Consider the following 72089-nt stretch of genomic DNA (forward strand, 5'->3'; position numbering starts at 1 on the left):
TTTGAGTGGATGCATGCCATGAAATACTAAATTAAGCAAGTTGTATAAGTAATTTTTTATTCAATAATAAAAAAAATAATGAATGGAAACTTATTCATTATATAATTAGTTTAAGTAAAGTATGTTTTTTTCATTCAAAAAAAAAAAAAGTAAAGTATGTTTCCCATGATTCTTTTTTATTTATTAGAGAGAGGAACAAAGGTTTACCTATCCCACTATCCAGCAGCTGGATTCCAGCTATTTTGAAGATATTTATATAATATACATTATAAAATCATCATGAACAACTGTTTTTTATTTTTAGGGAAAAGAAATACTTATGCTCATAATCTTGACATATTCTTTCTTATTTAGCTTGACACTTACAAAATTATAGATGCTAAATATAGGTTCCATTAAATTCTTTCATTAGCCAATAAATTTAATAGAAGAAAATTAATAAAATGAATGCAAATGAAAAATGAAAATGTTAAGAAAACTTAACAAACAAGAAAAAATTACCTTTTTCTTTCTTTTTTGTGAGAGAAAAAAAAAAGGTTTGACTATTAAAATTGAATAAAATTTGTTGGAGAAAGGAAGAGCATCAAACGTGTGCCATACAGTTTTCTTTCCATTCTATAAATTTACCATAATCTTATATTTTTTTAAAAGTACTTTATTGGATCATATCTAATGTTTTTAAGTTTATTTAAATTTGAATCAGGTGTTAGATTTTACCATCCGATCTAATCCAATTAATTTCAGTTATCTAATCGATCCAACATTCATTAGATGTTGGATTAGATTGATTTATCCGTTAGATGTATTTTATATATATTTATTAATTTATTTTGGGTTTATTCAATATTATAGAACTAATATTATTTAGATCGGATCAAATCCCTCCAATATTATAGGTTCAATATGTATTGGATACATACAATTAAAAATAAAATAAAATTTTAATGTTAATTTTTATATATATATTTTACGTATAACAATATAAAATCTAATTAGTCATTCAAACTAAAAAATACTAATTAGTTCGATTGAATGTTACATATATTAGATGTTTAGACACTCTATCCAACATTCTGTGTGATCCGATTGGATATTAAAAAATAACCTCTAATCCAATCAGATCACAATTAAATATCAATACGTTTGTATTTAGATTGATTATCATTAAATTGAATGATTTATTCACACTCCTAAACACATCTCAATTTTATCCACTTCAATAAAAAAAATTCAACAAAACAAATAAATGAATTTTAACACATTAATTATTAATTAAAAGTAAAGGAAGGAAAGGTTAATTATTGAGGTATGTGCGTAGAAGTTGCGCTGTCTTTCTCGTAATTTTATTAATTTATTTTTGGTAATAGTTGTTATTTTGGTCCGAAATTATAGAAAGAAAAAACAAACAGAAAATTCAAAATCTCTCTTTGATTTCTTTGTGTGTCGGTTCGTATTTGATTTTCTCTCTCCTTTCCTTCGGACCAACATCCACATTCTAAGCTAAAGCCTTTGGTTTCAGCAGCTTCTTCTTCCTCATCTCGCCTCCTCCTCTGCCATCTTCGCGTTTATCTCCTTCCCCACGCTGCCGTCAGATCAGGTCAGATCAGACCAGATCCATCCTTCGCTGCCGTTGGATCAGGTTTCTTCTCCTACCAGATCTACTTTTTTTTTTTTCTTGTATTAATTTCAGCTCTCTTTCTCTTTTATTTTAAATTTTCATTTTTTTTATTTGAAAAATAGTAGTATTAAATTTTTTCTTCATTTCTGATGATTATGCTATTGTTTGAAATTATTATTCTCATCGAGAAATTAGTCTTGATAGTATTCTCCAATTGAGGTTCGATCTCAACTAACATTTGATAAAATCTAGCTCATATGTGTATGTTGAATTGGATTGGATTGGATACTGAGGATTTTGTATGTGCTGTTGAATCTCAATGCTGTAACTCTAAAGTTGATGGTTTTCGATTCTTTATAACAGGGACGAGTAGGCTTTGAAGCGGCTACATACAATATTTTCGATGAAGAAGGTCATTGGTCAAACTGTTAGGGACCTGTAAGTATTCAATTAAATGCGAATGTTTGTTTCTTTTTCCTCTTTCTAATTACCAGAAGGAAAAAAATGATCAGAAAAAGATCCTTTTTGGAATACTTTTTCAATGTTTGTTACTATATTGATCTCTATTTACTTTGTTTCGTATTGATAGTAGAAAAATGCCCAATTTTTTTATGCTCTTAATATGTCTTTTCGCTTTTTGCAGTAAGAGAGAGGTTAATAAGAAAGTTCTCAAAGTTCCTGGAATTGAACAGAAGGTTATTATTTGGTTACAGAACTTGCATTAATTTATGAGTTCGAATTCTAAATTACATGATCATGGTGGCTATATTTATTTATTTTTTATCCAGGTTCTTGATGCAACTAGCAATGAGCCTTGGGGTCCCCATGGATCACTTCTTGCTGATATTGCATTGGCAACAAGAAACTAGTAAGCTTTGTGTGTTAGCATATTGGATTGGATTAGATTATCTGTATTATGCCTGTCTTAATCAATTTGAATGTTTCTGCAGTCATGAATATCAGATGATCATGACGGTCGTTTGGAAGCGAATTAATGATACTGGCAAGAATTGGCGTCATGTGTACAAGGTCATATTCTTTATCTATCTTTCTTGTGTGCACCCACACTCAAATTTAATGTTTAACTTGTAGTCACTATCACTATTATGTGATATTTTTCTTAAAGTTAATGTTATTCTTTAATTTAATAATTGGACATTCATTCTTGTAAACTTTCTTTTATTAATTTAATCATAGATGAATAATTGTGTTTCACCTTAAAACTGATTTATTTTTGTTGTTCATCAGGCATTAACCGTTTTGGAATACCTAGTAGCCCATGGGTCAGAGCGGGTCATAGATGAGATTAAGGAACATTCTTATCAAATATCAGTAATCACCAGCTTTCTTTGTGATCTATCACTATTTCATTTTCACTAGTTTTACAGCAGTTTAATCACTTTGAAAATGCTTTGCCTTAATTAATCCACTAATTACATAATCGTCCATGTGTCAGACACTGTCCGATTTTCAATACATTGATTCCAGTGGAAGAGATCAGGGAAGCAATGTCAGAAAGAAATCTCAAAGTCTTGTAGTCCTAGTGAACGATAAAGAAAGAATAATTGAAGTTAGACAGAAAGCAGCTGCGAATAGGGACAAGTGAGTTTACTTCCAATATATAGTTTCTGTCTTCTCCTTTCTTTTCATGTATTTGATAGTTCTCTATGGCCATGGTGTTGTGGCCTTTGATGGCACCTCCCTCCCATTTTTCCACGACTTTATTAATATTAAGAGTTAGCTCATGTTATCAGTTTTGAAGGCCCTTATGAATGCACATTTAATTCTATTTAGTTAAAGCTTTTTTCTGTTGTAGTTAATGTAACAAATTTCTCTCACAGATTAAGAGAAATTAGGTAAGGAGCACTGTGATGAGTCAATTTCTATTCAAATAGTTAACCTCCTCCTTTCAAATGAAATTGAAATATTCAGTAAAATTAACCATGATAAAGTAAAAGATAAAAATTATAATTTTTTCCTGTTAAGCTGCTAAATCTGTTTTTAAATCTTGCAATGCAAGTATCATGACAAAGGTGGAATTGTATCCTTTTCTGCATGCATATGTCTTATTTCTATTATCATTATCAGTACATATTATTCCTTCTTCTGTAACTGTATTTGTTTTTATGTATTTTCTCATCCTTTATTATGATGCATTAATTTTTCATGTCTTCAACTTTAAATAATTGAATTTAAATTTAAGAGCTAACTCTAGTGTAGTGCAATGTATATAACCTGATCATTTTCAAATTAATGAGGATTATTAATATTCTACGAGAACAGGTTTCGCAGCCCATCATCATCAGGTGGGATGTATAGGCCTGGTTCAAGTCCAGGTGGATATGGCGACAGATATGAAGATGAACGTTATGGAAGCAGGGATGACGATCGATATGGAAGAAATGGGGAAAGGGAATGGGGCTACAAAGATGATGATCGCTATAGCAGAAACGGGGACTCCTATACTCGTGATGGAGATCGCAATGGCAGAGACTATGAGGAGCGCTATGGTAAAGATGGTTACAGAGATGATGATTACAGGGGAAGAAGTCAGAGTGTTGATGATAACTATGGTACAAGAAGTAGAAGCTCTGATAGAGACAGAGAGCGTTCTTCTTTTGATGATGGTCAATATTCCTCTCGGTGTGTGCTTTACTTTAATAGATTTTTTTAACATCTGATTTGAGGGCATTTAATTATTTAATTATTTTATAATTTTTCTTTTTAGATGTTGTCTTATTGTCTATTTGGTTGCTTTTCTTGTTTTGCTTGTGTTTTTTATTTTTTAAGCATGTGGTACTTGCAAAGTTTATCATGGAATTTCATCTTTCGCACTAAGATCATGTCAAGTGTGAAATTATTTAACACTCAAAATTATTACCTAGCTTATGCCTTTTATCTTACTTGGCAGTGGGCCTAGAGGTGATGATTCTCAGGATGGAAGGTAACTTCGTGTTTATTATATGCATGCTCATTTGGTACTCTTAATTAGGTGAGGTTGACATAGAGCAAAGTGATTGACACAGTTTTTCCTTTTGAAATTTTTATTCTTTTTTAGCAGGCGCCTTGATAGGAAATACTCGGAACAAAATATTGGTGCGCCTCCTAGTTATGAAGAGGCGATAAGTGACTCTCGAAGTCCTGTTCACAGCGAGAGGTTCTATTATTTTTCTTCCCATTTAAGCTAACAAAGTCTTTTGCTCCACGTTTTCATGTAGTTCTCATTCCCCAAGAATGTCTTGATAACAGGGATGTCGAAACTCCAACAACTGCTGCTCCTAGAGGTTCTTCTCCACCAAGCAACGTTCCAACTTCTCCACCAGTAAGCAGTCAACCAAACCAACCAAACCAACCAAACAACAGTGATACTACTCTTCCTCCTCCTAACCAGGAAGTACAGACTTTCGATGAATTTGATCCAAGAGGGTCAGTTTCAGGTGCGAACTTACCCCATGACATGTTTAAATTGGAAACCATCTTCAACTGCTACACTTAATCAAAATTGACACTGTTTTATACTTATTTGTCCTTATTGTGAAACCATCTTGCACAATACTTTAGTGTGAGGATGAGTTATAGATTTATTTATTTTTTTGTTAAAAATATTGCTTTGTGCGTTCTTTGTGGTTAAAAAGGTCACACATTCATTCAATCTTTATATATAATTTTTACTGTATCAATCTTTTTTGTATTGACTTTTCTGGTATACATATTTGCATATCTAATGAACAGTTGAAAACTATAATTATATAGGATGATGCATAATTGCTCAAGATCATACTAGTTTTCCTAAAATGGAATGCATGTTTGTTACTCAATTGAGATGCAACATGTCAGATCAGCATCTTACAAGGCCCAAAATAATATTAGTAGACATATTTTGTTGTTTCAATTGCATGGGCCAGTGAGGTTCAAAATGCACGAGATTTGATATGCATGCTATTTTTATTGCTAAAGATTCTTTTTAAGAATTCAGGTGAGTCCTTGTAGAGTTTATAGATTGTCAATCTTTGCTACTTGTGATTAGTTCAAGAACCTAACTTTAGCTAAACTGGTGTTGGCTATCCTGTGCTTGTAGATTTTTGTTAGTGAGCTCTCAGTGTTGTCAATTTGTAGAATTCTGATAATGTTGCTGATTAGTTATTAATACGCACATGGGTTAATACATACGAACATAACTTTTCATTTTTTTTTCCAACCAAACATTTTAGCTTGTCTTTTAGAAGCAAAAGCTTAGGCTTTATTTAGCTTCATCTTTGGATAACATGTATCATGAGAAACTCATTCTCTTATCCCTTGCTTATCAGCTACTCCAGCTAATGCAAATAATGCTGAAATGGACTTGCTTGGTTCCCTGTCATTGGCCATTGTGCCAACTACTTCCACCTCAGAAGCTGATTATAATGCAAATGCTGGTTCAGCATCAACTTTCGTAGCAGCACCAGTGGCATCTAATGTTGTGAATCAGGTAACCATGTTACAACATTTTTTTGGGGTATGAAAATATTTAAACCTGACGGCTGATGCTGTTGTTGAAGACATGTTTGTGATGAGTATTGTAATTTAACATAGTCATGATCATAGTAATATGTTTCGTAAAACTTGTTGCTATGTGTTCATAGAAGGAAACGGCTTCGAACTTTTGAACTTGTATAGGGAAATATTTCTCAAGGCAGAATGCATTAACTCATCTGTTTCTTTTTCTTTTGCTTATAATTATTAATTGCGATATTGATTATGTTCCTGAATTGAGTGTAATGTCTTGGTGCAGTCATTTGAAGATCCATTTGGTGACACACCTTTCAGAGCCATCCCTTCTGACTCTACCCAAGTTCCACCACAGACTTCTGACACAGCTTTCACAGCAGAGCTACCACTTTCCATAGTTCCAAAAGCAGAAACTGGATCCAATTTTGACTTTGGAGACTCATTATCTGGCATAACTTATTCTACACCTAGTTTCTCTACTGTTCAAACTCCTTCAATGAACCCAGAATTTTTGCCCCAGGAGCTGCCCACTTCACATCAGAACACTGATATTCTAGCAGACATCCTTCCCCATTCGGGACCATCACCTGCTATAACTTCGCAACAAGCTTTTTCAGTGTCATCAACCCAAACAGCACAGTCAGGTGCTAATGCTTTTGGGAGTTTTCAACCACAGCCAGGATCTCAAGTTTCTGTTCCGCCAAATATGGTTCCTCAGACTCAAAGCGGTTCTGCTGGGCATTATGGAAATTATCTTCCCACTGGACCTACTCCTATGACCTCACATGCAATTCCTCAAATGCCCACTGGACAAAATCAATTTATCAATGGACAATTTGCTCCACAACAGCCTTTTGCACCTCCAAATAATGGGAACTTTTATTCACAGCAGGGGACCCCTGCTGTCTCCATGAATCCACAAACTACAATGGGACACGCTGGACAGCTGAACAGTGGCAACTCGTTTCAACAACAGACTTCTGCTTCCCAAATAGCACCACAAGCTGCTTATCATACCCCGAGTGGACCTGTGCAGCAAAGCAATGTTCTTGGTAACCTTGGACAAACAGGATCAAACCCTTCAATGGCTTCTCATCCAACTAAGGACAAGTTTGAGACCAAATCAACAGTTTGGACTGATACACTAAGCCGTGGACTAGTCAATTTGAATATATCTGGACGTGAGTGCTTAATTTATTTTCTTAAGATCACATTTCTACCAAGTTTTGACTTCTCTTTAGGCTTATTTATGCATATCTCCAATGCCTGATCAGTTAAAAGCTCTATTTTTTTCTTTCTATTGCAGCTAAAACAAATCCATTAGCGGATATAGGAATTGATTTTGATGCCATCAATCGTAAGGAAAAGAGGTTGGAGAAGCCTGCTGCAACTCCTGTGACATCTACTGTAAATATGGGTAAAGCTATGGGGTCTGGTTCTGGGATGGGTCGTGTCGGTGCAGGTGCACTTAGGCCCCCGGCAAATCCTATGGTTGGTTCTGGGATGGGTATGGGAATGGGCGGTGGTCCTGGTCCTGGTCAGGGTATGAATTTAGGGCCATACGGAGGCATGAACCAACAACCCATGGGGATGGGCATGGGAATGAATATGGGTATGGGGCAACCGCAAGCAGGAATGCGTCCTGGGTCAAACATCCCTGGTGGTTATAATCCCATGATGGGTGGCTACGGTGGTCCTCAACAACAATATGGTGGCTACCGATGAGAGCTGAATAAAAACCCTTAAAAGAGTTCTGAAGTTGGAAATCAGGGGTTTGTTTTTTATTGTTTGCGATCCCATCTTGACCGAGTCAGTACCCACATTTTGTATTTTTTGACCGGTATTGTAATTTTCTTCCAGGGCTGATGTGGTTGTACTTTTAGTCTTGTCTTGATTGTTAATCTGGGTCGTCATTTCTTTTTGGTTCACAAGAGCTCTATTGGCTATTGCTGCATTGATGCTTCTAGCTGTTGTGGCGTTGTGTAGCAGAGCGATAACCATTCTCTGGTTGTCTTCCATTATTTTTCTTTTTCTGTTTCATATATACATATATATATTTTTGGTCACTCGTCAAAGATTACGACACTTCTCCTTACACACTTCGAAATGATATTATCATTCATTATTCTATCGGTATGCTTTGTGATTAATTGTGTACTTACCCTAATAAAAGATTAATATTGTTGATATATTTCATACTTTTGGGTCTTGCTTCTTGAAGATGAATGAGTTTATTATCCCCTTTATTTGAGGGGAACTTGCATATCTATATTTTTTTTTCAATTTTTTTTACTTCCTTACTGCACAGTATAAATAACATTTATATCATGGCTTTCTTTTTTACTTTAATACTGCAATCACACCTAATCCCAGTCCAGCGAATTTATTGTCGACCACAGAAATAGAGACCACTTCCATAAACATGAAGAATTGTCAATTTCTATGAATGTTGGTGAGAATAACCTACGTGGACTTTAATTAGGAGGAATAAAAATATAAAAATAAAAATAAGAATAGGAATGAAATGAATAAAATTTAAAATATTTTAAAAAATTGATAAAAAATTCATTACGTTTTTTCTTATGTTATATCGGAATGATTTTTTTTTTTTTTTTTTCTTTTCGGTTTCAAAATAGAATTGTTATTTTACCAAAATGGTAGAAAGGGTATTCTATTGAAATGACATTCTAATATTTTAAAATGCAACCAAACAAAGGAATAAAAAAATTATTTATTTTCTATTCTATTCTATTTCATTACCTCCAACCAAATATCATCTAAATTTGTGATGTAAATTATGTGATTAAATTAAGAAATTTTTACACTAAAAATACAAAATACATACTTTATTACTAAAATACCACCACACGGTTAAACCTATATTTTTACTCTTCAACTTTATTTTATTACAATTTTACTACTTGCACACACATTTCATGCATGCATCACTACACGTCAGTAGACTATGACCTCTATCAATCAACCATCCATCATTTCCCTCTCTTTTTCTCTTCTTTTTCCTTTTATTTTCTATTTATTTTTAGTTTTTTTTTTTTTTTAAAAAATATCAACCTCCATAGCTGAACTCTTTCTTCTCCACAATCCCAACTCCATTTTCTCTCTTCTTTTTGTTCTTCAATTTTTTTTTCAACTCCCATTAACCGAATCCCATAACCGTTTTCCATCCTTTTATTTTTCTCTTAATCCATATATAAATATAGCTGTAACTCGTTCTTCATCAACTCCTTCCCCTGTTCAAAGAAAAGCTCTAAAATGGGATTGAAATCTTTAGCTAATAGAAACAATGGTAAACGACCTGTTGTTGAGGAAGATGACTCTGATATTGCTCCTCCATTGTCTAAACGTGAGCGAGCTCCTCCAAAGAAGAAATAGAAGGTGGCTGCCCAGGAAAAAAAATTCCTGAAGATGTTTCTCAAAAAAATGATCAAGTTGGTGGTGGTCTTCGATCTCAGGTTTGTTTTCGGTTTCTTTTTGGTTTCTCCCTTTTTTGAAATTTTTTCGTATTTGACATTAGTGTGTTTTGTGTTTATCGATTTTACTATTTTAGGTTTTTCATTTTAACATTTCTTTTTGTTTTGTTTGGTTTTTTAGGGCTTCTATTTTTTTAGTTTAATTTATTTGTTCTTTTATGGGTTTTTCATTTTCGTTTGTTTAGTCTTAATTTTTGTTTCATTTTGTCGTTGTTTTTTATTTTTTTTTTCTGTTTTTGTTTTTCCAGATGTTTTATTGTTTTTCATTTCAATTTTTCATTTGATTATTTTTCATTTTGTAATAGTTTTTTCATAGTTTTTTAATAGTGTAAACACCTTCTGTATGTATTTTTTGTCTAGTTGTTTCCTGTCCATTTTTATATCATCAATGGGTAAAAATTAGATTTAACATGGATATTGATGTTCAAAGAGTTTTTCCTGTATTTTAGTTTGTATACAGTTGTTTTGTAGTTTTATTATAGTTTTGCTACTTGCATATGTTATTTCATTATAAAACTAATATGCAACTATTTGCACAAAACTTACCATGTATAACTGCTATTTTTTGGTCCCCGTCAAATTAAATTCCTGTATAATATATAAACTATCATAAAACGATAATGCAACTATAAGACAACCAAAACAAATAATAAACAGACTTATACGTAACTGGTTGTACCTTAATTCGAATTTGCTCTTCTTATTGTGTTTTTTAAAAAATATATTCCACATTGGAAACCAGTAATCAACCAAAATGCAACTGTATATAACGTAGATCTATTATTCATGAGTTTTTTTTTTTAAAAAATTTTTCACATCATACATTGTTTTAGATTCGGGGGGAGCTCCAGATCTACATTTCACGAATCTGGATTTTGATATTAGGGGAAGTTGTTTTGATCGAATAAAATAGAAAACAAATGTGTAATTTCAGTTTCTTCACAGTTTTTTTTGATTTTTTTTCGTCATTTTCTGTTTAGATCATTGTAGATTTTCTTTTTCAATTGATTTCCCCGGAATTAATGGTGGTATTTCCCTCGTTTTGGTTTCATTTTGGTTGTGTTGCTGATTTGAACGATCAAGGTCTGTTCTTCTTGATCGTTCCTTCCTTGCAGCTGAAGGTTTAGAGCATGTGGTATTTTTGTAAATATTTGTATGTGGGCTGTATAAATATTTAAAGGGCCGGTCCATAGTATATTTGTAATTTTTTTTTCCTTTTTTTGTATTTTTCTGTTTTTTTCCCTTAAATTAATGAGATTATGTTCAAAATGTGTTGTTTTGCACCTTATCCGAATACTTGAGTTTAAATTATGGTTGATTTCTGGTTAATTCTGCAAGTATAAAATAATGCGTATTGCATAGGCATTTAATGAGATATTAGGGAGATAGGGGGAGAATTTTACATTTGTAAAATAGATTAATGTTTTTTTTATAATTGTTGTGACATTATTTTAATTTGTTTGTCGTAAACCTATGAATGTAGAGTGAAAGTTGGAAGATCAAATAAAGAGGAATGTGAGTTGCATGAGAAAATAATAATAAAAAAAGTGCAATAAATGTGGCAAAAAGGACATAAGAACACTAGCTAAAATTGAACCCAAGGCGTTGAAAATAGCAATGCAACAACAAAAACCTATTGAGAAAACAATATTTTTTCTTTCAATTCTTTAGTGCTAAACAATTTGACAAATAGTGACGGTGATAAGTTAGTTGATAATTAGTTAATTGGATATTAATATTACTAAAACACATTCAATAAATATTAATGATTAATGATGAATATAACAACTTATATGCAACAATAAAACAACCAAAAATAAATAAGTAAATAATTCTAATATATTATAAGTAAAATACCATCACAACAACTTGCACAAACCTAACAATAACAAAAATATCTTTACAAACTTTCAGTTTCTATGGAACTTATGTTGCAATCAAAACAATATTATTATGAACCTCAAGTTAGCTTAAATTCTGGAAGGAACTATATTGATGAATGTGAGTTTTACATATAAAAATAATACAAGTAATAAAATAAAGAAATAGGTGTGTTGAGTGCGAGAAAAAAAGAGAGCGCAAGATAAAAAGCATTGTATAATTATTAACAACTTAATTCATCCCATCTAAAAATAATTACATTGTTTCTTTGGTGGTGTGATCAATCTTCACACAATCTTCAACATTAAAAAAAGTAAAAGAAAAATTAAAAAGTTGAAAGCAACTAAACAAAAATTGTTTTTCTCGTGTTGTTTTAAAGCTTTTTTTTGCATTGTTTTTGCAACATTTTATGCAACTTGAACATAATGTATAAAACTAAGATGTTTTTAAGGTGTTGTAGAGTTTGTTATGAATTGTTTACACTACACTATTTATTTAACATGTGAAAATAGTCTTCAATTTTAAAACAAAACTCATGTCGTATCTCATTTTTAAAGTTATGAAAAAATAAAATAAATTTTGGTACATAGTTACGGGAAATAGGAAGACAACAAATATTATATTGATTTTTATTAAAATGGGAGTTGTTAGGAAAAGATTGCATATATTAAGAAATTTTAGGTATACTAATGTAACAAATACATTTTAATGGTACAACAACACACATAGAACCACGCTATCAATTAAAAAACACTTACCACCATTTAAAATTGAAGGTAAAAGAAGCTTCATGTTTTACATGCAGTTGAAACTAATATTTAATAGTTTACTCCATTTTTTTTTGAAGTTGTAGTAGAGTTGTGAAGATATTATTTGGTTCTCTTATTATTGCTTTTATTTTATTTTTACATTGAATATCAGTTATTACAATTCAAAAATTCATTCTAAAAGCATAAATAACATAATTATTATAATAAAACCAATAATGAATTTTAGAAATAGAAAAGACAATATTAATTGATTTTCAATTTACTAAAAATATAAACAAATTAAAAAAAAAGTAATTGGCGGCAAAACTCTCTTATATTTTATTTTTATACACTTAACCCTTTTATCTTTTTTCTTGGTGGCAAAACCCCCTTAATTTTACTTTTCTTTACAAATTTAAGGCATCAGTTAAATATTATCGTTAAATATCAACTGGATGACCACTGTGTGCACTTGTATATACATGAAAGTAAAATTTCGAAGCCAATACAATAATAATTTAGTTGGTATTTAATGGTAATATCCAGCTAACATCGCAAATTTGCAAAAAAAAAGTTAACATAAGAAAGTTTTGCCCCCCCCCCCAAAAAAAAAAGAAAGATAGAAGTGTAAAAATCAAAACACAAAAGGATTTCGCCGCGAAAAATCCTAAAAAAAAAATCATAATGTTCATTATTTTATACAAGATTCATAAGTTAATGTAGTTAACTAAATAAAAGTTTAAAACACATAAAAAAAAGTAAAATTTCTCTTAAATTTTGCTCTTTAGTACATACAACCAAAGCCAAACACAACTATTTAGTCATTAATCCATTCAAAGTGGCTTCAACCATTTAGAATTTTGGAGTATCATTTAGTTCACTTTTAATATGTTCAATTTTGCTTCAACTAGGGAGGCTATACGTGCTCCGCACGTGGATAGTAGGATATAGAACATTCACGTTATAATAATTCAAAGTGACAAAAAAATTTTATATTCCAGCATGACTGTAGTTTTCAAAGTTGTGGCTTATTTACATACTTGTTCCATCTTTAGTAGTGATGTAACCTTGAAAAGTATGCCTATTTACAAGTGTTCCAAAGTTGTGGCCTACTTACATATCCATTCCTACTACACTTTAGTAGTGATACAATTTCACATAACTTTCAAAAGTATAAGTTGTTTACATGTTCTGAAATTGGGGCCTATTTATTTACATATTTATTCTATTTAGTAGTGATGGAACTTTCAAAAGTGGAAGCCAATTACAAGTGTTTCAACAAGATAGTAAATTCAAAAGTGGTGGCCTATTTACATATCTATTCTATCTTTAGTAGTCCTGAAACTTTTGAAAGAGTAAGGCTATTTATAAGAAGAGTTGGTTGCAACCTTTCTAATGTATCTGATCTTCATTAGAAGCCTTGTGGTTCTCTTCATCTCCATCAAAATCTTCATAAGTAGCTTTATGTTTCTTCTTTTGATCATTAGCAGTAGGTTTTTGTTGGATTAGGATGGGAACTTGAAGTATTGGAGATTGATTCTTCATTTGAGATTGAAGTTGTATTAAGGAATGAAGTGATGTTGAATTTCCATTCTTCACTTGAATCTTGTTTTACTGCCTTGATGTAAGCTGTTATTATCTCTCTTTGTTGTCATAGAGTTCAAAATGTTCTTTAGAAATATTGTTACTTGCCTATAAAATAACAATTCAATTTATTAGTAAGAGTTTGTTGATGAAAAAGACTATAAGAGGCAGATTATTTTATTTTACATCAGAAAAGGGAGAAAATAAAAACGAGGAATAATTGGATAACTTTGTTGAACCAATTCATTTACTGTAGTTGAGATGTGAAAACAGTAAAGTAGAATTCAAAAGATATTTGTGAATTGAGTCCAGAAATCTTATTTTGGCATTCATTAATGTTGTAGCATGGCATGAGAGCAATGATTCAGTAATTTCCCCAAACACAGTTGCCATAAGTCAGGCTGATGAATCAATAAGTTCATCATCTATTCTGCATCTGTAAGACCCAAGTATTAGTGAAAATATAATTTAAAATGAAAACTATGAAAAATGAGCAAGTTATTTAATTACCTAAGAACTGCTTTGAGTTCATTATTTTTGCAATATAAACAATCAAAAGTTTTACCATATTTGAATCCACTGATTCTGTTACAAAGGGGACATGCCATATCCCAAAATAGTTGAGCATAATTTGTGACTTTAATATTTGCTTTGACCCAAAAGCTTATTTAATGAAATCAAAGTTTGTAATGTGTAATACGTTATATTACAAAATAATCACATGCATCGCCATTTGAGCTACCAAGAGGGTTTTTTCTTTTTTTTTTTTGATTGTCATTGTTAACAAGGCTAACTGAGGCCAAGTAGGTACACAACTACAAAAAAAATTCAAAATAATTCTTCTACAAAAAAAATTAACTAATGAAGCTATCAAAAAATTGCATATTCTGATGGATGCTTTACTTGGAACTCATATACTTACTTTTGTTGCTCAGATTGTTGTCGTCCAATTGTACTCAAAACCTCCCAACAATTGATTCAATGCTCTCATTTAAGGCCTCTGTGAGATCTTTTTCCAAGAAAAATGCATCAACAACACTTCTGCTTCCAATATCACCTGTCAAAAGAAAATGATAAAGAGAAAAATAAATGAGGGTCTTAACAGAAGAAGTGGACAAATTACTATTAAAACAACTGACTCATTCTCAAAATATATTGTGTATGGTAATTGAATTAACTGACATTGAATTGAATATAAAGTATGTATTTTGATCAGACAACCAATGAATAGAACTGTGACCAAAGAATGTTTTGTAATAATAAACTGTTCTAAAATTATGGCCACATCTTTTGAGAAAAAAATTCTTAACAAAATTGCTCAAGCTATAGTTTATATGCAGAAATAAAAATATGGCCGCACAACACTAATAAAATGTATTTACATGTATATATATATGAGAGAAAGAGATGTTTTTCTAACAAAAATATTTATTCCCCAAAAATTTTTACACTCCACTTCACTAATTTAGCTAACAATTATCACATGACAACTACAAATAAAGTGGAAACAAAAGATTTTCATAACCAACCCATATATGATAGCACCTACAAAAATAGAGGACACCTTATAGAAAACAAAATAAACAAAAACATTGGTGAAAGAAAAATTAAAGAATCACTTTATCGTCATTCAAATTCCTCAAAGTCACATTAAGAGAGTAATAACAAAAAAGGGTAAAGTTGTAAGTATTATACTCATTTTAGGACTCTAGAGAGCTATGAAATCAAAAATGTTGGAAATTATTTTACCAGGATCTTAGATCTACTCACAAGTATGTTGATTAACACTCTAAATATGAACTTTCTAAAACGATGAAATAAACACATATAAAGTTTAGGAAACCTTACATTGGGTGCAGCGGAACATAATGACTCCTTCCGTTCAGATATCTAGCCCTTGATTCCTTTCTGTAGCAGAGCATTATCAATATATGAAGCTGGATCTCTTTCTTTGAATCTTTGATGCTGAAACCTCCTTCTTGCTGAAAGTCTTTCTTCACGATCTTCCTCACTATGATTGAGGTATCACTTGCTGTGTGTGGGCACTACTCATACACTAAGAATTTCGAAATATTGAAGAAGAAAAGAAGAGGGAAGTGGCGGCTAAAGATAGGGAGAGAGAGAGGCTCAGTTTTTTCTGAATCAGAAGTATAGAAATTTAGTGTAAATTTCCTGAAGCCTTCACTATCTATTTATAGCATTCCACTAGGGTTAGGTTTGAATTATTTGGCATTAAAATAATGAAAATATCAGTTTAAATTTCCTACAAAAGTGGCCGGCCCTATACTAGTGGATTTGGGCCTCACTTTTTGCAATTTTGCAGTTTTACCTTTTCTGCAGCTGATTTTCTCAAAAACGCCAATTTTCTAATTCAACCATTTAAATGCCAATTCTAACTATTTAATAACTATAAATAATTATTAAATAATATTGTCATTTATCATATTTATTAATTGAACCATACAAAGTATCATAATTAACAAATATGCCCCTAAAACTCTTTCTTTACAATTTCGCCCTTACTTAGTGAAAATTCACAAATAGACATAGTCTAATTTGAGAATTATAATTGATTAATCAAAACCAATTACATGAGTCTTACAAGCAATATTATCTCAACTAGTGCGGGGACCATGGGTCTATATAACTGAGCTTCCAATAAGTAGATCAAGAATTTATTACTAAAATTCACCAACTTATTAATTATTCGTTGAATCCACGCATAAAACTTAGAATTGCACTCTCAGTTATATAGAATGCTCTATATGTTCCACCATATAGACACATCATTAGTTATCCATTGTTATAATCCTAATTTGATAACTGATCCTCTATATGAATGATCTACACTGTAAACAGATTAAATTACCGTTACACCCTACAATGTATTTATTCCTTAAAATACTTGACCCCGTATAAATGATATTTCAGCTTATGTGAAATGAGTACTCCACCATTTATGTTCATTTGGTCAAGCTCGAAGGAGATCATCCTTTGCTTACTATTCGCCAGATAGAAGCTATAGATTCCATGTTTATGCTAGCGCTCCCACTCAATTGCACTATCGTGTTCCCAAAATGTACGTATCACCCTGACCTAAAAGTAGGCTTAACTAACAAATCAAAGAACACGAATAGCCTTTCAAGATTGAGCCTAATCATAACAGGATTAAGAACATTTGATCTAGGATCAAGTTGGCGATATTGACTTGAATAGATTTTACAGTAAGTTTTATTAAATCTAAGTCAAAGTTCAATATCGGTCCCTTCCGATGCATACTCCATGCATCCAACCTGAGCTTTACTTTAACCAATGCTCTGGAAAGAACATAGCACTTCTCCAAATGCAAGTAAACTCTGTTATAGATTATCATATCAGTAAAACCCTATGTCTGATAAATCTAGGAAACTTTATTCACATAGTCATGTTTACTTTCCAATGTGTTGACGGCACAATAAACAGGATCAAGTATGTGGAAAGGGTTTCAGATGAATTCATACATTATGTACATATAATCATGAAATAAATCATGTGAACCATGCAACATTAAATGTTATTTCTGATAAGTAAATCTAATTATATTGAAATGAGTTTTATTTAGGGCATAAAACCCAACAAAAAAGTACCTAAATCTCAAATGAGCTATGGAGGGAATCAAAGATATAAAAAAATAAAGAGAAAAAATAAAATCCAAGGAAAAGGAAAGGGTCTCTTACCTTGAAGACCAAACAGATGAAGCAAAAACACAGGATCTATGGCGCATAAAGGGGGGAAGAGAAGAAAGGGAAAGAGATAGAGAGAGATCGAGCTAAATATGAGCTTCTCTTTGATACCCAAAAAATAAATTGAAGACTATGTATATGCATTCTAGAAAAAAAAAGAACACAAACCTACCACCTGGTATTAGGTAGTTGACATCTGGAGTAAAAATAAACATGTGTCAAGAGTATCCTTTGTACAAAAGAAATATATTTCATTTCTAAAAAAATATATATTTATTAGCATAAATTATCAAATAAATAAAGGCTATTTTTGTAAATTAACTATGAAAGGCCGAAAGATGAAGTATTCTCTTTTTTATAGAAGTTATAGATATACCAAAAAAATTGTTGATCATTATTTTCGATAAATACTTAATCTTATATTATAAAAATTGATTATGTATAAGCTAAGTTATTTTTATATGGTTCAGGTATTAATTAACTTTAATTTACGAATCACTTGTATTTATCTGTGTAATATTGTAATTACAATAGAGTTTCTTTTTTCTTTTTATATAGTTTGGGTATAATATATTTCTATTTAAGGAAATAAATTTCTATTTAAGGAAATAAAATAAAGAATTGATTTTTTGATAAATGAATATTTTATATTCATTGAATCTGAACAAAATTAATTATGTAATATTCTATATATGGTCAGATTTCTATATTTATTACCCGATTTAATTTCCTGAAATAATTGTTAAAATATTCTGATAATTAATGTGGCCCAGATACTGATAGAGTATGTCACCTATAAGTATAGTGTCTCAGTCCCCGAGCTCCTCAATCATTTCTGATTATTTAGCAAATTCCATCTAAAAAGAGTTGAGAGAGCGAGGAAGCCCGAACTCCAATATCGAGGCTATCGCAGGATTGAAGCTCAAAGATCAATGGCTGGAGGTATTGTTTGATCTTTCATTGTATATATGTTATCGATATGTTTATAGTCGTTATATATATGCTGTATTTCATATACTATATTATAGTCTAACAGTTAATATCAGAGCGATTTAATCTCTGTCTTGATTTGTATTTGAGTTTTCTATGCGTATATATATGCATATATTGTGATTTTTGGGTTCTTGCGGTATGATTTCTTCATTTTGATTTCATTCATTTATTCATGTTATTATTAATTTTATTCTATATTTATATTTTATATATACATATACAGTATTCAGTTCATAAATATATTTATTCATACAGTATATATATACGTATAAATTCATACATATATATTTATATATATTATATATAATTTTATTATTTCTTTACATATAATTAATTATTATGATTTATTTATATATTATTTTATTCAGTATAAAAAAACAATATATGCGACTGTATATATATATGAAAATTTTTTCTGTCTGTGTCTGTTCCGATTTTATTTTTTCGTTTTCGGTATTTATTTCAATTCCTATATGCATCACTACATTCATATAGTATTGAAAAATCGTTTTAAGCATGAAAACTCATTTTGAAAAACAAAGAAATCTCAAATTTTTTGGAAAATATTTTTCGGACTCGAAATTTTTGTGTGAATTTAAAGTCTTTGTTTTACGTGTTTTGTAAGCATGAAATCTTTAAGAATGTCTTAATTTTTGCATTTGAATTCATTTGGGATTGGTTTGGACCTTTTTGGTCATCAGAATTGTCTTTTCCGATCAGGTTTGGGTCGAGTGTGTCGGACCCGCGTGATTGAAAAACGGGTCAAAACGACCCAGTTTGGCTGAGGAAGACGACCCAAACGACGTGTCATTTTCCACAGAGTGGAAAAATGACATGTCGTTTTTAAGTTATATTTGGCTGCTGTCGTTTGCCCAGACGACGTGTCGTTTTTCGTCGTTGTGGGCAGCCCTTCAAGTTGAAAAAATGACGTGTCGTTTTTCCCCTTGTGGAAAATGATGCGTCGTTTTCTACATGCATATCAGCCCTTCAGGATTGGAAAAAACGACATGTCGTTTAGGCAGTGCCATTTTTCAAAAAAAAAAAAAGAAAGGAAAATTTCGAATTTTATATAAATTTTTATTTATTTGAAATATTAATTATTTTCCTATTTTGTGTTAATTTAGTCAATAAATTACATTTAGTTAATTTTCTATTTTTGTTTAATACATATATTTAGTATAAATTGAAAGTGGAAATTTGTTTAATTTAGTAATTTATTGCATGATTCATTTAGGCATATAATAATTGTGCATTTAATTATATATTACCAAATTTATGCAATTTATTGTCTAAATAAATTTTGAAAAATCTGCCATTAATTACATATTAAGGAATTTGTATTTAATTAATTATCATACATTAATTGTATTAATTTATATTTATTTGACAAATTTATTTTTAAATACAATTAATTTAGATTTGTATGATTTAAATGCTATACATAAATTCTTTTTATAGTGCTAGATATATTTAGAAATATTCAAACATTAAGATAGGTTGAATATTTTATTTAGCACATTAAGTTTCATAAAATTATTCATAAAATATTTATAGAACTTTATAAAATGAATAAAACGTAAGTAATTTTGTGGTTTGACATAAAAAAACATGAATCTGGGATAAATGCTCCTATCTAGAACGGTTTTTAATGATCTTCGGACGACCATACTAGGAGCACTAACCTCAGTGATTGTCTATTATGTTAATAACGAAATTACTTCTAGGTAGAGCCCAATACCTAATGTCTAAGTGAAAATATAATTTTAAATAACTAGGGAGTAGCTACAATATCTTTAATTATATAAAATTATATTAATTGAAATTCACCTTAATGGACAAAACTTGTAATTAATTATTTGGATGTAATAATTTTACCCCAGAGGGATTTTATTATATTTTTATAATTAATTAGGATAATATATTAAGTTAAATTCTCTTAATTTACCCCACAGGGAGTTATGAGGATTTGATTTACTAGTGTTATCACAAATTTTAATTAAGATAGATTTCATTCCTCCATTTTCCTAAATTAAATATTTCATTAAATATATCATAAAGTTCATATAATTTTATTAGATTTAAAATTTAGCTCACAGGCAATTTTAGATTTAATAAAATTTTCATCTTCATCATGTTTCTACATTGGTAAAACATGAATTCATTAAAGCCTCAATTTTCTTTTAACATCTAAATTTGTAATCCTATTCTTGTAGCTATTTCATCCACCTCTAAATACGTTGAAATCACAAGTGAAATCCCTGAGCTTAGGAGTGACAACTTCAAAATCAGGAAAGAACGAGTTCTTCTCTACCTAGCTTGCACTGACATGGACTATGCAATAAGGAAAGACGAACCAGCTGCTATCACTGATACTAGCACTGTTGCTCAGATTGCACTGCGTGAAAAGTGGGAGCAATATAAGTCTTTGCATCATGTTCATTATGTCCAGAATTCCTTTGAGAATGCGTGGATCGGTGGAGCCACATGAGAAGGTGAAAGATTTTATCAAAGTGATGGATGAGCAATTTGACACTTTAGATAAATCTTTGCTCAACAACCTCATCCAAGAGTTCTCGTCCACTAAACTCACCGGTGTTAAAGGAGTTCGAGAACACATTTCTAAAATGAGGGACATCACTGCTCATTTAAAGAAACTCGATGTTATTATTCCTGATACCTTCCTGGTTCATTACATCCTTCACAATCTTCCTCCACAGTATGGGCCTTTCAAAATTTCCTACAACACACATAAGGAAAAATGGAGCATCAATGAATTGATGACCATGTGTGCTCAAGAAGAAGCCAGGCTCCTACAGAAGCAAGGAGAAAGTGTTCACCTGACCACTCAACCTAAGAAACGCAAACCATTTAAGAAGAACAAAGGGAAAAAGCCCATGGTTCCCAAGGTTTCCATAAAGAAAGATTCCATCAAATTTTTCTTTTGTAAACAAAAAGGACATGCGAAAAAGGAGTGCAACTAGTTCAAGAAATGGATGGAGGACAAAGGTAATCCAATTTCCTTAGTATGCTATGAATCTAGTATGACTAATGTTAATCTTAACACATGGTGGATTGATTCCGGTTCAACAATTCACATAACAAATTTGCAGGATATTCAAAATCTAAGGAAGCCAGTGGCAAGTGAGCAAAGCATCTTATCTGGAAACAAGATGGGCTCACAAGTGGAAGCCATAGGAACGTGCAATTTAGTTTTAAATAGTGGTTTTATTTTGAAGTTGGAAAAGACTTTCTATGTACCGAGTTTCTCTAGAAACTTGATTTCAGTTTCAAGACTTATACCCTTTGGTTTTTCCTTTACATTTTCAGACAAATATTTCAATTTATATAATAAATCTGAATGTGTTGGAAATAGTATTTTGTCTGATGGTCTTCACTGCCTTAATTTATAAAATAATACCACTAATAATGTTATGCATGTTCGCGCTGGCACTAAAAGATGTGTTATGAAAGAGGATTCCTGTACATTGTGGCACCGGAGATTGGGACAAATCTCCATTGATAGAATTAAAAGGTTGGTAAAAGATGGGGTACTCAATACCTTAAATTTTACTGACTTTGATTCCTGAATGGATTGCATTAAGGGAAAGCAAACCTCCAAGTCTGTCAAAAATGGTGTCCATAGGAGTTCTGATATATTAGAAATCATACATACTAATATATGTAGTCCAGAATGGACTCTCATGGTCAGAAATACTTCATCTCATTCATAGATGATTACTCACGCTACATGTATATCTACTTACTTCATAATAAAAGTGAAGCATTAGATGTCTTTAAGATATTTAAAGCTGAAGTAGAGAAACAATGCAATAAGCAAATTAAGATAGTGAGATCAGATAGAGGAGGTGAGTATTATGGTAGATACACAGAAGATGGACAAGCACCTGGTCCATTTGCGAAGTTTCTTAAAGAAAATGGGATTGTTTCCCATTACACCTTGCCCGGTACACTTGAGCAAAATGGTGTTGCAGAAAGGATAAACCGAATATTAATGGACATGGTGCGGAGTATGCTTAGTAGCAACTCTAACCTTCTTAAATTCTTGTGGACTGAAGCTTTAAAGACATCCGTGTACATATTAAACCGAGTTCCAACAAAGGCAGTCTCAAAAACTCCTTTTGAATTATGAAAAGGTTGGAAACCAAGTTTGAATCATGTACGCATTTGGGGATGTCCATCTGAAGTCAGAATATATAATCCACAAGAGAAGAAATTGGACCCAAGGACCATAAGCGGATTCTTTATAGGGTACGCTGAAAAGTCTAAAGGTTACATGTTTTATTGTCCATCTCATAGCACAAGAATTGTGGAATCAAGGAATGCAAAATTTCTTGAGAATTCCTTGATCAGTGGGAGTAATCAATCAAAGGACTTAGGTCCTGAGAAAGATCCTTCATAACCTTCCACTTCAAAAGCAAGATTGATAATGGTCAACACTCCTGTAGTTCAAACGAATGTTGAACATTCATTACCAATCACTGAAGTAATGATAATCTAGTAGATCAAGATGTTCAAGAGTTGCCTGCAACTGTTGAACAACCTACTGAACCTGCTGAACTAGCTGCTGCTCCCCAAGAGCCTGTTGGTGAAGTCTTAAGAAGATCTACTAGACCTATCAAACCAAAGATTTACAAAGGCTATGTTGTGTATTTATTAGAATCTGATATTAGAATTGGAAATGATCCAGAAACATTTTTACAAGCTATGAACAGTAGAGAATCAAAATTGTGGTACAATGCTATGGATGATGAAATGAATTCTATGAAGTGCAACAAAGTCTAGGAACTTGTAAAGTTGCCTAATGAAGCGAGAGCCATTGGTTGTAAATGGGTCTATAAAACTAAAAAAGACTCATTAGGCAACACTGAGAGATACAAAGCGAGACTTGTTGCTAAAGGATTCACTCAAGAAGAAGGAATTGACTATACGGAGACTTTTTCTCCTGTATCAAAGATAGATTCGCTCAGAGTCATCTTGGCATTGGTTGCTCATTTTGATTTAGAGCTGGAGCAGATGGATGTAAAAATTGCTTTTCTGAATGGTGATTTAGATTAGGAAGTATACATGAAACAACCAGAATGATTCTCCTCTAGTGAAGGTCAGGATTTGGTATGCAAGCTTAAGAAGTCCATCTATGGATTAGAATAAGCATCCCGCCAATGGTATTTAAAATTTCATGATGTCATCTCTTCCTTTGAATTTGAAGAGAATGTCATGGATCAATGCATATACCTGAAGGAAATTGGGAGTAAGATTTGTTTTCTTATTTTATATGTGGATGATATTCTTCTTGCATCCAATGATAAAGGGTTGCTACGTGACATGAAATAATTTCTTTCAAAGAACTTTGAGATGAAAGACATAGGTGAAGCATCCTATGTCATAAGCATTAAGATTCATAGAGATAGATACCGAGTTATCTTAGGTTTATCTCAAGAAGCCTACATCAACAGAGTTTTAGAAAGATTTCATATGAGAGATTGTTTACCAAGCGTTGCTCCAATTGTGAAGGGTGATAAATTGAATTTGGGCTAGTGTCCAAAGAATGATTTTGAAGAAGAACATTCCTTATGCTTCTGTTGTAGGAAGCCTAATGTATGCTCAGGTGTGCACAAGACCTGACATTGCTTATTCTGTCGGAGTGTTAGGAAGATTTCAGAGTAACCCAGGGATAGACCACTGGAAAGCTGCAAAGAAGGTAATGAGGTATCTTCAGGTTACTAAGGATTACAAACTGATGTTCAAACGAACTGAAAATCTAGAAGTAGTTGGCTACTCAAACTCAGATTTTGCTGGTTGTACTGATTCACGTAAATCTACATCTGGTTATGTATTTATGTTTGTTGGTGGAGCTGTGTCCTGGAGGAGTAACAGACAAACTTTGACTGCTACATCTACTATGGAGGCTGAGTTCGTTTCTTATTTTGAGGCTACATCACATGGTGTATGGCTAAAGAGTTTCATTTCAGGCCTTAGAGTGGTTGATTCCATTGCAAGGCTGCTAAAGATGTTCTATGACAATTCAGCTGCTGTTTTCATGGCTAAGAACAAGAAAAGTGGAAGTCGAAGCAAGCACATCGACATTAAGTACTTAGCTATTAGAGAACGTGTTAAGGAAAATAAAGTGGTCATTCAACACATTAGCACTGAATTGATGATTGCCGATCCTATGACAAAAGGCTTGGCACCTCATAAATTCAAGGATCATGTAGAGAACATGTGACTTGGTTCTCTTATGTAATTTTTACAAATAAAGTTATTATCAATGAAACTCTTATTTTGATTTTTCTCATATTTATGCGCATCTTAATTTTACATTTGAGAAAATTTTCAGGGGACCTGAATAAACATAAAGTTTACGGTTTATTCACTTAAGTACATTTCCACATAAAGTACATTGTTATATAGTAAATGTATTGTAATACATAGAAGATAATACTCGACTCATAATGAGGACATATCGCTATGATTCGTATGTTTATTATATAATGAGGAACGTTGGGTTTGAATGTTTTGGTTTAAATGCTGACCAAGTGGGAGAATATAAGAATATTTCTATATACGGAAATATATTTCTATTTAAGGAAATAAAATAAATAATTGATTTTCTGATAAATGAATATTTTATATTCATTGAATCTGGACAAAATCAATTATGTAATATTCTATATATGGTCAGATTTATATATTCATTACTCGATTTAATTTCCTGAATTAATTGTCAAAATATTCTGACAATTAATGTGGCGCAGATACTGACGGAGTATCTCACCTATAAATATAGGGTCTCGGTCCCCAAGCTTTTCACTCACTTTTGATTATTTAGCAAATTCCATCAAAAGAGAGTTGAGAGAGCGAGGAAGCCCAAACTCCAATACCGAGGCTATCGCAGGATTGAAGCTCAAAGATCAATGGATGGAGGTATTGTTTGATCTTTCATTGTATATATGTTATCGATATGTTTATAGTATTTTCCACATTACATATCGTTATATATATGCTGTATTTCATATACTATATTATAGTCTAACATTGGGTGCCTTCCATTAGATCAATGATTTGACTTTTGCATATTCCCCGTCTTCATCAAAAATAGGGATACAAGTACTTTTGAGGATGAAACAACACTTCCTAGGTGCCAGAAACAAGGCATAGCACCCAAGTTGACATTTTTGATCAACATGGACTGATTTTGATGATGTTTTTCAAGAACTCTTCTAAGCATCTTCTTTGTTTTCAACAAAGATTAAGATTCAACTATTTTCGGGGACCAAACGGAACTTCCAAAGGGATAAAAGGGAAACCTAATGCCTAGGTTGATATATTGTCAACTTGGGTTGTTTCCAATCAAGTTCTCAAAAATGTGTTCTGGGCATTTTTCCATCATCAGAAATAATGAAGATTTAGGCAAACTCGGGGAGAAAATGACAATCTCGAGACCCTGGAAACAAGGCTGGTGCTCAGGTTGACCTGGTGTTGGGCCCAACACCCAAGTTGACAATCAACTTGGTGTGCTAGTTTCGATCATTCAAATGCCAAATTTGATTTGATCATTGAATCTAGAATGGTCCAAAATGGGGCAAGAGACCTCATACTCAAGTTCAAGAGCATTGGAAGTATCAAACAACATCCTGGAAGCTCCGAAATGAGTACCCAATGCCTAGGTTGACAAATGGTCTGGTGCGCTAGGTTTTGCTTATCCAATCCTCATACCGTTTCGGCCGTCCGTCTAGTTTTTAATAATAACTAAGATCCATGAAGTCAGAGAAGTCAAAGTCACAACTTCACATTTCCCAATTCGAAAATGGGAAATTCACTTGGAAATGAAGAGTTTCGAGTCTCTGATTTTCGCAAAATATCAACATCTCCGAGAACTAGTGAGTGTCTTCGCTAGAACATAAAAATAGACTAAGTGATGCAAAAATATCACTTAGGCATCATAAAGTACATCCCTTGGATGTTTTTTTGACTTACCCAAAGTCCATGTTGTGTCATATGTCAACCTGGGCACTGGGATGTCAACTTGGGCACTGGATGTCAGCTTGGGTGGTGGGTCATGAACTGCCTTCAGTAAAACAGTCATAACTCACTTAATATTGGTCTTATTGACGCGGTTCAACTTGCATTTTGAAGATATTTCAATGCTCTATCAAGTCATGCCTCACACTTTAATCACAATTCTGAAGTTATCGATCTTCCCCAAAGGAGTTACGAAAATAAGCTCCCAATTACCCGCAGCGGGTCCCGCTGGGCTCTGATAAATAACTATCAATCTCACAAGTTAATTTTCACCGTTAGATCATCATCTACGGTAAAAGATAACCAACTTGTGTTTTTTTATTTTTATCCCTATGTTTAAGGGCTTCCTTCACCTAGAAAAGGAGAACTCCCATAGTTCATTTTTCACAGTCAGAAAACTATGTCAGAGCTTCTCTCTCTAGAAATTAGAACTTTGACATTTAGCCTTTTCTGTAATACCATCTCGTGAGAAATAAAAACTCAAAGTAGACGTAGCTCCATTACTGTCATGATACAAGGAGTGAACTACTATAAATTATTGTGTCTCTCTTTACTTTTACTTAATAAATACTTCATTCTCGCCAATCTAGTAAGCACGTGTGGCTTAAAAATCTTATTCTAACTTTTTGAGTCAACAATTATTATTTAAACTTATTTATAGTTGATAAATTCATATCTTCTTATTATTAATAATAATAAATTATCATATGTTTTAATATGTCGTGTCATGCTTTTTGGGCTTGTCACGTGTCGTGTTTTTCGGGCTTGTCGCGTGTCATACTTTTCGGGCTAGTTTATTCGTGCTTACGTATCAAGTCTTTCGTATTTCTTGTGTCGTGTCGTGCTTAAGGACATACTTTTCTTACCGTGTCATTTTAATTTGTACCATCATGTTGTGTCGTGCCCAAACTCGTAATTTTTCGTGCCTAGTTGTGCTTGTGCCTTCTTAGCTCGTGCCGGTTTTGTGCCACGTCAAAAAGCCCGACCCATATTTACAGCACAATCGATATGAAATACAGAATAATATAAATATATCGAGTGTATATGTCAACAATGAAAGAGATCATAATGTCTCTAGTCATTGATCTTTAAGCTTCAATTCCCAATGTAGCTTCAGATTGGGAATCCAGCTTCCAAGCTCTCTCAACTCTCTTTACATGGAATTTGTAGTTTTCACAGAATGAGAGACTGAGACCCCTATATTTATACCATTAGCGAGCAATCTGTAAAATAAAATAAAATCGATTTGAATGATTTTAGGGTAAATACTATTTTGGAGCATGTGTTTTATAAAAGTTATCAATTGGACTATTTATTTTGTGAAATGACAAAATGAACCCTATATTTTTCAAAAGGATAAAAATAAGACCCTAAGCTCAATTTTTAAAAAAATTATCTTTAATATAACCAATTTTAAGATAATTTTTAACACGAACAGATACATAAAATGTAACCAGTTTTGTCATAATTTCTCTATATCAGATTATTATTAGGTTTTATTTTGACAAAAAATCAGTTCAGAATTCTATTTGTATAATTTTAGAAAATACAGAGTCCATTTTGTCATTTAACAAAACATAAAGTCTAATTAATAGTTCTTGCAAAACACAAAGTCTAAAATAGTATTTAGCCATAATTTTATAGCAATATTATAAATATTCTGATATTAAATAGAAATATTTTAATACATGGTTCTTATTATTCTTTGGGGTTAGTTTTTGCTACCAGTATAAATGTATCCTTTTATTTCCTGATCAATAATACAACTTAGTTTCTCATTCTTTCTGTCAAACCTTCTTTGGTAAGAAGAATAATGAATGGGATGGTACTAGTGCGTTTTATGCTTCAAGAAAAAGAAGGAAAATGATTTTCTACCAAAAGAAGAAGAATAAGAAAAGAATTGAAAGAAAAAGAAAATTATACTCTGTCATTGCTTGATACAATAGGGAAAATTATCATTTAAAACTAGGGATAACTTGGCAAAGTAAAAGTTAAAGAAAAAGACATGAACATATTGTAATGTAGAAGACGATCCTTTTCGTGCTAATATACTCTATTGAAATGACTTTTTTTTTTCACTTTTTTCCTCGTATATAACAAAAGAATATCAACATCAACCCAATTGTAATTTAGACAATTTTATTTTTATAAACTAAACGATTTTTTTTTGGATAGTGGATGAGGTTCGAATTTGGGAATTTTTTTTTTGTTATACTTACTAGACTATATAACCATGACCATTGACAAATTCTTCAATCACGACCAAATTTTCGAAGAAATTAATTATTGCATTACACTTTTGTATTAATTAAGGTCATTGAAGAATTTTTTTGATTTTTTTTTGAAATAGAAAAAGTTGGTTGTTAATTTATATTTAATGTAAACGGTAAATTGTAAAGTTACATTAAGTAAGATTACATCGTTTATTCAAACATTAGCTAATAGATATGTTTGTGAATGTAAAGTAACATTAAATAAGATTAAATCGTTTGTCCAAACTTTAGCTAATGTATATACCAAATTTCTATGATATAGGGACATTATTTTTGTCCTTATTGGAAGGAATTTTTTAATTTTTAGCAAAATTATAATTCAAATTTTCATATAAATATATTTATGTATATTGTTGTTAATTATGACAAACATTCTAGCTATCTATTTTGTTAAAAATTAGAATAATTTTTATTGTCAAAAATAATATTTAAATATTCGGGTGAAAAAAAAATAAGTATGCATGCAACTGAATGTTTAAATTTGTTTTTGACATCATAAAATACTCAAAAATTTTCAAAAAAAATTGAAATATCTATTATGACTATAATGTACTCTTATATAAAAGAAAATTAGATTATAATTTCTTTCAATGCCTAAAATATAAATGTCACTACTGTTACAAAAGTAGTATATCCCTACTATAGTCATATCCAATATATATAATTATATATAAAAAAAATTTTGGTGGGAGCGGTTTTTGTTTTCGATACATAGAGAAATATAAATTATTTTTTCTTTATACGACAGGATTATATCATAGTTATTATAGTAGGTATCTTGTCTATTTTTAAGAAATTATGAATAATTTAAGGTGTCAAAAATAGGATATTAAAATAGTTAGTTGCACGCTATCTATTTTATACGCATATAATTGACTATGTTAAACTTTATTTTTAATACTAAAAATTATTTATAATTCTTAAAAATAAGCAGAATGTCCACTATAATTATAGTACTCACTGTTATTTACACAAAATTGGGATATAATTTTTCTTAGTGTTGAAAATAGAAACACCCTTACATCAAGGACAAAAGTAATACTCACACCTAAAATGCTCTCTTTATTTTTATATATTAATAATATCTATCTAATAGATTCTTAGTTTAACAGTTTTTTTATTACTTATTCTCCAACTTTACAAAATATTATTGTTATTTAATGAAATAATCTTAGTTGATTTTTGTTGTTGTTGACAATTAGCTAAACAATATAAATTATATTACGAGATATAATTCTTTACATTAGTTTTGATCTAATCGAAATCAATCGCTCTGTTAGTTAACACAATTCCATCTCATTTATAACGAAACTTATTAGTTTTTTTATTTTCTGAGCTTAACTTAAACTCAAACTTATTGATTATTAAGATTACGATTGATAACTTACATTTATTTTTATTTTTTTATAAGACTTTTATTACTATTATAAGAAAAAAATTAAACAACTGTACGCAAAGCACGGCTAATTTCTTAATTTATAATGTGCAAATATAATCACCCTATACTATAAAATTTGTTAAACTAATTTCTTATAAAATTGAAAATGTTAATATTATTATTGCAATTGTGAAAATATAAGATTTATTTTAATTTTATTCTACTTTATGTAGAGAAACTTGATGGAGGTACCACCAAGGAATAGTTGTAGTGTATATATGGACATTTATATATATATATATTCATGTGTCTCTTAAAACTCTTCACAAAAGAAAATTAATTAACTTGTGGGTGGGAGATATATAATTATAAACTAATACAATGGAAGAAATGTATTGTATTCAACATTTCAGTCACGATCATATTTTGTATCTAGATACATGGTGGCATGACATACAAATGAGTTGTGGGTTATGCAATTGCTTAATCCTTAAATGCCAAAAGTATTACTATTGCTTTGGTTGTGACTATCACATCCACAAAAGATGTGCTAAGTTGCCTCAGTATATTAACAACTCCTTACATGATATACACCCTCTCACCCTCATTAGGAAGAGATCATCATTTGATGAAAGCATTATTTGTTGCTTTTATTGTGAGAAGCCCTTAGGAGATCATGAATATGCTTATACTTGCAATCTTTGTGCTTTCTACGTTCACATCACATGTGGTTCAATCCCATTGCCCACCATAACATGCAATGGCCATGAAGATCATCACATTGTTCAGTTCTCTTGCCATCAAAATCCAATGATTCTTGTTGAGCTTGGTGGTGCTAATAAAGATGGTCTAGGAGGTAATAGTAATCGTTGTTTTGCATGTCAATTACCATGGTCCATACCAGCTTATTCTTGCACAACTCTTACGTGTACAAATTTTATTCATAAGTCTTGTGCAAATCTTCCACAAAAAATCCAACATCCTTTCCATTCACACAATCCTCTTAAACTTCAAATTAGTAAACCCCAAACTTGTGATGTCTGTTGCAAGAAAGATTGTATGCTCAATTTTAGTTGTACCCAAAATGGATGCAACTTTAAATTGGGTACAGAATGTGCAAATCTTTGTACAATTGTTAAATGTCAAATCCATGACCACTCACTTTCTTTAGTGGAAAATGCATCATCTAACAGTGTTCATTGTGATGCTTGTCTTAAGTCTTATGATGAATTGAGTGATAATGATGATTCAAGTATCCTGGCTAAAAGTCATGAAGTTCAACAAACTCAGTCATTCTTTTTTCGTTGTATGGAATGTAGTTACAACCTTCATTTTCTTTGTGGTCCATTGCCATATATCATTAAATATGAATATCATATACACAGCTTGATTCTTATCGATTCAATCATGGATGAGGATTTCGATAAATATTATTGTGATGCATGCGAAGAAGAAAGGAATCCAGAATTTCGTGTTTATACCTGTGTGGAATGCAAATATACAGCACATATACATTGCATGATTGATGAGGTAAGCTACTAATTCTCTTATTTTTATCAATGCAGTCATATTAATAAATTGATTGTTATTAAATTATGATTAGTTTTTTTTTATTATTTTTTTATTATTAATTGTAAAAATTATTAGTCAGAAACAATGTAACATTTAGTTTTTTCACATAGGATATATAGATGATGATAATTCAGATGAAAAATATTTCATTATGTTTGAAACTTTGAATATTACTTTTCAAAAAGATTAAAGTTTAGATACTTTTCTTGTTTTATTTAATCATTACTAAATACCTTCCTTGGTGAACATTTTATACCATTTTTTTAAAAGATTATTCCATGATCACCTCAGTTACTATATTTTAATTCTAAATGTTGTTATTGTTTGGTTTAATTTCTAATTGTCACCTATCTATGAAGTTTATTATTATTACAATTATTATCAATTGAATGACAACTAAATCGTTAAAATTATTACATTTGAATGAATATTTCATAAATTGTTAAAATTACAATTTAGAGAAAATTAATAATATGAATTTAACATGAGCTTAGAAAATTTATTGGAGAAATTTTCTTTAACATCTGCAACAATTCTTTAATGACAATTTAGAGATTTTTATTAATATCAATTTAGTTTCTTAAAAGGATTGAGATGCAAAATGGTCCTAAATTTAGAAACTATGTTAGTAAATGTTCTATTTTTAAAAAAAAATTAAAAAAAATGACCAAATATAATAAATTAGCTAATAAAAATTGTAAAAATACATTTGTCACACATTTTTTTTAAAAATATATAATAATAAAATTAAGTTATATAATTTTTTTAATATTGCATATTATTATATTGTAACAAAAATGAATAAATATATTAGATCATTAATTATATGCAATAATATTTGATGTATCGTATTACTAAAAATTGATATATCGTAGTAATAAAATTATAAACCACAAAAAATTATAACAATTCTAAATTAATACTCAAAAAATATATATTATGCTAACAAAATTATATATATCACTATTAAAATATAAATACATACCAAAAAACTTATATATAATAAAATAGAAACTAAATATCATCTTAAATAAATGATATACTATAGACAACAAAAATCATATACCATACAAGAAAACGTATATATCTACAATAAAAAATAAAATAAAATAATATAATATTATTAAAAAATTATATATATATATCATATTAACAAATTTATATATGACCTTTATGTATAATAAAATAAAACTAAACATGCATTATCTAAAATAAAATGATATACTACACAATAAAACTTATATACCATATAACAGAAAATATATATTTTACAATAGAAATATATATAATAATAACAACAAATAAAATTAAAAATATATAGAATGCTAATAAAATTATATATCATGTCAACAAAAGTACAATAGAAAATAGAACTTAAATATTATTTAAAAAAAACATATACCGTATAACAAAAAAATACATATGCCATTCACCAAAACATATATACAAAAAATAATAATAATAAAAATATATATGTATATTATACTAACCAAATTATATACCACAATTAAAATATATATACCATGATAACAATATTATATACTACTATTGTATATAATAAAATAAAAACTAATTAAATATTATTTAAAATAAATAATCATACAATCAAAATATATAAAACTAATAATTAAATATATGTAGCATGTCAATAAAATTATATACATAAATTAAAATATTTTTATTATGTTAATAAAATTATATACCACTATTATACATATCAAAATAAAAAATGAATATCATCTAAGAATAATAATATACCATACAACAAAATAGAAATATACCGTACAACAAAATCTATATACCAACACCCCACAACAACTTATAAAAAATTAAAAAAAAATCGACATAACTTTTAAATAAAAAAGATTTTAACAAAAGTAATATAGATATACCATAATCTTTAAATAATTTGCTTCTAATTCCAAAAAAAATGAAATAAAAAATTAATGATTTATTTTATGTGACAAAAGGAAATATAAATAATAAATAGTTTAAAAGGGTCATTTCTCTACAAGTTTTGAAATGAGGACATTTACTAATATAGTCCTATGATTTATGACCATTTGCTATAATTTTTTGAAATGAGGACATATAGTCCTATGATTTTGGGGCCATTTGCTATAATTTCCCTTCTCAAAATTATTAAAAATTTATGAAATATTCATTCAGTACTAAAAAATCTTAGCTATAACTAAACAAATATAAAGTTCATCAATACATGTTTTTTATATCTATGTGAAAGCATATATATAAGTTAACTGATAACAATATGGAATTTGGGTTGTATAATAGATTATGCAGGTAATAAAAGGAGACACAAATGGTGTTGAGCTTTTATCATTGGGAGAGAATCGATGGAAATTAGGAGAAGACATGGACAAGGCAGAAGATCAAACTTTGATAGAAGGACTGACCATTGGGGACATAATTGATGCATTATCTGAAGAAGAAAAACAAAAATTACTTCAACCACTAGATTTTATCAGCAACAAAAGATACTATAATTACTATAGAAACTTAAATTCCAAATTTGATGACTTAGACTCTATTGAAAACTTTGATAACTATAAAGATTTTTTTCAATCTGACTATGACTATAGTAACTTTCGTATGGAGGTTCTTTACTATACTGCTGTAGAAGGTTTAAAAATTGATGATCAATATTTAAGGCAAGAGGTAGTAGCAGTGGATGGTAAATACTTGGTCCCCAATACATTGGCCCCTATTTTCAAAACATTTCTACTCAAGTATGGAGATGATTGCAACAGTTCAACAAGCAGTACTGGATTGAAGAGTGTGGCCTCAACCTTACTATCCATAGTCATTGACAGAATGTGTAAAACTAAGGTTGAAGATGTGACAATGGATGATTTTAAAGAATGGATTTTCTACCTACGTGGCATTGGAGAGATTTCAGGATTCAGAGTTAATCAATTCCTATTGGTTTTGTTGGAGAAGTCCATGGATGCCTATTTGGGTTACATGGCCATTAGATGTGAAAAACAAATCCCAGAAAAGTTGGACATGAAAATTGAAGCATTGGAAGCTGAATTGGACAAGTGCAAGAAGATGCGTGAACAAATCCCAACAATTATGTCTCAAAAGTCATCAAGTATTCAACATTTTATAAGCCAAGCTTCTAAATTGAAGCACAACACTGTGGGTGACGAGTGGTTCTAATAACGTCTTTAGCTTCACCATATTTATGATTTCATGCTTTTCTCCTTTATCTATTTAATCTCTTCATTATGTTTTTATAATTAATAAAAATGTAAAAGACATTAATATTCCTATATTTCTTTGTCTATCTTATATTCTACGTTCATAATCCAATACAAACTTAGATTATAAATATTTTTTTTAATAATTATAATTTCAATATAATAATCTCTACTATCTCTCAAATGACACTTTGGCGATATATTACCATTTCTATATTTTGAGCAAAACCCACAATTTTTACATCTAGAACAAAATTTCTGCTTTTAGAAAATCATATAAGAAATAAAATTATGTAGAGATTTTTACGATTTATTTTTTAATTTTATTTTAAAACAGATTTATTTTTATTATGAATTGTGAAAAATAAAAGAAAATAACATTATGTAGTATTAGGGAAGTAATAGAGAAAGATTTTCATTATTGTTAATGAATAACAAACAGTACAGAGTAAGCCTTATATAGGCTGAAGCAGAGTACAACCAATAGAAGCAAAAAGACCCAAGAACATAATAAAAAACGGTTAACTAACTTAATCGAAATAATTGTCCTATTGACAAGTAACAAAGTATAAACCAACTAAATTAGGTGAACTACTAACTGAATCACTGAATATGTTACTGTTGGGTTTTGTGCCCTAAATAAAACTCATTTCAATATAATCAGATTTACTTATTAATAAAGATCAGAAATAACATTTTATGTTGCATGGTTCACATGATTTATTTCATGATTATATGTATATAATGTATGAATTCTTTTTAAGTCCAGAACATATGAGTTTGTTAAAGATTATAGTGTTGTCAGCACAGTGGAATATAATCTTAATTATATGTTCAAAAGTTTATTCCCTGATTTGTCAGAACACTGAATTTAGACTGACATGGTATAATCAGCGATAGGTATTCTTACACCTTGGAAAAGTATTATGTCCTTTCCAGGACATTGGCAAAGTTTACAAGTATCGGATGTATGAAGTATACATCGGAAGGGACCGATATTGAACTTTGATTAGATATATTAAAACTTACCGTAATATCTACTCAATTCAATATCACCTGTTGATCCTAGATCAAATGATCTTAATCTTGATATGATTAGGTTCAATCTCAAGAGTGTTACTCGTGTTCTTTGATTTGTTAGTTAAGCCTACTTTTGGGTCAGGGTGATACGTACATTTTGGGAACACGGTAGTGCAATTGAGTGGGAGCGCTAACATAATTATGGAATCTATAGCTTCTATTTGGCAAATAGAAAGTAAAGGATGATTTTCTTCGAGCTTAACCAAACGAAAATAAATGGTGGAGATCCCATTTCACTTAGCTGAAATATCATTTATACAGGGTTAAGTGTTTTAAGGATAAAATACATTGTAGGGTGTTACGGTAATTTAATCCCTTTATAGTGTAAGTCATCTATATAGAGGATCATTGATCACATTAGGGTTATAACAAAGGATAACTAATGACGTGTCTATATCGTGGAACATATAGAGCGTTCTATATGACTAAGAGTGCAATTCTAAGTTCTAAGTGTGGATTCAATGAGGAATTAATAAGTTAGGGAATTTACTTGGTAAATTCGGTTCGACTTATTGGAAGCTCGGTTATATAGACCCATGGTCCCAATACTAGTTGAGACCATACTGCTTGTAAGACTCAATTAATTGATTTTGATTAATCAATTATAATTCTAAAAGTTAGACTATGTCTACTTTATGAATTTTCACTAAGCAAGGGCGAAATTGTAAAGAAAAGAGATTTTAGGTTTATTTATTAATTAAGATATTTTATATGTCTAAATTAATAAATATATTAAATGCAATATTATTTAATAATTATTTCCAAGTTATTAAATAATTAGAATTGGCATTTAAAAGGTTAAATTGGAAAATTGGCATTTTTGAGAAAATGGGAATGGAAAATAACAAAATGGAAAAGTTGCAAAGTGAGGCCCAATACCCTTTGTATGGCCGGCCACATGCATAGGAAATTCCATTTGTAGTTTCCATTATTTCAATGCCATACAATTCTAACCTAAACCTAGAGGGTTTTCTATAAATAGAAAGTGTTGGCTTGAGGAAACATACACACATCTTTGATCACTTTGTTTCCCTCAGAAAATGCCTCACACATCTCTCTCTCTTTTCTTCTCTCTAAATTTTAAAACTTTGAGTGAATGAGTAGTGCCCACACACATCAAGTGGTACCTCAATCATAGTATGTAAGACTATGGAAAATCTGCATCAAAGAAGGAGAAAAGAAGATCCAGGTTCAGATCTTAAAATTGGTGATGCTCTGCTACAGAAAGGAATCAAGGGCTAGAGATCTGAATAGAAGGAGTCATATTATTCCACTGCACCCACTGTAAGGTTTTCTAACTTTATATGTGTTTATTTTAATTGTTTTAGAATTCATATTAGGTTGTTAATCCAACATACATGATAGTAAATAGATCCTGGTAAAATAATTTCCAACAACTGGCACCAGAGCCATGATAATGATTTAATTTCATGTAATATGAATTAAAACGATGTTTTATAATATTTTGTGTTGATTTGGATGGTTTCATGTGGTTTATGTGTTAGTTGATGAATGTATATGTTGTACAGTACCTTTTTCCATGAAAAATATTTTTTTCGATTTTTTAAAATATTTTATTTGGATTCCTTGTGAAAAATTAAGCAATTTTGTTTTTTACGGAACTCGATTCCGATAAAAATTGAGAAAGATATGAATTTCAGAAGATTGGAAATCATGGATGCTGCATGCAGCCTATCCTCGCAGCCCCCTACAAATTGCGAATTTTGTGGGTTTTTTTTTTCTCCAAAAATCCAATTTTTTCTGGGATTGTTTCCCAAAATTCATTTTTCCATTTTTAAATATTTCTAAATTGAAATATTTTCAATTTTAAATATTTTCAATTCAGAATTTTTCCAATTTTAAATATTTCCTTTTTGGAATATTTCCAACTTTAAATATGTCCTATTATAGTCAGATTTAAAAATTTGTTAAATTCTTTAATATTTATTTGTTATTTAATTATAAGATTAGATATTTTGATATTTAATATATTTTAAATTTAAAGATAACTTTGTCTTTTTATTTAATATATTATATTAAAATTATCTTATATGACAAATTAAATAATTAATAAATTTGAAAGTAACATAGATATTTTTATAGATATACTTACCATAATATTTTCAAATTCAAAATTTGTTATTTTGTTAAATATTTAATTATTTATAAATTATAAGTTTAAAATGATATTTTTCTATATATATCATTTTTTTTTCTTATTGGAAATTTATAAATCATATCTTAAATATTTAAATAATATAGATATTTTGTAGAGATTTGAATATTGCTTAATTTGAGATATTTTGACATATAATTATAATAATTATTATTCATTTATTATTTTATTCCTAAAATAATAATTATCTAACCAAATATATTTTAAAATTGGTTTATTTTATTAAATTATAAAATCTGAAAGTGATATTGAAGATTCTTTCCTTTCAAATCATTGATCTTATTAGATATTTAATTTAATTTGATTCAAATAAACCCAGATATTTTAAAATTAGTTTCCTTTATTTGGTTAGTTTAAGAATAATAATTTAATTATATTAATATCTTATTTTACATCTGTTACATGGACAATGTTTGTTTATTTTATATTGTTTATTCAATTTTTTTTAACAAACCTATTATTTATTTGATCTAAATTGCTATGATTAACTTGTTGACAAATCCAATGATCTGATTTTAATCATAAGTGTAATTGTCAATAGATCTTATAAATAATTTGTAACATTAAATTTTGTACTTCTTTCATCTGTGTAAACCTAGTAACATGATAGGGCCCATCCAAATCATTTGACCTGTGTGAGCCTATATGTTTGCTATTGGGCTTAGATGCATATAGGAAGCCCATTTAAGTTTTTACTAAGTAAATGGACTAGGTTGCTAAAATAAATTTTTACATAAGGAAATTTATTTAGGCCCAATTAGATTTCGGCTTATTCAATGAATAACAATTGTTTATTTTAAGGTTAAATTCTTCTCTTTTGGGCCTTGTGTGAGAGTTGGGGGCCAATAGAAGTGGGTACGACATACTGAGCCCAACTCCCCCTCACATGAACTATCCCAATTGTAAATGCCCATTTGCCTTATTTAAATAATTGTATTAAGTTAATTATATTAGTCTAACCTAATTAAAATTGAATTAACAACATAATTAACTTTTCAAATATATGAAATTTATTTTTCATGTAATATTTTAAAGTTAATTTTAGAAAAACACTTAGTTAATGATATATATTCTAGATAGTTATTTCTAGTACTAATTATTATTTCTAATATTAAATAGGAAAATATCATTGATTGTGAAATTAATTATCTCTTAATTAATTTTGGTACAATCTAAGTTTAGTATATTTTCCTAGTATTAAACTAGAATTAATAATTAAGTTTTCTCTATACGTAATTATTTATTTCTTGAATTTAATACATTTAATTAAATTGAAAATTTCAATATCTAAGTTGATTTTCATCATGATACTTAAATATTGTTATTTTCATGTTATTTAATTAAAGTTGAAAATTATCTTAAGTTTGGAATCTTATTTCAGAATAACTTAAAGCTGAATAATTTTCAAAATATATTTTATTTTATTTTATTAATCATTTTCCCAAAATTTTGAAATTGCATTTCTTTAATGCAGAAATTTCGAATTTTATTTGAAAAATAGATTAAAGTTGAAAATTATTTATTTAATTTTGGACCAACTTAAATCAATGATTTTTTTTATTTAATGATTAATTAAAATAAATGAACTAAAATATATTATAATTAGAAATTGAATTAATTAGTCCATGAAAATCTAGATAGATATTATCTGTTTTGCTTGAAGTATTTTTCTAGTGATATTTAATTAAATGAAAAATTAATATTTAAGTTAATTTTTTTAATCATGATACTTAAATATTTGAAATTTTTCTTAGATATTTAATTAAATAGGAAAATTATATTTTTGTTGAAAAATTAATTTTTATTAATTTTGGGCCAACATAAAATTAGAGTAATTTTCCAGGATTTATTTTTATTTATTTTAAAGCACTTTCGAAAGTAGTATTCTTATACAGTTCATTTTTCGAAATGCAATATATATTTATAGAAAATTAAATTTGAGTTGTAAATTAATTTAAATTAATTTTGAAACAACTTAAATTGAATAATTTTCTAAATATTTATGGAAATTATTACTAAGATGGAAATAATTCATATTATTTTCATATCCATCTAAGTATAATTTATAAATATTACATTAAAATTTATATTTAGAATATTTTATTCTAAATTGGAAATTTTAATTAAATAAATAAATATATATTTAAAATAAATGGATTAAAATAAATATTAGAAGAAAATACAACCCTTCATTAAATAATGAGCTTTATTATTATAAGGATATTCGATCTCCATTGTTGGTTTTACATAGCTATTAATTTAGCGAGTAATCCTCCCTAATGGTGGAACGTTCATTAGCAAGTTAGCACCTTTTAATCTCGAAAGATAAGTAATCTTGTAAGTTTTTTATATAGCCCTGATTACCCTAATGGTGGCGACTGTATAAGACTTGTAAGAATATGAAACAATGGTGGAAGCTCATAAGATAGAATAGCCTTGACTCTCGCCTAAACGGGACAACGCGAATTCCAATCTTGATCGAATAAAAGGTTGCTAGAATGTTGATCATTTTAGATGAGCTGACAACTCTATTCAATGAATGGTAGCTTTGACTCTCGCCTAAACAGGACAATGATATCAATTTGTTGAAAACCTTGAAAATTATTTAGGATTGTATGTTTTAGTATTTTCACTTGTCATTCCTACTTGCTATATGCTTAATAATTTCTGAATTGTGTATGAATTTGTATTGAACCATGTTATTTTCTGTTATTAAATTGTAGTTTAATTTCGAATCTTCATTGTTGGTCTAACTTTGCTTGTTTTTCTAATGAGATAAATCCCTAATGGATTTTCACCATTAGACTAACATAATAGTGTTAGATCTCGAAAGATAAATATTGTATATGCAACATCTAGCTGTTCATCAATTGATGACACCTTAGACTAGTATTTTACAATATGAAACAAGAAGATTGTATAGATAAGATTACTTTGACTCTCGCTAATCGGAGCATCGTTGGATTCTTATTTAAAACGAAATTATCCTAATTCCTCTTAGCTTATTCATTTCGAATTAGCTGAATAACATATCATTGGATGAATGGTCTAGAAATCATATAAAGTCATATTTTCTCTTAAGAAATTAGATGACACATATGATTATATTCCCGAAATTTTATCCCAAAATGATATAAATCCTCAGTCTTAGAAATCTCCTACTTGTATAGGCAAATCATAGAGTTAGATTAGTAGTGGTGGTCCAAGAAAGAATTACTAATTATACAGTTACACTTTCACAAGTGTTTCATAACCATTTTTTTTTCAATGGATTTAAACTGTATGAGTTTAGTATTCTGTGACCAGAATCCACTTGCACTATTCTAAGAATTCTTTGTTGTAACTAAAAGATACAACCACATATTTTATAAATCTATGGCATTTGTATCTTGTTCATAGTGGTTTTGACAAGATCATTCTCTACAAAGAGTTAATATGCCTATATCCACTGAAATTAAGTTCATCTCATTCACAGATGGATGTACATTCAGGGGTGGATATGAGTCTTCGTTGTATTCTTAAAACGATCACTCTAGATTTTACCTTATGCAAAAGAAATTTGAAATGTTTGAAAAATTTCATGAATTTCTAGCAATGGAAAGTGGTTAAAGATCTTGCGAACTGATAGGGGTGGAGAAAAAGTTAGTAGATATGAAGTTCAAAGATCGTTAATTTGATTTTGAATTATATCCAAACTTACCTCCCCAGAAATTCGTGTTGCATATTGATGATTAGTTACTAGTCGTTGCCTAAATCCTTCTATGGTAATATAATTTCAGAATGATGCAATGGTTGTATACTTAATGTAAATCATTACTAGTTTCATGGATGACCTAATCGAAATCTTAAGAAAAGCTAGAACTGCTAACCCTGGTTTGCATGTTTGTTAGCTATTCTAAGTGATTAGGGGTGGAGCATCCCATAGTCATTAGATAAGAAAGTGTTTGTTAAAACAAATACTATTTTTCTAAGAAAATGACTAAGTCTGAAAATAAAGTAGCAATAAAGGAGCTAATTTTTTCTTGATTCCATAAGTGTTCTATCATCTTATTCTTTACAAGATGATCCCACTGCCTCTGTTGTCTTAACACAACCGAAGAGGTCAATACCATTTAGTTTTCTTAGACATAGTTCACGGTACCTTGTTGTAGTGGGAGAGTTTCTATGAACTCACTCTTCTTATGACTTGGAAGACACTAGTGATTAAAATCCATTGTGAGTTTAAACAAGTAATGGATTGTCAAGATAAGAAACTAAGAAGAAAGCCAATAGAACTATGGTTTGATCCATTCACATGGAGTAACCTAAATTTTTCTATTACAAGGACATGAAATGAAATTTTCGTTAATAAGTCTATTCAATGGACTTAACAAAACTTCCTGTTCCTAGTATTATAGGTTTAAGTTTATCTAAACCTATGGCTTGTGGTATACCTAGTAATTACTTAATCTAATGCAAGCATGAGATGCTGAAGCATTTTCTTTCCAATGGCAATCTATAGAAGCTTCACAACTTCTTAGATATAGATTTTACTTATCTAAGGAAAATTTTCAACTATTCCAGAAAAGATAAAGCCATGAAAGAATTTCTTGAATCAACAGTGAGAGGTCTCAGATATGCTTTAGTATGCCTTAGACCAGACAGCTGTTGTTGAGTGGGAGTAATGAGTAGGTATCAGATTCATCGAGGAGAGGAACATTGGAAGACAATCAAGTAAATCTTAAGATTAAGAAGAGGAACTATATGTTAGTCGATAAGGGTGGTTTTGAAACTCTTAGACTACACCACATCAGATTTCGAGACTTGCCTGTGTGCTAGAAAGTCTGCTGATGAGATGGTGATTACTTTGGGGGTGGAGTAGTGATTTTGGAGAAGTGTAAAAACCTATCTGAAATCTCTTAGTCTACCAGAGAGAGACTGAATGTTAAAGTTGCAGGAAAGGTACTTATTTAGTCTAAGGAAAGTTCTATATATTTGTGGCACCGTTCCAACTTGCCTTAACTACTAGGGTTACTTCCTGAATAACCAAGAAGTAGTTGCCAAAAGTATAGAATCCAGTATCCCAAGAGAGTAGACATATAGAGAGGAATTTCACATTATCAAGGATTTTGTGATTAAGGAAGAGTAATGGTGGAGAAGAGGTTGTGTTTAATTCAACCTATCAGATCCCATTACAAGGAGTTTACTACTATTACACTTGATTTGTATATCAAGGTGTTAATGATTATTTGAAATGCAGTTTTTGTTTTATATTAGTGCAAGTGGGAGTTTGTTGGGTTTTGTGCCCTAAATAAAACTCATTTCAATATAATCAGATTTACTTATTAATAAAGATCAGAAATAACATTTTATGTTGCATGGTTCACATGATTTATTTCATGATTATATGTATATAATGTATGAATTCTTTTTAAGTCCAGAACATATGAGTTTGTCAAAGATTATAGTGTTGTCAGCACAGTTGAATATAATCTTAATTATATGTTCAAAAGTTTATTCCCTGATTTGTCAGAACACTGGATTTAGACTGACATGGTATAATTAGCGATAGGTATTCTTACACCTTGGAAAAGTGTTATGTCCTTTCCAGGACATTGGCAAAGTTTACCAGTATCGGATGTATGGAGTATACATCGGAAGAGACCGATATTGAACTTTCATTAGAGATATTAAAACTTACCGTAATATCTGTTCAATTCAATATCAACTATTGATCCTAGATCAAATGATCTTAATCTTGATATGATTAGGTTCAATCTCAAGAGTGTTACTCGTGTTCTTTGATTTGTTAGTTAAGCCTACTTTTGGGTCAGGGTGATACGTACATTTTGGGAACACGGTAGTGCAATTGAGTGGGAGCGCTAACATATGGAATCTATAGCTTCTATTTGGCAAATAGAAAGTAAAGGATGATTTCCTTCGAGCTTAACCAAACGAAAATAAATGGTGGAGATCTCATTTCACTTAGCTGAAATATCATTTATACAAGTTTAAGTGTTTTAAGGATAAAATACATTGTAGGGTGTTACGGTAATTTAATCCCTTTACAGTGTAAATCATCTATATAGAGGATCATTGATCACATTAGGGTTATAACAATGGATAACTAATGACGTGTCTATATCGTGGAACATATAGAGCGTTCTATATGACTGAGAGTGCAATTCCAAGTTTTAAGTGTGGATTCAATGAGGAATTAATAAGTTAGGGAATTTACTTGGTAAATTCAGTTCGACTTATTGGAAGCTCGGTTATACAGACCCATGGTCCCCATACTAGTTGAGACCATACTGCTTGTAAGACTTAGTTAATTGATTTTGACTAATCAATTATAATTCTAAAAGTTAGACTATGTCTACTTTATGAAGTTTCACTAAGCAAGGGCGAAATTGTAAAGAAAAGAGATTTTAAGTTTATTTATTAATTAAGATATTTTATATGTCTAAATTAATAAATATATTAAATGGCAATATTATTTAATAATTATTTCCAAGTTATTAAATAATTAGAATTTGCATTTAAAAGGTTAAATTGGAAAATTGGCATTTTTGAGAAAATGGGAATGGAAAATAACAAAATGGGAAAAGTTGCAAAGTGAGGCCCAATACCCTTTATATGGCCGGCCACATGCATAGAAAATTCCATTTGTAGTTTCCATTATTTCAATGCCATACATTTCTAACCTAAACCTAGAGGGTTTTCTATAAATAGGAAGTGTTGGCTTGAGGAAACATACACACATCTTTGATCACTTTGTTTCCCTCAGAAAATGCCTCACACACCTCTCTCTCTTTTCTTCTCTCTAAATTTCGAAACTTTGAGTGAATGAGTAGTGTGTTGGGTTTTATGCCCTAAATAAAACTCATTTCAATATAATTAGATTTACTTATTAATATAGATAAGAAATAACATTTAATGTTGCATGGTTCACATGATTTATTTCATGATTATATGTACATAATGTATAAATTCATCTGAAACCCTTTTCACATACTTGATCCTGTTTATTGTGCCGTCAACACATTGGAAAGTAAACATGACTATGTGAATAAAGTTTCCTAGATTTATCAGACATAGGGTTTTACTGATATGATAATATACAACCGAGTTTACTTGCATTTGGAGAAGTGCTATGTTCTTTCCAGAGCATTGGTTAAAGTAAAGCTCAGGTTGGATGCATGGAGTATGCATCGGAAGGGACCGATATTGAACTTTGACTTAGATTAATTAAACTTACCGTAATATCTATTCAAGTTAATATCGCCTAGTTAATCCTAGATCAAATGATCTTAATCCTGATATGATTAGGCTCAATCTCGAGAGGCTATTCGTATTCTTTGATTTGTTAGTTAAGCCTACTTTTAGGTCAGGGTGATACGTACATTTTGGGAACATGGTAGTGCAATTGAGTGGGAGCGCTAGCATAAACATGGAATCTATAGCTTCTATCTGGCGAATAGTAAGCAAAGGATGATCTCCTTCGAGCTTGACCAAACGAACATAAATGGTGGAGTACTCATTTCACATAAGCTGAAATATCATTTATACGGGGTCAAGAGTTTTAAGGAATAAATACATTGTAGGGTGTAACGTGTTGGAAGTTATTTTACCAGGAACTTAGATCTACTCACAAGTATGTTGATTTAACAACCTAAATATGAACTTCTAAAACGATATGAAATTAAACACATAAGAGTATCAGAAATCTTACAGTGATTGCAGCGGAATATATGTCTCCTCCCACTCAGATCTCTAACCCTTGATTCCTTTCTGTAGCAGAGTATAATCAAGATCTGAGCCCGAAAGTCCTTCTTTGTTGTCTCTGAAATCTACACAGCCTTCCTCACTATGATTGAGGTATTACTTGATGTGTGTGGGCACTACTCTAGCACTCATACATTTCGAAACAGTGAAGGAATAGAGAGAGAGAGAGGGTGGCGGCTCAGAGAGAATTTTCTGAGAGAAAATTCTTTCAGAATAATGCTGTGAAAAGCTTTTTCAGTTGTCTTTTGTGTTTCTGAAGCCTTTGCCTTCTATTTATAGAAGACCACCAAGGGCTATGATTAACATTTTGAACTGAGAAAATCAAAGGGAAAAGGAAGGTAAGTGGCCGGCCTAGGCAATGTGGAAACAAGGCTTGCCACTTTTCCAACTTTCCTTTTCCTACACTTGATAGTTTCCCTTTTTGTGAAAAATTGCCAATTCCATTGTTCAACCATATTAATGATAAATCTAATTATTTAATAATTAAAAATAATTATCAAATAATATATTATCATTTATTTTATTAATAATGAAACTAATTAAAGTTTCCTAATTAATAAATATGCCCTTCAAAATCTCTATTTACTGTTTTGCCCTTAATAAGTGCTAAATTCTCAAACTGACAAGTCCATCTTGAGAATTTTTAATTGATTAATTAAAATCAATTAAATGAGTCTTACAAGTAATATCATCTCAACTAGTGAGGGGACCATGGGTCTATATATCCGAGCTTCCAATAAGCAGATCTAGAATTTACCACTTAAATTCACTGACTTATTAATTCTTCGTTGAATCCACACATAGAACTCAGAATTGCACTCTCAGTATATAGAATGCTCTATATGTTCCACCATATAGACACATTATTAGTTATCCATTGTTATAATCCTAATGTGATCAATGATCCTCTATATGGATGATCTACACTGTAAAGGGACTTAAATTACCGTAACACCCTACAATGTATTTTATCCTTAAAACACTTAACCCTGTATAAATGATATTTCAACTAAATGAAATGAGTACTCAATCATTTATCTCGTTTGGTTAAGCTCGAAGGAAATCACCCTTTGCTTACTATTCGCCAGATAGAAGCTATAGATTCCATATTTATGTTAGCGCTCCCACTCAATCGCACTACCGTGTTCCCAAAATGTATGTATTGCCCAGACTAAAGATTTAGGCTTAACTAACAAATCAAAGAACACGAATAATACTCTTGAAATTAAGCCTAACCATATCAGGATTTAGATCATGTGATCTAGGATCAACTTATGATATTGAATTGAATAGATGTTTACGGTAAGTTTCAAAATCTAATTCAAAGTTCAATATCGGTCCATTCCAATGCATACTCCATGCATCCAACCTGAGCTTTACTTTAACCTATGTTCTGGAAAGAACATAACATTTCTCCAAATGTAAGTAAACTCTGTTGTAGATTGTCATATCAGTGAAACCCAGTGTTCTGATAAATCTAGGAATACTTTATTCACATAGTCATGTTTATTTTCCACTGTGTTGACAACACAATAAACATGTTCAAGTATGTGAAAGGGGTTTGGATGAATTTATAAATCAAATAGACAAGCAATTGATTAAGTGAACCATAACATACACAAGTGAATGAAAAATTACTTCTGTTACTTTATTGATATAGAATAATCTGGATTACATTGAAACAGAGTTTTATTTAGGGCACAAACCCAACATAACGGTATTTTAATCCCTTTACAGTGTAAATCATTCATATAGAGGATCATTGATCACATTAGGATTATAACAATGGATAACTAATGATGTGTCTATATGGTGGAACATATAGAGCATTCTATATAACTGAGAGTGCAATTCTAAGTTCTATGTGTGGATTCAACGAAGAATTAATAAGTTAGTGAATTTTAGTGCTAAATTCTTGTGGCTCCGAGGTTCCTTACTGTTGGCTATAGCTCCAGTGTTATCACAAAGCAGGACTGGAGGCCTTTCCATTCCAGGAATTACACCGAGACTGGTGAAGAACTTCCTAAGCCAGACAACCTCTTTAGCTGCTTCAGCCGCAGCTATGTATTCTGCCTCCATGGTAGAATCCGAAATCGCAGTTTGTTTAGCACTTCTCCAAACCACTGCTCCACCCCCAAGAGTAAACACCATCCCAGATGTAGATTTCCTGTCTTCAAGACATCCCTGGAAATCTGAGTCTGTATAGCCTAAGGGATTCAAAGCACCACCCTTGTAGACTAATACATAATCTCTTGTACTCTTTAAGTATTTCAAAATATACTTAACCGCGTTCCAATGTACCCATCCTGGATTTGACTGATACCTGCTCACGATTCCAACTGCATAGCAGATGTCAGATCTAGTGCATAGCATAGCATACATTAGACTCCCAACTGCAGAAGCATAAGGAATTTTTGCCATGTCTTCTATCTCTTGAGGATCAGTAGGACACTGTTCCTTAGATAGACGGATACCATGTCTAGAGGGCATGTTTGCCCCTTTGGTATTGGTCATGGAAAATCTCTCTAGAACTTTGTCAATGTAAGCTGTTTGAGAGAGAGCAAGGGATCTGTTCTTCCGGCTTTCGACAATCTGAATACCAAGAACATAGGCTGCCTCACCCAAGTCTTTCATGTCGAATTGAGTGTCAAGCCATTCCTTGATGTGAGTCATTTTCTTGACATTGTTTCCAATGATCAAAATGTCATCAACATAAAGGACCAGGAATACTACTATTTGGTTTTCCTTGAGTTGGTAAACACAAGGTTCATCTTCATTCTGATGAAAGCCGTAGGTCTTGATGATCTCATCAAACCTTTTGTTCCATGAGCGAGAAGCCTGCTTAAGCCCATATATGAACCTATTTAATTTGCAAACTTTATTCTCCTGCCCAGGAAGAACATAACCTTCTGGTTGCTCCATATAGATGGTTTCTTCAAGAAGCCCATTAAGAAAGGCTGTCTTGACATCCATTTGCCAAATTTCATAATCTAAAGCGGCAGCTATGGAGAGAAGAATTCGGATGGATTTGAGCATGGCAACAGGACTAAAAGTTTCCTCATAGTCCACACCTTCTCTTTGGGTATAACCCTTGGCGACCAGTCTAGCTTTGAAAGTTTCGACTTCGCCTCCAGCACCTCTTTTCTTCTTGTAGACCCATTTACATCCAATTGGACGAAAATCTTCAGGTGGTTCAACATATTCCCAGACTTTGTTCTTTTTCATGGAATCCATTTCTGAATCCATACCGGCTGACCATCGCTTCCGTTGCGGACTTGCCATTGCCTGTTTATAGGTCAATGGGTCGTCATCAATACCGTCACCAACGATCATATTGATTTCACCATCCAAGCCATAACGAGATGGTTTTGTGGAAACCCTCCCACTACGACGAGGAGCGGTGACCTTCTGAACAGAAGCTTTAGTAGTAGTTTTCTCAGTTGCTACAACTGAGGGAGTGGGATGTTCCTTTTCTTGAGTAGAAGAAGATGGTACATTTGAAGGAACAGTATCTGTGAGCATTTCCTCTAATACAATTTCACTTTTCGGTTTGTTGTCTTTCATATAGTTGTCTTCAAGGAAAGTAGCATTTGTAGAAGCAAACACTTTGTTATCCTTGTAACTATAGAATAGTCCACCCCTAGTCTCTTTAGAATTTCTGACAAACATGCAAACCTCAGTTCGCGATTCCAGTTTGCCTTCTTTCTTTCTTAAGACGTGAGCAGGGCACCCCCAAATCCTATAATGGCGCAAACTAGGTGTGCGACCATTCCATAGTCCGACGGGTGTCTTAGGGACTGCTTTAGATGGAACAACATTTAAAATGTCGTTTGCCATTTGAATAGCATATCCCCAGAAGGACGTAGACAGAGTTGAGTAACTCAGCATAGACCTAACCATTTCTAAGAGAGTGCGATTTCTTCTTTCTGCAACTCCATTCTGCTGTGGAGTGCTAGGGGCAGTATATTGGGATTCAATTCCAAGTTCAATTAAATGATCTTTGAACTGCATATCCATATATTCTCCACCCCTATTAGTTCGCAAGATCTTTAATGTTTTACCTAATTGGTTTTGAGCCAAAGCATGAAATTCCTGAAACTTTTCAAACGTTTCAGATATCTTTTGCATTAGGTAAAGAAAACTATATCTAGAGAAATCGTCAATGAAAGTGACAAAATACTCATAACCTCCTCTGGCTTTTACATTCAGCGGTCCACAAACATCTGAATGTACTAACCCTAGGGGTTCTTTGGCACGCTCTCCCTTTGCAGAGAAAGAACGTTTGGTCATTTTTCCTTCTAGGCAAGACTCGCAGACTGGCAGCTCTCCTAAGACGACATTTTTCAATGGACCGTCTTTGGTTAGCCTATTGAGTCTATCAAAGCCTATATGACCTAAACGTAAATGCCATAGATAAGTTTGATCATCATTATCAATCTCTTTTCTCTTAAGGCTTCTAGGTTTAGCTGCATTGAAAAGTTCAGTATTTAGTGAGATTTGAGTATCAGGTCTTAAAACATAAAGCCCTCGTTCCATGTTTGCAACACATATATGAAATCCATTACGAGAAATTGAACAATTTGAACTCGAAAAATTCAATATATAAAATTGTGTCTGTAAACATGAAACACTAATCAAGTTTCTACTAAAATTAGGAATATACAAAACATTCTCTAAAAGTAAAAACTTCTTAGAATTAAACTTGATTCGGGCTGTTCCTCTTGCTTTAACTGATACCAACTCGCCATTTCCAACTTTAAGCTTTAACTCATCTGGGTGAAAATTCTCACAAGTTTCAAGCAGCTGTAATGAAGAACATACATGGTTAGTAGATCCAGAATCAACAATCCAGGAGGATTTGTCATTCTCTAAAACACATGATTTAAATACAAAAGCATCACCTTCGTTTGAATTGTCTAGAAGCCTGGGACATTGTTCTTCTTTATGTCCTTTTCCATTACAATTCGCACATAGAATATGATGTCTGACATTTGTACTTGAAGAAGCAGCTTTGTTAGAGCCCTCATGCTTAATCTTCTTCCTCTGATTAAAGTTTGCAATGCTAGGAGGTCTCATTGCAATCAGATCCCGCTCATGGGCCCTCAACTCAGACTCGAGTTTGTCCATGTCGGAGGAGTTAGGATTGTTCAATAAATAATATAGAACAAAACTGTTATACTCCTGAGGAAGACTATAAAGTATGAGTTTTACCCATTGTTCCTTTGATAAATCAATTCCTAGTAGATTTGCCTTTTGGAATTTCAGATTCATCAACAATAGGTGCGAGTTAATGCAACTACCAGGATGCATTTTCACACTATTGAGTTCTTTTGCAAAGATACTAACTAGGAGTGGATCGGGATGAGGGTTATTCATATTGGCACTACAACATATCAATAAACAGAAGTAAGGTTTTGGTTCTATAAATTCATACACAGGTTCAGAAAACAAATAATGACTTATGTTATAAAAATACTAAATCTAACATAGTTTATTTTCCAAGGTTTCCAACGAACTGATATAGTGTCCCGTTTAGGCGAGAGTCAAAGCATCATCCATTGAATAGAGTTGTCAATTCATCTAAAATGTCAAACATTCTAGCAACCTTTTATTCGATCAAGATTGGAATTCAGCGTTGTCCCGTTTAGGCGAGAGTCAAGGCAATTCTATCTTATGAGCTTCTACCATTATTTCGTATTCTTATAAGTCTTACATAGTCGCCACCATTAGGGTGGTCATGAACCATATAAATAAACCTATAAGAATACTTATCTTTCGAGATTAAACGGCGCTAACTTGCTAATGAACGTTCCTCCATTAGGGAGGATTACTCACTAAAACAATAGCTATGTAAAACCAACAATGGAGATCGAATTTCTCTTTGATTAAAGCTCATTATTTAAACATGTATTTTGTTTAATCATTTATATTCCATATCTCAATAATGAAATATTACAAATTAAAGCAAAAACATTAATTAAATTTCAAAAATGGAATAATTTTGAAAAATATCTTATTTAAGTTGTTTAGAAAATCTAAATACCCAACTTAAAATATTCTTCAAACAATGACTTAATTAAATATTACCAATTAAGTAGTAACCACTTAATTTAGAAGATATTCCATTTTAAGTTCCCATATTTAGAAAATATCAACTTAAAAAAATATCTAAAGAATCTCAATAACCAATTTCCAAAAATTCCTCAACTTAATTTATAATAGGAAATTCAAAAATATTCAAATCTAAGTTGATTTGATAGATTTAACTAAATCTCAACTTAAATAGGAATATTTAATGAAATTATAAAATTAAGATTCAGAAAGAATTTATATGGTTATAATTCCATATTTAATTAAAAACAAGAAAAATACATATAGCTTTCCAGAATATGACTATTCAAACTATGTTTTTTCTTAAATTAATTTCAAGGAAAAATGAAATTAATTATGTTGCTAATCAATCTTTTATTAGGTCAAACTAATATAATTAACCTATCACAGTTATCCAAATCAGGCAAATGGGCCTTCACAATTGGGGTTGTTCATGTGAGGGGGAGGTGGGTCCAGTATGTCGCACCCACTTCTAAGGCTCCCAACTCTCACACAAGGCCCAAAAGAGAGGAATTTAACCTTAAAATGAATAACTGTTATTAATTGAATAGGCTCACAACTAAATGAGCCTAAATAAAATCTATCAGTTATGATATTTTATTTAGCAACAACCACCTATAGGTATCTATAATAGAAATTAAACATATAGGCTCACACAGGCATACACATTTGGATGGATCCTATCATGTTGCTAGGTCATACACAGATGAAAGAAGTTTGTAAAAATTACATGTTACAAATTATTTACTTGATCTATCGTCAATTGAACCTTCGGTTAAAATTAGATCAACTGATCTATCATCAAGTTAACCAAGGCAATTTAGATCAAGCAATAATAGATTTTAGAAAACTTACAAACAATCTAAAACACATACTCCTACAACAAGGTTAGATTTGGATAGTTGGATGTAGGATTCATTTAATTTTAATCATTTATTTCGAAAAATAAAATAAAATTAAACCTACCATTTTGAAAAAATTAGGTTTTGGGTAACCTAAATGTCATTTCAAAATAAATTGCTAACTTTCCTTTTAAATTTCATGTTATTTAATAAATTAAATAATAAAATAGAAAAAAGGTAAATACATACCCTTTTCTTGTTTTACAATTTAATTTAATTAAAAAAATAACAAAATTTAAAAGTTAACAAAAATACCTTATTTCCTCTTTTAAAATTATCATGATTATTGTGATCTTATTTTAATTAAGGTCAAGTTACCAAAAAAAAATTAATATCTGACCTTAAAAAAAAAAAAATAATCAAATTTTAAAGGAAATAAGAAAAAGGTAAGCAAAACTTGATTTTTTCCTATTTTCAAAATCAAATTACACTAATATCTAAAATTAATTTTAAAAAATTAAAATTAATTTATTTCTGATAATTAGATTTGAAATTTGAAAAACAAAAATCAACATACAAAACTACACAAAAAATCGGAATTTAATTCCATGAAATAGCATGAAAAATCGAAAAAATTGGAAAATGGGATGAACTGTACGGATGGCATGCTGTGCATGGCCATCCGCGCGCGGATCCAAGGTGCATGACCGAAATCATAACTAATTTCTTGTGATGAGTGGCTCGTCACCCCGATTTTTCCAATTTTCAAAAAATCATAACTAATTCAAATTAAATCGAAATCGAGTTCTGTAAAAAAGTAAATTGCTTAGAATTTTCCAAACTATCCAACAAAAATAATTACAGAATAAAAACAGTAACCATTTTTCCCAGAATTCACAAACAACATTCAAACATCAATATGACACTCAAAGAAACGTGATACCATCCAAAAAAAAAACAAGCAAATCGTTTTAAGTCCAAATTTCTTGCAAGCAAATCAATTACCATGGCTCTGATACCAGTTGTTGGAAGTTATTTTACCAGGAACTTAGATCTACTCACAAGTATGTTGATTTAACAACCTAAATATGAACTTCTAAAACGATATGAAATTAAACACATAAGAGTATCAGAAATCTTACAGTGATTGCAGCGGAATATATGTCTCCTCCCACTCAGATCTCTAACCCTTGATTCCTTTCTAGCGAGTATAATCAAGATCTGAGCCCGAAAGTCCTTCTTTGTTGTCTCTGAAATCTACACAGCCTTCCTCACTATGATTGAGGTATTACTTGATGTGTGTGGGCACTACTCTAGCACTCATACATTTCGAAACAGTGAAGGAATAGAGAGAGAGAGGGTGGCGGCTCAGAGAGAATTTTCTGAGAGAAAATTCTTTCCGAATAATGCTGTGAAAAGCTTTTTCAGTTGTCTTTTGTGTTTCTGAAGCCTTTGCCTTCTATTTATAGAAGACCACCAAGGGCTATGATTGACATTTTGAACTGAGAAAATCAAAGGGAAAAGGAAGGTAAGTGGCCGGCCTAGGCAATGTGGAAACAAGGCTTGCCACTTTTCCAACTTTCCTTTTCCTACACTTGATAGTTTCCCTTTTTGTGAAAAATTGCCAATTCCATTGTTCAACCATATTAATGATAAATCTAATTATTTAATAATTAAAGATAATTATCAAATAATATATTATCATTTGTTTTATTAATAATGAAACTAATTAAAGTTTCCTAATTAATAAATATGCCCTTCAAAATCTCTATTTACTGTTTTGCCCTTAATAAGTGCTAAATTCTCAAACTGACAAGTCCATCTTGAGAATTTTTAATTGATTAATTAAAATCAATTAAATGAGTCTTACAAGTAATATCATCTCAACTAGTGAGGGGACCATGGGTCTATATATCCGAGCTTCCAATAAGCAGATCTAGAATTTACCACTTAAATTCACTGACTTATTAATTCTTCGTTGAATCCACACATAGAACTCAGAATTGCACTCTCAGTATATAGAATGCTCTATATGTTCCACCATATAGACACATTATTAGTTATCCATTGTTATAATCCTAATGTGATCAATGATCCTCTATATGGATGATCTACACTGTAAAGGGACTTAAATTACCGTAACACCCTACAATGTATTTTATCCTTAAAACACTTAACCCTGTATAAATGATATTTCAACTAAATGAAATGAGTACTCAATCATTTATCTCGTTTGGTTAAGCTCGAAGGAAATCACCCTTTGCTTACTATTCGCCAGATAGAAGCTATAGATTCCATATTTATGTTAGCGCTCCCACTCAATCGCACTACCGTGTTCCCAAAATGTATGTATTGCCCAGACTAAAGATTTAGGCTTAACTAACAAATCAAAGAACACGAATAATACTCTTGAAATTAAGCCTAACCATATCAGGATTTAGATCATGTGATCTAGGAACTTATGATATTGAATTGAATAGATGTTTACGGTAAGTTTCAAAATCTAATTCAAAGTTCAATATCGGTCCATTCCAATGCATACTCCATGCATCCAACCTGAGCTTTACTTTAACCTATGTTCTGGAAAGAACATAACATTTCTCCAAATGTAAGTAAACTATGTTGTAGATTGTCATATCAGTGAAACCCAGTGTTCTGATAAATCTAGGAATACTTTATTCACATAGTCATGTTTATTTTCCACTGTGTTGACAACACAATAAACATGTTCAAGTATGTGAAAGGGGTTTGGATGAATTTATAAATCAAATAGACAAGCAATTGATTAAGTGAACCAAAACATACACAAGTGAATGAAAAATTACTTCTGTTACTTTATTGATATAGAATAATCTGGAATACATTGAAACAGAGTTTTATTTAGGGCACAAACCCAACATAACGGTAATTTAATCCCTTTACAGTGTAAATCATTCATATAGAGGATCATTGATCACATTAGGATTATAACAATGGATAACTAATGATGTGTCTATATGGTGGAACATATAGAGCATTCTATATAACTAAGAGTGCAATTCTAAGTTCTATGTGTGGATTCAACGAAGAATTAATAAGTTAGTGAATTTTAGTGCTAAATTCTTGATCTACTTATTGGAAGCTCAGTTATATAGAACCATGGTCCCCGCACTAGTTGAGATAATATTGCTTGTAAGACTCAGATAATTGGTTTTGATTAATCAATTATAATTCTCAAATTAGACTATGTCTATTTGTGAATTTTTCACTAAGTAAGGGGGAAATTGTAAAGAAAGAGTTTTAGGGGCATATTTGTTAATTATGGTACTTTGTATGGTTCAATTAATAAATATGATAAATGACAATATTATTTAATAATTATTTATAGTTATTAAATTGTTAGAATTGGCATTTAAATGGTTGAATTAGAAAATTGGCGTTTTTGAGAAAATCAGATGCAGAAAAGGTAAAACTGCAAAATTGCAAAAAGTGAGGCCCAAATCCACTAAGCATGGCCAGCCACTTTTGTAGGCAATTTAAACTGATATTTTTCATTATTTTAATGCCAAATAATTCAAACCTAACCCTAGTGGAATGCTATAAATAGATAGTGAAGGCTTCAGGAAAATTACACTTAAATTTTCTATTTTTCCTTCAGAGAAAAACCTGAGTCTTCTCTCTCCCTATCTTTGGCCGAATCCACTCTCTTTCTCTTCCTCATTGAAATTTCGAAATTTCTTAGTGTATGAGTAGTGCCCACACACAGCAAGTGATACCTCAATCATAGTGAGGAAGATCGTGAAGAAAGACTTTCAACAAGAAGGAGTTTCAGCATCAAAGATTCAGAGAAAGAGATCCAGGTTCAGATATTGATAATGCTCTGCTACAGAAAGGAATCAAGGGCTAGATATCTGAACGGAAGTAGTCATTATGTTCCGCTGCACCCAATGTAAGGTTTCTTAAACTTTATATGTGTTTATTTCATCGTTTTAGAAAGTTCATATTTAGGGTGTTAATAAACATACTTGTGAGTTGATCTAAGATCCTGGTAAAATAATTTCCAACAACTGGCCTCAGAGCCATGGTAATTGATTTACTTGCAAGAAATTTGGACTTTAAAACGATTGTTTGTTTGTTTTTGGATGATATCATGTTGTATTGAGTGTTATTTGATGATTGGTTGATGTTTGTAAATTTTCGTGAAAAATAATTGCGATTCTGTTTCTGGAATTATTTTTATTGGATAGTATGGAAAAAATTAAGCAAGTTACTTTTTTACAAAACTCAATTTCGATTTAATTTGAATTAGCTATGATTTTTTGAAGATTCGGAAAAATCGGGGCTGTGCTGAAATTTTCCTGCGATCGCGAAAACTTTCCGTGCAACTCACAATTTTTTCGTTTTTCTTCGATTTTTCATGCTTTTTCATGGAATTAACTTTTGATTTTTTGTGTAGTTCTATATTTATACTATTACTATTCCTAATTCAATTCTAATTATCATTTTGAATTAATTTAATATATTTAAATTTAATTCAAGATATTAGTGTAATTTGAATTTGAAAATAGTTTGTATCTATCTTTTTGCTTAATTATCTATGTTATTTTTTAATTTGATTATATCTTATCTTATTTTTAAATTTAAGGTCAGATTTTAAATTTTTTAAATTAAATCTTTTTTTTTTTTAAATAATTTGACCTTGTTTAAATTTAAAATAAGATAACTATAATCATGTAATTTTAAATAGATATAAGATATTTTGCTAACTTTTAAATTTTGTTATTTTATTTATTTAAATTACATTTAAAATTTGAAAAAGATATTCATTTATCTTTTTTTAATTTTTTATTTAATTTTTATTTATAAAATAACATTTAATTTTTAAAAGTAGTTAGCAAATTTTGAAATGATATTTATGTTGGTTGAAACCTAATTTTTCAAAATTGTAGGTTTAATTTTAAATTTATTTTTTTTAAAATTTCGAATATTTCAAATTTTATTTTAAATTTTCGAAAAATAATTTTTATTTATTTAATTAATTATTTTTTTTCGAAATTATTTATTTAAAATTAAATAAATCCTACATCCAACTATCCAGCTAACCTTGTTGCATGAGTATGTGTTTTAGCTTGTGTGTAAGTTTTCAAAACCTATTATTACTTGATTGCAAATAGCCATGTTTACTTTTTGCCAGATCTAATGATCTGATGGCTCCCTTGCTCAAGATAATAATTTGTAACAGGTATATTTACAATCTTCTTTCATCTGTGTATGACCTAGCAACATGATAGGACCCATCCAAAGTGTGCCTGTGTGAGCCTATGTGTTTAATTTTATTATAGATGCATATAGGTTGCTGTTGCTAAAATAAATTATCATAGTTCTTGATAGAATTTATTTAGGCCCATTTAGTTTTTGGGCCTATTCAATTAATAACTGTTGCTCCAGAATTCGCCCAAAATACGTGGACCAGTCGAGAGGGGACACGTGGATCAGATAACTTGTAAACATTTGCTAAGTCTTTGTGCGCCACAAGGAAGCGCTGTTAGCATGGGTCCCGGAGGAGGCACCCGGAGTACAAGGTACTCCAGGAAGCTTGCATAGCGTGAAGGCTCTCCGGGATATGTCAGGTCTCTCCCGAGCAATCAAGTCGCATTTAATGCTGCATGGGAGGAAGCGTGTTGGGACTGTAACACGCAATAAAGTCTGACGGCACAACCCCCAAACAAAGAAGGCGCTACAAGAATGATCATTTAAGTCTAGCGACGGCTACTCTGCGAAGAGTCACGTCAATCACAAGGCAAAAAGGACATTCTTCATAAAAACCCTACAGCACCTAGGGATTTGACCATGCATCACCCATGGTATATTCATTGGAAATGCCCAACTTTATGGATACTTACAGATACATGTGTAAGAACAATTCTAGGGATTACCCCACCAAAACACTATAAATACCCCCTCAAAGCTCATTTAATGGGGTCGAGAATCTTGGTTTGCAAAAGAGCAAGAAGAGAAAATACTCACCAAGAACATTCTCTGTATTTAAGAGAAAGACATTCTCTCAAGTGTGGAATCTGTATTAAATACATCCATTAATAACAGAGACTCGTGGACTAAGGCTCATTAACGCCCCAACCACGTAAAAAACCTTCATCTCACTTTCTTACAGCTCTTTATTATAATCATATTTTAACAGTTGCCAAAAATCTCGGTCAACATTTTGGTGCTTTCATTGAGAGCTGAGGAAAGCTGCTACATAACAAGCATTTGACTTCACAACAATGGTGGAGACAAGAAGTACACGTCATCCTCGCCCTCTAGAAGATGCTTAAGATCCCAATGAGGAAGATGTAGCCTCAAGAGCAGCAGAGGAGTCCGAGGAAGAAGAAGAAGAAATAGTTCCCGACGAGAACTACGAGGAAAACCTCGACGAGTATGCCTACGACGGAGGAAGTTACTCGGAGTTGGTGCTCCTTAGACAAAAAGCTATCGATCATGAAGCTGAGATCGAAGCTCAGAAAGCGCAAAATCAAAAAATGCAGGAAGTGATGCTAGCCATGCAGAAAGCCATGGAGGCAGCTGGTATTCACGTGCATCCCAAGGCAATGGCCACTGGGCTCGACGGAGAGCCAGCGACGTCCTCGCCTAATTCCCAGCAGCAAAGACCTAGGGAACCTAGCCCTATAAGGCACCCTGCTGAGGAAAATCAAACAAAAAACCCTACTCCTACCCCTGGGCGAAAGAAAAAGGTGCAGGATCCGCGAAGGGTCCGCTCAGACTTCCCTAAAGGGAAAGGTCCGCAGAGGGGCAAGCCCCAAAGAGGGAGTCTTGGCCCTCAGGATCGAGGGGACCGGAAAAGCGTTTCTGTGCACCAGGAACCAGGGGGTAGAGGAAGAAGAGGACAGAGATGTCCTCCCATTGATCTGAGAAATCAAATCAATGGGAATCAAGGTGACCTCCGGGATCACCTTGACCAAAAAAGATACAGGCCCGTGGTCTCCTCGGGTACTGTAAACGAAGGGATTATGGCAGAACTTGCCATACTTCGAAAAGATATTGCTCGAGTCTCCCGGAGGCAGAAGGGAGACGACTCCGACTCGGACAGTGAGGATCGGGAGCCATGTGCCAAGCATATCCTGGAGGCGGAGCTCCCTAAAAACTTCAAGATGCCCGAAATGGCTGCATATACTGGGAACTCCGACCCCAGCGATCACTTGTCACGGTTCAACCGTGTCATGACAGTCATGCGGGTCAGCAATGACGCCAAATGCCTGTGCTTCCCCCTCACTCTGAGCGGATCAGCGGAGGAATGGTTCAAAAAGCTGGAACCAGGATCCGTGGGTTGTTGGAACAAACTCCAAACCAACTTCCGGAGACAATTTGTCGCCGCCAGGAAGGTTAACTTGGAGGTTAGTGCCTTGACCAACATCAAGCAACTGCCCACCGAGACCTTGAAGAATTACATCAAGAGGTTCCGAGAGGAAGCCTCGAAGACCAAGAAGGTCGACGACGGACAACAGCTTGCGCTTCTCCAAGCAGGAATCCGCACTGGGACTCCCTTCTGGAACGAGTTGCAGCAAGAAGGCGCTGCTAGCCTTCAGGACTTCCAGAAGAGAGTCCAAAAATATATTAACCTCGAAGAAGCCCAGATCGTGGCTTACGGAGGCTATTATCCCACCGGGATAGCAGGATACATGCCAGGAGTGTCGCCCTCGGGTACTGTCCCGACCGCAACTCCACAAGTAAGTGGCATACAGTTCTCCGCTACTCCCGGATACAGCCAGGGCCAAGCTTTGGCACCGGCATCTTCCCATTATGGCAACCCGTCCGGGGTGAATGGACGAACTCCTTCACAGGCTGCCCCGACTGCTAGCTTAACAGGCCCTACCCAGGGGTCGAGGAGCAAAAGGTCCTCCAAGGGCAGCACCCGAATGGGAGAGAAGCGCCAAAAGAAGGTGTACACACCCCAATATACCCAGTACACAGAGCTCACGGACTCCCAGGAACGTGTATATTTTGCCACTAGGCAAAATACGCACTACCGGAGACCACAGCCATTGTACAAGGATAGCTCCCGGAGAGATCCGAGTAAAAGATGCGAGTACCACAACGACATTGGTCATAGCACCAATGAGTGTAAGAATCTCAAAGACGAGATTGAAAATCTGATCCGCTTGGGCCACCTCTATGAGTGGATCAAAAATAGGTTGCCCCACCTTAATCCAGGGCAGGTGGCCGGAGGTATGCCTCCGGGAACGCCAGGGGGTACAGCAGGAGTATTGTCTCCAGCTGCTCCCGTAGGCGACACCCAGCATATCCCCGGGCTACCGCCCCGGCCTAATGGACGGGTAGCCATGATCTCCGGAGGTCCCCATATCGGAGGAAACACTCGCAAGGAGCAAAAACGATATGCCGAGGCCACGAAACACAGTGAGGTGTGGGAGGTTACTCAACTCCCAGCTCAAAGGCCTCGGCTAATGGACCAACCCATAACGTTCACGGAAGAAGACGCCAAGACGGTGCGTTTTCCTCACCACGACCCGCTGGTCATAGAGACCCCCATCGCAAATAAAGTGGTGGCTAGGGTCCTGATTGACAATGGGAGTTCCGTGAACTTGCTCTTCAAAGAAGCCTTCACTGCGATAGGGTTGACCGACCGGGACCTCTCGCCTAGTGGGTCACAGCTCACGGGGTTTAACGGGACGACGCTAATCCCGATGGGAAAAGTAAGGCTCCCGGTTACCCTGTGCCCGGATACCCCCCAGAGCACATTCAAGTATTGCACCTTCGTGGTGGTAGACTGTCCAACAGCCTACAACGCGATCCTAGGCCGACCGGCCCTAGTGGACTTTGGTGCGATTACTTCAATCCGACACCTGTGCCTGAAATTCCCTACCCAGGAAGCCGGAGTCGGAACGGTGAGGGGAAATCAGGGGGAGGCCAGGCAGTGTTACAATGTTGCCACCCACCTACCTGTACTCATGGTCCGGGAATCCCCCCAAATAGAGAAGGCTGAAGAGGATGAGCTGGACCCTCGTATAGGGTCCGAAAAGGTCGTGGAACCAATGGAGGACGTCGAAGAAATACCAGTGTGCGACGACGGCTCCACTAAAGTACTCTGGATAGGGAAGAGCCTGGACCCGGAGGAAAAAGAAAGAATAGTAAAAATACTGAAGGGCGCCATCGACATCTTCGCATGGCGCCAAGAAGACATGACCGGCATAAGCCCTCATGTCATCACCCATGTACTCAATGTCAACCCGGACATGCCCCCTGTACAGCAAAAGAGACGCCCGCTCGACTCGGTGAAAGCCGAGGCCTTAGAGAAAGAGGTGGACAAACTCTTGTCCAATGGCATGATCCGCGAAGTATACTATCCGGAATGGCTAGCCAATCCGGTCCTGGTACCCAAGCCGAACGGGACTTGGCGAGTTTTGTATAGATTTCACAGATCTAAACAAAGCCTGCCCAAAGGACTGCTTCCCGCTACCCAGGATCGACCAGATGGTAGACGCCACATCCGGATTTAAGCTGCTGTCTTTCATGGACGCCTATGCTGGGTACAACCAAATAAAAATGCATACGGTAGACCAGGAGTGCACTAGCTTCAGGACCGATAAGGGGGTATACTGCTACCTAGTCATGCCTTTCGGACTGAAAAACGCCGGAGCAACCTATCAAAGAATGGTTAATCGGATGTTTAAAAGCCTCCTGGGACGAAACATGGAGGTATATGTAGACGACATGCTCGTCAAATCCAAAGCTTGCAATAGCCATGCAAGCGACTTAGAAGAATGTTTCGAAGTCGTCCAGAGATACGGTATGAAGCTCAACCCGAAAAAATGCACTTTTGGGGTCAAGTCGGGAAAATTCCTGGGCTTCATAGTCAGCCAAAGGGGAATCGAAGGAAACCCGGAGAAAATCCAAGCTCTCCTAGACATGCCTTCCCCCAAAAAGCATAAGGACGTGCAGAGCTTGACCGGAAAGGTGGCAGCACTGAGCCGCTTTATCTCACGCTCCACGGACAAATGCATACCCTTCTTCAACATACTGAAGAAGTGCCGAAAGTTCGAATGGTCGGATGAATGCGAGAAGGCATTCAAGAGGCTAAAAGATCATATGGCTAAACCTCCCATCCTATCGAAACCCGTCCTTGGAGAAGACTTGTTCCTCTATTTGGCTGTCTCCGAGCACGCGGTCAGCGCTGCCCTAGTCCGGGAGGAAGAAAAAACTCAGCACCCTGTGTACTATGTCAGTAAGCGCATGATAGGGGCCGAGACAAGGTACCCGGTCATTGAAAAATTAGTATTCTGCCTCCTGATGGCATCAAGGAAGCTGAGACCATACTTCCAAGCCCATCCGATCAGAATCTTGACCAATCATCCGCTCCGGCAAGTTCTCCAGAAGCCTAAAGCATCCGGAAGACTCCTAAAGTGGGCGATGGAGCTGAGTCAATTCGACTTACATTACGTGCCCCGGATTTCCATAAAAGGCCAAGCCTTGGCAGACTTCATCACCGAATGCAATGAAGCCGAGGCAACAGCCAATACACCGGCACCACCAATCCCCACTTGGAGGGTATTTGTAGACGGAGCTTCTAATGAGAACGGTTCGGGAGCCGGAGTGGCTATGATATCACCCACTGGATTGCGGGTCCAGGAAGCACTCCGATTCAACTTCACAGCTTCAAACAATGAAGCCGAATATGAGGCCCTGATAGCAGGGCTAAAATTGGCTAAAGCTGTAGGAGCCAAGAGAGTGGAAGTCTACAGTGACTCTCAGCTGGTCGTAAACCAGGTCTCCGGAGAATACCAAACTCGCGGCGAACGGATGGCCGCGTACGTAGCAATAGTCCGAGAACTGCTCCACGAGTTCACGGACTATAAAATAGAAAGAATCCCCCGAGAGAAGAACGCTCATGCGGACTGTCTGGCTAAGTTAGTGAGATCGAAGAGCTGGGGGTAGTACCAGTGGAACGCTTGGCAGAGCCAAGCATCAAAATAAAAGAGACCACACTAGCGGTTGGGCAAGAGCCCAGCTGGATGGTCCCCATCATAAAATACATAACCACAGGTGAGTTGCCCCGAGAGAGGGCACTGTCTCGAAAGATTCAGTATCAGGCTCATCGTTATGTAATGATGGATCAAATTCTCTACCGGAGAGGACTCAGCATGCCTTATTTAAGGTGTGTATCGGACCCTGAAGCTAGACAAATCATGCTGGAGGTCCATGAAGGGTTCTGTGGAGATCATACGGGAGGACCCAGCCTCTCAAAGAAAATATTGAGGCAAGGGTACTTCTGGCCAACAATGAAAAAAGATTGTATAGACTATGTCCAAAAGTGTGACTCGTGCCAAAGGTACGCGAACATACCGAGAGCTCCTCCAAATGAGATCACTTTGATGACCAGCCCCTGGCCCTTCGCGGTCTGGGGAATAGATCTCATCGGGTCTCTACCTACGGGAAAAGGAAGGGTAAAGTATGCAATAGTAGCAGTGGACTACTTCACCAAATGGACAGAGGCTGAGCCTATGAAGACAATAACTGCTAAGAAGGCATTGGACTTTGTTATCAAAAACATAGTGTGTCGATACGGCTTGCCTCACAAGATAGTCTCAGACAATGGAAAGCAATTCAATTGCGAGGAATTTACTGACTTTTGCAACCAACACGGAGTGGTAAAAAGCTTCTCCGCGGTAGCCCGGCCTCAAACAAACGGCCAGGCGGAAGCAGTCAATAAAATCCTAAAGGTCACTTTAAAAAAGAAGCTACTGGCCTGTAAAAATAACTGGCCTGAAGAATTGCCAAGGGTATTGTGGGCCTACCGGACGACCCCCAGAACCACAACCGGTCACTCGCCGTTCTCAATGGCGTACGATTGTGAAGCAATGGTCCCGGTAGAAACATTATTCCCATCCCACAGGAGGACGACTTATGATCCGGCCACCAATCAAGCACTGCTCCAAGAGGCTTTGGATCAAGTCGAAGAACTCCGGGATGAGTCTCAAATATGGATGGCTGCTTATCAAAGGAAAGTGACCAAGTATTTTAACTCCAAGGTTAAAAGCAGAAAATTCGCTATTGGGGATATGGTCCTAAGAAGGGTTTTTCCAGCCACCCAAGAACCCGGAGTGGGGGTACTTGGACCAAATTGGGAAGGACCATATGAGATCGAGGAAGAGATCGGTTCTGGCACTTACAAACTAAAAAGAATGGACGGAACCATCGTCCCAAGAGCCTGGAATGCCGATCACCTCAGAAAATATTACCAGTAGTGAATTAAACTTAGATTTTGTTCAAAGGGTTTGTACCGTCCAAATGTATACCTCCTCTATATTAAATAAAACTGAGTGCCTTAAAAACAAAGTTTCTATGCCACTCAGGGGGGTACTAGGGTATACCGCACGGACAAACAAAAAACAAACTAAGTAAAATATCCTGACCCAAAGGGCAGGTCAAAAAGTATGCACAAAAATAAGAAGCATAAGTATAAAAACCCTGAGCCAAAGGACAGGTTGAAAAAATATAAGTGTGACAAATAAAGATCGCATAAAAATATCCTAGCCCAAAGGGCAGGTCATATACATATAAACAGCCCGGGGACAGGCCTTAAAATATAATTGTCTCCCCTTCAAATAAAAGCTGCTACCTATATGTAAATTGTTCTAAGGCAGCAGCAAATATGTACAAACCAAAAAAAGAGAGTTATAAAAGAAATGGGTGGAATTTGGGTCAATAGTACGGCAGCTCAATCAGCCCGCGGAGGAAGGCGAGGTCCAATACGCGCCTCTAGCGCGACATCAAGCTTCTTCTTCTTTTCCCGGAATCTGGCAATCATCTCCTCGGGTTTGGGATAAAAAGTAAGCTTGATACTTTGATCATTGGTGGCCCAAGCCATATAGACACCATCATCGAAGCGCTTTGGGCACCGGGCGTAGGAAACGGGAGAAAGGAGCTCGGCCCTCTTGGCCTTCCTGGTGGATTGTTCTTTGAAATCCCTAAGCTCCTTCAACTCCGCAGCTAGAGCGGCCTTGGACTCAATGTCCGACTGGTGAGTTTCCTCTAAAGATCTCACCTTGGCGACCATTTCGTCCAAAGCCTCCCTGGCCTCCCGGAGGTCTCGCCTGGCCTTCTCGGGGCCAGCCCCCTGGGTTTCGAGCCCTTAGTTCCTCCTGGTGATGGGTCTCCATCCTGTCCCTTCGCTGAGCCTCGTCCCGGATCATGGCCTCCGCCTGAGCCTCCCTCCGTTTGGCCTCCTCTTCCTTGGCCTTGGCCGCGGCCTCCTGGCGCTCGGCAACCTCCTGGTAGATCTGCCTCTCCGTTGTGAGGTCCTGGAGGACCTTTCTGACATCATTCATGTCCCCAAAGTCGGACAGAGTGAAGCCATGGTTTATGATGTTCTTGGAGAGGCGGCCAGCCTCAGCAGCGAGCTGAACCATAACGAAGTATAAGGAGAAAGCAAAATACAAACAATAGAAGGAAACGCAAAAATTGCAAAGTACTTACCACCGTGAGAGAATGGCTAAGGTCCTGGACCTCGAAGATGGAGTTCAGGGAAGCGCAAGTGGCAAACCGCTTAGGCGCACAACGGGTAAGCTGAGAAGCGAACTCGCCGGTCATCTCCGCGGCAAAAGGAGCCAAGGTAGGCCCTAGTAAGCGACGGAACCAGTCCGATAAGGGGTCCAGATTAAGGTCCCACGGATCCTGGTATTCCGGGTGGTTGATGCTCGCCTCAACCTCGGCTCGCAGAATCCTCCTAAGGGCCTCCACTTCGGCATACCCCCGGGAGTACTCGTCCATAGCATAGTTGTGTTTGGCTATGCGAAGCTCCTGTCTCACCTCGTCCCTCGGAATCGGGGTAAGCTCAATGTGGGGAGGAGCAGGATTTTCCTCCATCGGGGAGACCCCGCCGTCCAGACCATGGGCAGGAGTGTCGGCTCTCCGAGGCCTCTTCGGCTCATCCTGGGCAATCATCTTGCCCTTGCGCTTACGAATCAGAGCCACTCGTGCTCCTCCTCGTCCTCCTCTCGCTTCCTCCCGAAGGGCTCGAGGCTCTCCCCGCACCCTCGCCGGCTTCCTCCGAGAAGTCCCACCCTTTCCCTTGGCCTTCTCCCGGAAGCACCTCCTCGTCATCCACTAAGTCAATAGTGTCGGGGGGAGCGCTGGAAGAAACCTTCAAGGAAGGGGCCGGGGGAGAAGAGGTGAAGGCCGGAGGAGCCACGGGAGTATGAACCCCGGCAAGCTGTTCCAGGATGGCATCCATGGAGATATCTGTTTCAAAAAATAAGCAAGTGTTAGAAGTCCGTGAGGAACCGCTTATACAAGATACAGCAAATAAGCTACTCCTACCCGAACTTCCTAATTCGGCCCTAGCAAAGTCCTGTACTTTAATGCTGGCGGCGTCATCTCCGAGATAACTGTCCGAGGGCCGAAACCAGCTGGACGTTATGTAAGCTGATGGACCTAAGGGAATAGGTTCCGGAGGGCCGGAGCCCATCCGGGACCGACCTAGGTAATCTCCTAAGTTCGAAAAATAAAATTCCTTCAAACGATCCCCCCACCGGGTCAACGGCATCTTAAATCTACGAAGACGCTCGTCGAACCCTACGGGCCTATGACTGGTGTATTCATCAACGGAAGGAACATAGCGAATTATCAAGGGAGACTTACCGCCGGCACCGGAGGTGCTAGCACCGGGAGCACCCGAGTTTGGTTCGGGGGCCGAAGGCTGTGGCCGGGAAGTTTGCTTCTCGGAAGAATCTTCAATACGAAGGGGCCTCCTGGCAGGACGATCCCCAATCTCTTCTTGAAGAATCTTGTCAAAAAATTTAGCCTCGGACTTCCCGGCAATGGCTTGGCTCCTTCGCACCACCGGACTCCCCACGCGGAGTCCTCTCCCAGAGGCAGCCTGAGCCTGAGAGTATGCTTTCTCCTGGGCCTTCCGGTAGAGATAATCTTGGTACTTCTTCTCTGCCGTGGCAATAAGCTCGTCCCGGAAGGCCTTCTCCGCAACCGGCGCCCTCACATTGGGGCAGATGACCCGTGAGAGGTTGGAGTCATCCACGGATTGGTGAGAAAGGATAAGTTTGGCCTTCCTACAATTCTCCGTGGTGACTAGGCCCCCGACATCGAGATCGGCGCGGTCATAGGAGGCAAAGGCTTGGGCCCTTCGAAGGAAAGCCTGAGTGGGAAGCGTCCGCTGGTAAGGTGGGATCCGCACCCACTCCGTGAGAAGCTCCGGGTGGTCCACGGCCCTGAACCCGGAAGAGAAGAAAAAGCGGTGGCGGTACTCCTTAACGTGAGTCTGCCTATTGTACGGAACCACTCCCTCGTTAGCAGGGTGGATCCGGAACCCGTAAAAACCATCCTTAAGTTTGTCCCCTTTCTTGGGGACGGATACAAGTTCATAAAAATATAAAATTTCCGCCGGGCTAGGAGACCCCCAGCCACGGGCGGTGTAAAAAATAAATAAGCCTGAGAGCAGGCGGTAAGCTTGAGGAATGAGTTGGTATGGCGCAAGGCCGACAAATACAAAGAAATTAACAAAGTAATCTTGGAGCGGGAGCATGGCACCGACCATCAAATGGGTCTGACTCCAAGCCCCGAAGCCGTCATAGTTATGATTAGGCGTCTCCGAGTCACGAGGAGGCCGGTGATAGGTCCCTGAGGTGGAGGGTTTGATCCCAGCAACGTCAATAATGTTCTCCAGCTGGTGAGGACAAGTCAGAGTAGATCGAAGCTCGGCCGCTTCCCAACCAGTCGCACGGGATTTATACCCCTCCTGGGCAACGGGTCCCAGAGAAACCTCCTCCAGCGTGGCCATATCTTTTCCTTTCTTCTTCGAAGATTTTGAGCAAGAAGCAGACATTTCGTGTTCTGAGAAAAACAAAAAGGGAAAAGAAAATTCCAGCAGTTAGGTCCCATACCAAACCCTAAGTCAAGAAAAAGGGAGTGGGGGTCCCCTAACCGCTGGAAAGAGGCCCCCTCCGGACACGTGTCACATGGGAAACCCTAGAGAGATTCCCTGAACAAGTGTCGGGTGCAGTGTAATCGCAGAAAGTGGTTTTGCAACAAAAAAAAAAAAAGGAAGAACCATTCTACGCCCTAATCAACTGTGGAACGAAGAACACATGGTTCTCTTCAACGAAGCTATACGATTATAACGAAGGCGTGATAATGGCGATTCTACAACTAAAGTAGTAAACATAAAGCAGAACACTTGAAGAACCCAAAACACTCACACACTCAGAACTCAAAATACGAACCCAGAAAGCGAACGAAGTAAATGAAAGCATGTTAATCTAAGGATGCAAGAAACTTACAGTAGATCGCTGAACTGGGGGTACTGAATGTGGACAAGTGAAAGTTGAGAAGAACTGGCGAAGGCAAACACTGGAAAACTGAAAGAAGTGTATAAGTGCTAAGACAGTTCGTGCTACTTTGGGGAATTTTCTCTCTAGGAAATTCGAGCAGAAATGGCAAGGGATGGAAAGTAACCGAAATGAAGGAAAAGTGGTGGCTTTTATAGGCAAAAACGCATGAGGAACAGGCGTCATCACCTACCAATCGCATGGTGGGGGAGACGCACGATTCGAATTCCTGAAAATTAACGGATCAGATCAATCTGCCATAAAGGCGGTGGAAACGTTTGAGTATCCGTCTGACACCATTAATGCGCCGCATCAATCATAGGGCGTGAAATGAATCGACCTCTGCAAAAGCGAATCGCTGCATTTAATGCCATTATTAGACGCACCTCCACGCGCCCCAAGTTCGTGTCAGAAGACCGAGGAGGCGGCCGGAGACATTCCTGCAAAAAGCAAATCGCTGCATTAAATGACATCATTAAATTTGCCCCCACGCGCTCGAGGCTTGAGCCAGGGAAACGAGGAGTCGACCGGAGACACTCGAACAAGCCTTGGTTTATTTTTACTAAGTAAACAAGGCTTGGGGGGTAAATGTTGCTCCAGAATTCGCCCAAAATACGTGGACCAGTCGAGAGGGGACACGTGGATCAGATAACTTGTAAACATTTGCTAAGTCTTTGTGCGCCACAAGGAAGCGCTGTTAGCATGGGTCCCGGAGGAGGCACCCGGAGTACAAGGTACTCCAGGAAGCTTGCATAGCGTGAAGGCTCTCCGGGATATGTCAGGTCTCTCCCGAGCAATCAAGTCGCATTTAATGCTGCATGGGAGGAAGCGTGTTGGGACTGTAACACGCAATAAAGTCTGACAAAGACAACCCCCAAACGGCCGCGCTACAAGAATGATCATTTAAGTCTAGCGACGGCTACTCTGCGAAGAGTCACGTCAATCACAAGGCAAAAAGGACATTCTTCATAAAAACCCTACAGCACCTAGGGATTTGACCATGCATCACCCATGGTATATTCATTGGAAATGCCCAACTTTATGGATACTTACAGATACATGTGTAAGAACAATTCTAGGGATTACCCCACCAAAACACTATAAATACCCCCTCAAAGCTCATTTAATGGGGTCGAGAATCTTGGTTTGCAAAAGAGCAAGAAGAGAAAATACTCACCAAGAACATTCTCTGTATTTAAGAGAAAGACATTCTCTCAAGTGTGGAATCTGTATTAAATACATCCATTAATAACAGAGACTCGTGGACTAAGGCTCATTAACGCCCCAACCACGTAAAAAACCTTCATCTCACTTTCTTACAGCTCTTTATTATAATCATATTTTAACAGTTGCCGAAAATCTCGGTCAACAATAACAGTTGTTCTTATTAAGGTTAAATTCCTCTCTTTTGGGCCTTGTGTGAGAGTTGAGAGCCATAGTAGTGGGTACGACATACTGAACCCAGCACCCCCTCACATGAACTACCCCAATTGTGAAGGCCCATTTGCCTGATTAGAATAACTGTACTAGGTTAATTAAACTAGTTTAACCTAATAAAATTGATTAGCAACATAATTAATTTCATTTATTTTGAAATTAATTTAAGAAAATTATAGTTTAAAGAATTTTTTATTCTAAGCTAAACTATATGTATTTTCTTGTATTTAATTAAATATAGAATTATAACCATCTAGATTCTTTCTGGAGCTTAATTTAAATTTTCATTAAATATTCCTATTTAAGTTGATATTTAGTTATCTTCAAATAACCAACTTAAATCTGAATATCTTTTGGATTTAAAATTTTAAAATTAAGTTGAGGAATTTTAGGCATTGGTTATTAAGATTCTTTAGATATTTTTTAAGTTAATATCTTTTCGAATATTAACTTAAAATGGAATATTTTAGATATTTTTTAAGTTAATATCTTTTCGAATATTAACTTAAAATGGAATACTTTCAAATTAAGTGGTTATAACTTAATTTTTGATATTTAATTAAATTTAAATTTGAAAATATTTAAGTTCTAGATTTTTTCTAATACAACTTAAATTAGATATTTTTCAAATTTTTTGGAAAAGATACATAGTCAAATAAGATATTTTCTAGATAGTTATTTCTAGACTACTTATTATTTCTAATATTAAATAGGAAAATATAATACATTGTGAAATTAATTATTTAAATAATTAATTTTGGTACAATTTATTTTTTCCTAGTATTAAACTAGAGATTAATAATTACGCCTTCTCTACACTTAATTATTTATTTCTTGAATTTAATACATTTAATTAATTTGAAAATTAAATATCTAAGTTGATTTTCATCATGATACTTAAATATTTCTTTTTCATGACACTTAATTAAATAGAAAATTATTTTTAGTTGAAATTTATTTTTTCAACTAAATTTAAATAATTTTTAAAATATATTTTTCTTTATTTTATTAATCAAATTTCGAAATTGCATTTCTTAAATGCTAGAATTTGGAATTTTATTTGAAAAATAGATTAAAGTTGTAAATTATTTAATTAATTTTGGACCAACTTAAATCAATAATTTTTTCATTAATTGATTAATTTGAAAATAAATGAATTAAAATATATTATTAGAAATTGAATTAATTAGTCAAAGAAAAATCTAGATAGATGATATTTTTGCTTGAAGTATTTTAATAGTGTATTTAATTAAATAGAAAATTAATATTTAAGTTGATTTTCATCATCATACTTAAATATTTGAAATTTTTCTTTAA

General features: G+C 33.8%; 2 protein-coding genes across 3 annotated transcripts; both read left to right on the forward strand.

Annotated features, from left to right (window-relative positions):
• The first annotated feature begins 1313 nt into the window (after positions 1-1313).
• LOC115722806 (clathrin interactor EPSIN 2) lies at positions 1314-8302 on the forward strand. Of its 2 annotated transcripts, none has more exons than XM_030652132.2 (14): positions 1314-1639; positions 1982-2056; positions 2262-2313; positions 2407-2486; positions 2569-2647; positions 2867-2950; positions 3075-3220; positions 3902-4261; positions 4530-4562; positions 4677-4775; positions 4868-5055; positions 5926-6086; positions 6390-7287; positions 7413-8302. In XM_030652132.2, exons 2-14 carry the CDS (start codon positions 2022-2024, stop codon positions 7829-7831), a joined length of 2634 nt encoding a protein of 877 aa, XP_030507992.2. In that variant the 5' UTR covers positions 1314-1639; positions 1982-2021; the 3' UTR covers positions 7832-8302. The 2 variants fall into 2 exon arrangements, with proteins under 2 accessions (XP_030507992.2, XP_030507993.2); XM_030652133.2 differs by having other exon boundaries at positions 1375-1639; positions 4680-4775.
• Positions 8303-30336: 22034 nt separating this feature from the next.
• Positions 30337-35172, forward strand: LOC115722041 (uncharacterized). Its single transcript, XM_030651164.2, has 2 exons — positions 30337-31747; positions 34082-35172. Exons 1-2 carry the CDS (start codon positions 30599-30601, stop codon positions 34967-34969), a joined length of 2037 nt encoding a protein of 678 aa, XP_030507024.2. The 5' UTR covers positions 30337-30598; the 3' UTR covers positions 34970-35172.
• The last annotated feature ends 36917 nt before the right edge of the window (positions 35173-72089 follow it).

The sequence above is a fragment of the Cannabis sativa genome, chromosome 9 (genome assembly GCF_029168945.1).
Source record: "Cannabis sativa cultivar Pink pepper isolate KNU-18-1 chromosome 9, ASM2916894v1, whole genome shotgun sequence".
NCBI classification, from domain to species: Eukaryota; Viridiplantae; Streptophyta; class Magnoliopsida; order Rosales; family Cannabaceae; genus Cannabis; species Cannabis sativa.

Excerpts from the sequence above, each read along its gene's own strand:
- LOC115722806 (XM_030652132.2), top strand. The coding sequence starts at position 2,022 with ATGAAGAAGGTCATTGGTCAAACTGTTAGGGACCT. Across the intron at positions 2,314-2,406 it reads TTCCTGGAATTGAACAGAAG|GTTCTTGATGCAACTAGCAA; the intron begins GTTATTATTTGG and ends TTTTTTATCCAG. Across the intron at positions 6,087-6,389 it reads CATCTAATGTTGTGAATCAG|TCATTTGAAGATCCATTTGG; the intron begins GTAACCATGTTA and ends GTCTTGGTGCAG.
- LOC115722041 (XM_030651164.2), top strand. The coding sequence starts at position 30,599 with ATGGAAGAAATGTATTGTATTCAACATTTCAGTCACGATCATATTTTG. Across the intron at positions 31,748-34,081 it reads TACATTGCATGATTGATGAG|ATTATGCAGGTAATAAAAGG; the intron begins GTAAGCTACTAA and ends GTTGTATAATAG.